Raw genomic sequence first — 60,948 nt, forward strand, 5'->3', positions numbered from 1 at the left:
CCAAGTTTTATGAAAACTTATTCTCTTCTATAACTAAAAAAGAGATAAGATCTCAAGATCATAATACAAACAATAATTGCTAGATACCTAATCAAGATATCAACAGTCTCGATAAAGAAGATATAAAACGTAGAATGATCAAACGGATTGGAACAAATACATCTTTTGGACCCGACTTTTACCTTCTACTAATAGAAGGAGATAAAAATAATATAACAAAGGAAACCGTGTTGGTATATAACATAGAAAATGATCTGGTAACAATAGATGATGCCCTTAGATTTCAGAATGCTTATTTTTGGAAGGAAACTATAAACGATAAAATGGATTCTATATTATAAAATGGAACATGAAAACTTGTTGATCTGCCCCTAGGATCAAAACCAATAAGCTGTTAATGGATTTTCGAAAGAAAACTAAGATCAAATGGAGCCACAAAAATGTTTAAGACCAGATTAGTGGCTACAGGATTTACATAAAAAGTAGGTATTGATTTTTTCGATACCTATGCTCCAATAGCAAGGATATCAACTATCCGAGTTTTAGTTATTCTAGCATCCATATATAAGTTAGAAATCCATCAGATGAATGTAAGGACAACTTTTTTAAATTGTAACCTCGATGAAGAGGTTTACATATAGCAACTAGAAGGTTTTATAGTTATAGGACAAGAAAATAAAATGTGTAAATTAATCAAGTCGCTATATAGACTTAAATAAGAACCTAAGTAATGGCATGAAAAATTCGATAAAATAGTCACCTCATATGACTTTAAGATTCATGAATCTGATAAATGTGTATATTCGAAATTCTCTGATAATAAATAAGTAATTATATGTCTTTACGTAAATGATATGTTAATCTGTGGTACATGTTTAGAAGTTATAAATAACACTAAAATATTTTTATCATCTAGTTTTGACATGAAAGATATGAGTGAAGCTAATGTGATTTTAGATATTAAGTTATTAAGAAACAATAATGGTATAATTCTATCTCAATCACATTATATTAAAAAGATACTCAAAAACTTTGATCATTATCATAAGAATCCAGTTTCTACTCCTTTTAATTCTAATATCAAGTTAATTAAAAATGAAGGCCGTAGTGTATCTCAGTTAAAATATTTCAAAGTGATTGACAGTCTTATATACGCTATGATTTTTACTCGACCTGATATTACTTTTGTAGTAGGTAAATTGAGTAGGTTCAAAAAGATCCTTGCTCTTACTCCGATGGTAGACTCCTAGGAGTTTCAATACCTGGTTGAGGGTTCGAGTATCCATAGGTGGTGAAATCCCACTATGGCGTGAGTGTGTAGTGGTGTGTGTGCGTGTGTTAAAAAAAGTATGTTTACAAGTAATACAAGTTTAGATAATTGGAATGTTGTCTCTAAAGTATTCAAATACTTGAGGAAAATAATTAATTATGGTTTACATTTTTCTGGTTACCTTAATATGCTTGAAGGGTATAGTGATGTAAGTTGGATCACTGATTCTAATGAATCCAAGTATACCAGTGGATAAATTTTTACACTTAGAAGAGCTGTCATTTCTTGGGGATCCAATAAGTAAACTTGTATATCTCACTCTATCATGGAATCTGAATTCATAGCTTTGACGGCTAGTAGTAAAGAGACGGAATGGTTAAGAAACTTATTATTAGAAATACTATTATTGGTAAGGTCTTTGCCACGGGTCTCTATCTGCTGTAATAGTGAAGCAACACTATCTAAGGCATATAATAAGATTTATAATGAAAAATCTAGATATATCAGTATAAAGTATAGTTTTGTGCGGCAACTACTTGGTGACGGTGTTATAACAATATAGTATGTACGATCTATCCAGAATTTAGCGGACCCGTTCACCAAGGGACTAGCAATGGATATTGTCAATAGAACATCAAGAGGAATGAGACTTAAATTAATTTTACAAAAACCAGATAAGGGAAACCCAACCTAAGTTAATAGGTTCAATGAGCAAAATACCTCACAGGAAATGTCTAAAGCAGCATTGTACATTTTCTATCTGTCTCATTCTTGGATATATGTATAGTGCTGGGTACCTTTAATAATAAAAAGGAGGATAAGCTGCTGCTCTTAATGAGTCATTTCAAGGGTGTTGTAGTTACAGGGACATTTATAAAGACTCACCTATATGAGTTTTGGAAGTAGGGCCGCTTCCTGATGTTCGAGAGTTTTGACTACTCTCATGAACTCATGAATCTACGACAGAGCACAAGGCCGTTAATGTACTATAATTTTAGAACACATGATAATTGAAATATATGTGTGTGTGATATGTCCGGTTGTGTCATATAAAATACTAGTTCAAGACTATATTCACCAAGGATTCTGATACAACTTTGATTTGTTTACATTAAGTGAAGGTTCAAGTTCATAAGACAATTTCTCTTATACGCATATTTTCCTTACATACCTTAACTTCTATATTTTAAAAAATAGTGGGGGATTGTTGGGTTTTTTTTTTTTTCAAAATAAGAAGAAAAGGAATTTTTAATTTATAAAAGAAAATTTAGAAAAACGATTGTGACTTTTAGTGATTGTTGGTGATCATTTATTTGCGAATAGTGATGTCTCTTGGTAAATGGAGCATCATTTGAATTTGAAATTGTGGAGGGATGTCATTGTTGAAAAGACGTAAAGACACTATGGAAGAAGACGTCTTTTCATAAAAAAGGTCTTAAGACATCTCTTGTGACTCTATATAAACCCATATTTGGGTTAATCCGAAAATCACAATTCCAATAATCTCTTCTCCATCTTCTTCTTCTTCTTCTCTATTTTCAGTTTTGGATGTTTTTTAGAAAGGTACAGTTTTCAGATGTTAAATTGCAAACAGTTTTTCAGGCAGTAAATTGCCTACGGTTTTTAGGGGGTAAATTATAACAGCACAGAAGTCAGGAGTGTATGCTGTAAAAGTGTGTTCGGGGTGAGGTTTTTTCCACATTTCTCCAATCTTGCAGAAAAGGCTTACTGTATCTTGGAGGTGGATTTATTATAACCCTCTTATAAATTGGTTTAATCACCAGTAGGGTGCGAATATCGCCTTAAAGATAGCGACATCGCAACACACCTTGAGCATATTTTTAAGTGATTAATTTTCTATCTTTCCGCTTCAACCTTTACAGCAGGAAGGTTGATTGTTCTAATATAAGAATTCCTGGGGGCATGCTTAGAGAATTTCGGTGATGCACATTTCATGATGGCATGTGGATGGGCCATAGCCGAATCCTAACCGTGCAATCCGTGAGTGTGAACGATTGCTTAATGTGTCGGCAGTCTATTTACGGACCATTGATCAGACGTCGATTCTTCATCCCCACCTTACTTCCCCACACGTGCTGGGCTGGTCGTCTGGTTGTCCCACTGACAAGATCAGCTTGGTCCAGCCATCAGGTGGACCACACGTGCAAAGAAAGTGAAAGGCTCAACCCAATGTCCTTATTCAAAGCAACCACGTGGGCCACCTGATGACCAGACTGACCGGCCCCACTGGGTCCACTCATGAAAGGCCAGGATCTCTCACATACGTGTTGCGTTATCACGTGCAGCGAGAATAGCAATAGGATGAGATGGCGTACATGATACAGTAGCGCCTCATGCACCGGCATATGGTAGAGCTATCGCTCCATGCCACACGTGGCAGGGTTACGTATCAATCGGATCCATCCATTCACTGTGCCCTAGCATGGATGATTCATATTTTAAAAATCAAACCTTTTACGCAATCCTATCCATTCCTTTTCTTCCTTTAATCCCACTGAGTAATTGCCCCTAAACTACTTTTGTTATCTACCGTCGATTTCAGGGTCACCAATCAGAGCCATAAGAATTCTTAATAGTTTTTCTTTCTACAAGTAATCTATCCATTCTAGCTCCCATGATATGGACAGGCCTGATTGATAATAGACCCTTCCACGTGTACGGTAGAGAGATGCATCTACCATATTCGGGTTCTCTGGTCACTACCGTATCAATTTCAATGCTCGACGACGAAGCTGGGGACCCACTAAAAAAGCAGAAAGAGGGCGCGAAAGAAACGGTACCGTATTTAAAGGCCGCTTCGAAAAATGTCACCTTCAAACACCGCAAAACCAAACGAATTACAAAACACCATTGAAGAAATCCAACAGACATTTCAGCTTCCCTTCTCTCTCTCTCTCTCTCTCTCTCTCTCTCTCTCAATCGAAAATGCCCTTTCACCGGCATTCTTCCCAACAGAATTCGATGGCAGATTGTCGAAGACACAGGCCGCAGTTCTTGATCAGGACTCGAGCATGTGTCGATTGATTGAGGAGTTGAAGGTTGAGAAAATGGTTCATATGATGAGATGAATCCTGATTGTGTGGGTTGATCTCGGCGAGATCTTGATTCGGATTGTTCGATATTGAGAGGAGATCTTGAGACCGTTGGATCTTGTAATTTGTTATGTTGCTAGTTGAATGTGAAGATTCTACATAGCCGGGCTTGCTTGGGCAGCTTAAAATGGTACTTAGGCTTATGTGTTGCTTTGTATTCTTTCGAATCTTCAATTGTTTTGATTTGAAATTTAGATTTGAACGTTCTTTGTTTTCTTTTTATTTGTAATTTGATGGATTTGTTACGTACTGGTGTGTTTGGATGCTCAATTGAACTGAATTGTAATATTTTAATATGATTGCCAACCCATATGGCTGATAGATGTCATTGTTATCCCCACTTTAGTCATTTCTACTTCAATAATTGAATTATCGCAATTCAATTCAACCGAGCATCCAAACATAGCCTAATCAGTCCTTTTGCTAGTTAAAGCCATTCTTTGTCATGAATTTTAGTTTTTTGTAGTTTTTTTCTTTTGTAGCTCGATTTTATGCTTAGATGCTTCCTAGGAACTTTTAGAAGAGCCTGCACTTTGTCAAATCACCCTCATTTGGCACAAGTTTACAATTACAACCCACAAATAGTGATGGCATTAGGACCAACCATTCTCTATGTGCGAGTTGTCACTGTCCATAAGGAATGGCACTAGAAAATGAGAAGCATTGCGGTTGTGCTCTTTTGCTTCGTACTTATTTGCCTCTGTTATGGATTGAAAGGTGCAAATGCATTCATAACTGAGGAAGCCTCATCAACAACAGATGGAAATATGACAGCATGAACATCATAGAGTGATGGTTTTCTGAAAAAAAAGAAAAAGAAAAATAAATAAAACAAAAGAATACCACAGAGAGATTATTTTGAGAGAGACCAGTAGCAACTATGGAAGCCTGCCCAAACAGGATTCGGGAAACCTGAATTGTAATAATGTTGTTTTCCTCAATCTTAACTGGACTTCTGGCAGCATGGATTTTGGGCAGTTAGGAATTGAAAGTATTTTCAATCTAAATCATGTTTAGACACCCCAAAATCCCGAATTTCAAATCTAACTTGGATTGAAATCCTTAAAAGGGCCCTTTTAAAATCCAAGAGAAAATGTGGGTTTGCAAAATCCTGCATTTTCAATCCTCTCAAACTGTCAAAACTGCTCTCTCCTACTCTCTTTTAAGGCCCTCCCTTAAGTCAAAATCCAGGCTGCCAAACATATTTCTGGATTCTACAGGAGTGGAAATCGAGGTTGCCAAACACAACCAAAAGAATGCAAAATCAAGGTTTGGAAATCCAGGATTTGGATTCCTTCAAGTCAGAAGCCAATTCCGTGCGGGATGCAGCCAAACGATCCCTAAGAGGAAAAAGACTGGATGAAGCCCTAGTTTCTCTATGTTAGAAGACCAAGGTGACAAATACAGAAAGAAAATAAGCACCAAATCTATGATAAACAAGAAAATAAGCCACATGTAGTTAACTGATCATGTGATGAGTTCGAACATCTTGAGCATCTCAGTATTGTGGTTTGTGAATTTTTGGAGCTAAATGGTGAAGACTGCTTTAAACCTGGTGTTCTAAGAGATTGATGATTTACCATATTCAAGATAAAGATGTCTATAGTACAATGCATGTCAATGTGTTGGGTTTTTTCCAGCCTCTTTTGTTGATTTTAGAAATTATATGCACTTACGCCAGTAAATGTGATAAATTACTGCAGGGAACTCCAGTGAACATTATTGTGGGTTCTTATGTGTGGTTTGAAGATCCGGCATTATCTTGGATTGATGGGCAAGTTACGCGAATTGATGGCGTTAATGCTGAAATACAGGTTTCCAATGGAAAGAAGGTATGCACACTGCTTATGTTATCAAGTCTGCATTCTTTAAAATGCTTCATTATAAATGGACATGTACTCTGCCTTGAACTTGAGACATATACGCATCCACGGCCCACCCTTGATGCTCAGCCTGCTCAAGTTCACAAGTGCGCTCGAGGGCATTTGCTTAGGCTGAACCTTGCCAAGTGCCAACCGCAATGGAGTCATGGAATTGTCATTGGTTCTTTTATCTTTGTCTGAAAGGACCAGTGGATCTTAGCTATATTTATTCTCAAAGGTCTAATTTGCTTCTGGTTCTACTTCCTGTGATTATATGTCAGAGGAAATATAAAATGTTCAATTGACATTTTCTTGGCCCTGTAAATGTGGGATCTACCTTAGGTGATCTGAATAGTTCGCATTCTGGCCCCATTGTGGATGGAAGATCCCCAGTGTTCCTCATTGGATGATGTCCAACTGGTTGTTGTTAGCTTTGAACTACCGGGTTGAAATGTCCACTTTTGTCAAATGGCAAGGATGTAATCTGATAGAGAGGATATTGTGGCGTGGTTCATGATGAGGCCCACCATATCAATCTCTTATATTACTAAAATGTAGGTCTTGCCTGTATATTCCCAGGATTGAAGTAACTTTGTTTATTTTGATTGAGCATCACATAGTAGATCCAGGTTACCTTTCTTTTTCTTTTACTGAAACTACACACACTGTATCCTAGTGTGTGTGTGTGTGTGTGTGTGTGTGTGTGTGTGTGTGTGTGTGTGTTATTCATTTCTCTGCATCATTGAATTTCTCACTCTATTTTTTCACAAACTTTTTTACTTAGCATTTTGAAAATTTGTGAGTCAGGTGCAGTCACACATAAATGTATTGCCCAATGTAATGCATATCAGTTTTGTTAGTTTTAGGGGGTAGCTGATATGTATATGTTGCCATCCTAGATGAGATGTACCATATGATATCCATTAGTCTTTCATGTGGGGGTGTATGTATTCCAATATGAACAATTTAACCCTCGTCTGCATTGTTACCGGGTGGTTATATTGTCATATTTGTTTTGTGTAGCTTCTTCTTCTTCATCATCTTATTCTTACTACTACCGTTGTTGCTGCTGCTGCTATCCTCCAGGTTTTCAGGAAAAGTGATTATTTCTGAAAGTTCTATCTAATTTTTGAAGCTTCAGTATCCAGATTTGTAGCCTACAAAATTATAACTGTGTTACATGCAAGTTGCAACTACAAAATTTTATGGCTGTAATGATCGATAGAATATCTTCATGCAAGATAGTGACATACATTCAATGTTGATGTTGTTCAGATTGTTGCGAATCTTTCCAAATTCTACCCAAAGGACATGGAAGCTCCTGCCGGTGGAGTTGATGACATGACCAAGCTCTCTTATTTGCATGAGCCTGGAGTCCTACAAAACTTGTCAACTAGATATGAACTCAACGAAATTTATGTGAGCTATAGACACACACACACACATGCACGCACACATTGTTTTCTCTTTTTATTTCCAATTTCAGCCGATGCTAGTTCTATGAAGATTATTGTTTACTGCAATTATGGGCTCTGATAGACATGTCCTAATTCCTAATCTTTTTAATTTATATAATGTTTTGCAGACCTATACCGGAAATATTCTTATTGCCATCAACCCATTTCAAAGATTGCCTCATCTGTATGATGCCCACATGATGGAACAGTACAAAGGTGCACCATTTGGTGAGCTAAGCCCACATGTGTTTGCTGTTGCAGATGTTGCATACAGGTGAACTCGTGGTACTCCTTCACAGCAGATTGCTGTCACATATTGATGTAAGTAAATATGAGTGTATTTACAAAAATGAATTTTTGGAAACAGGGCAATGATTAATGAGGGAAAAAGCAACTCCATTCTTGTGAGTGGTGAAAGCGGAGCTGGTAAAACTGAGACAACCAAAATGCTTATGCGATATCTTGCCTATTTGGGTGGGCGTGTTGCAACTGAAGGACGGACAGTTGAACAACAAGTTCTGGAAGTAAGATGAACGCACTAACATTGCTGCTCAATTTATTTTTCTCTGTCCTTCTCATTTGGGTTGTCCTCCTTTATTTTCATCGATTTTCTTTGTAACAGTAACTTCTGAATCTATCTGAAATGCTTGTGCTAACTGATGTGACTGCAGTCAAATCCAGTTCTGGAGGCATTTGGTAATGCTAAAACTGTAAGAAACAACAATTCCAGGTGAGAGACAGTTCCAAGTGTATGTTTCATTGAGAAACTATGTAATGTCTTTTGCCTTTTTGAAATCTGGCACAACATAGTTTTGAGTGTACGGTTAATGGGTATAATGGTTTTTTCTTTTCTTTTTTTCTTTTTTTTATAAATCATGAAACTTTCTGGATTTCTTCAAAATGCCATGTGCATCTTTCAGATCTGAAGAATTTGAATTGATATTGTACTGTATCATCATCCTACTTTTCCTGAAATTATGGAACGCATGTACTGTATTGATTGCTATCTTGATTATATTGGTGCAGTCGTTTTGGTAAATTTGTCGAGATCCAATTTGATAAGCATGGAAGGATATCAGGTGCAGCCATCAGAACCTACCTTCTCGAGAGATCTCGAGTTTGCCAAATCTCTGATCCTGAGCGCAACTACCACTGTTTCTACCTTCTTTGTGCTGCACCACAAGCAGTAAGCATTTTCTTGCCAGAATTCTAGCCACTAACTGGATCTTCCATTTTCTTGGTACATATACATTGATTCGAATATTGAATATGTTTTTCCTATGTTTTTTAACTGATTTTTTTATCTTAATTACCAGGATATTGAGAAGTATAAGTTGGGAAACCCCAAATCTTTTCACTATCTTAATCAATCAAATTGCTATGATCTTGTCGGTGTGAGTGATTCCCATGACTATCTTGCAACTCGGAGAGCTATGGATATTGTTGGAATCAGCGAACATGAACAGGTATAGTCTTTACTATAAATTTGAATCATAATCAGCTGCTTTCTGGATTTGAAAATGGAAGACAATTGTCAGTGCCATTTCCTGATGCAAGTACTCTGTCAGGAAGCGATCTTTAGAGTCATTGCAGCCATTCTTCATATTGGCAATATTGATTTTGCTAAGGGGAAGGAAATTGACTCCTCAGTTCTGAAAGATGACAAAGCTAAATTCCATCTCAAGATGACAGCTGAACTTCTCATGTATGACATGCTCTATTATTACATGCAGGTCCTTGATGCTTTATCTAATGTACTGGTCATTTGGTAACCCTTGATTTTATTACTATTTCAGGTGTGATCCTCGGGCATTGGAAGATGCACTGTGTAAACGTGTGATGATAACCCCCGAAGAAGTTATTACTAGAACCCTTGATCCTCTTGGTGCAACAGTTAGCAGGGATGGTTTGGCAAAGACAATATATTCCCGCTTGTTTGACTGGTAAGATTCTTGCATGTTTTCATGGATCTTATCAGGTCCCATTACTTTTCTTTTTTATGCATGAATGTCATTTTTTAATGTCGTGAGGCATGGACATAAGAGGTGAAGGTGCACAAATTTTATTTTCAGGATTGTGGAGAAAATTAATGTCTCAATTGGGCAAGATCCAAACTCGAAGTCTCTGATTGGGGTCCTTGACATCTATGGTTTTGAAAGTTTCAAGGCAAACAGGTAACCCTCGATAAAGAAAAAGATTAAAAATCAACCTCACCTACCTACTTAACATTCAATATTTCATGTTGTGCAGTTTTGAGCAGTTCTGTATTAATTTCACGAATGAGAAGCTGCAACAACATTTCAACCAGGTAAAGTATCATAACCTACATCAGCAGGTCAACATTGACTTAGTATTTTATTATATCTAAAACATGTGCTTTCGGTAATTTGCAGCATGTGTTCAAGATGGAGCAGGAAGAGTACACAAAAGAGGAAATTGATTGGAGCTACATAGAATTTGTTGATAACCAAGATGTCTTGGATCTTATTGAAAAGGTTTTGGCCCTTTTCTTTCTTCCCTCTGATAGCTGTTAACTTGGAAAAGTATGAGTATCATTTACTCTTCTATTCAATTATATAAGTATGATTGTTGAGCATATGGTAAATTTTATATAGGACGTTGTTTACCGTAGATAAATTATAAATGTCATTGAAGCTTATTAAATAAAATAGATTCCGTGTTATTTCAATAACTTGAGCTTCAGGTCTCAGATTGTTTTTCTTATTGAGGATCTCAACGTATTTTTTAAAGTTCAAAGTACATATCCTAGGAGGAGATAGCTAGATTTGATTTGGACAAAAAATCTATTTGTCAATAAGCCTTTTTTTAGTGTTTCTTTACTTGCACAACTTTTTCTAAAATCACACAAAACAGCTTTCGACGTCATGCTGATTGGCTGATTTAGAGTGTTTCAAGTCCTGTCAGTTCGAGCAGAACAAATTTTTTCATCAGGTTTGTATACTATCTGAGGTGGTTCGAGTGTGTCTGTGTAAACTCAGATAGTTAACAAACAATAACCTTCACTATTCTAATGAGCTAATTGTGCTTGAATACCATCCTTCACAAACTGGCAAAGTAGTCCTCACCTTATTGCATTTTGATGTGAGGCTTACAGTAATCATGTCTTCTTAATCTAGTGATTTAGGACTGAATATGTACAATTGAAAAGTTGGATGCAGCCTTCTTTCTGCATATTTACTCTATATCATTTCTTGATGCAGAAACCTGGAGGTATTATTGCACTCCTTGATGAAGCTTGGTAGGACAATGTCTCTATACCCTTGATATGATATTTTTTTATCCCTTTCCTTGTGTGGAAAGGTATGGTTTTGTTTTTGATGAAGAAGAAGAACTTTGAAACAGTCATCTGAAAAAAATGTTTAACCTCTTTGAATAGTGGGAAAAGAAGAGAAGGAAAGAGAAGTGCAATGATTATCCAATGATGGATTCCCATGGATTCCATGAGCATTATTGGAACATGGTTCCCATGGATTCCATTTTTGGGCATCTTGTTTGGATAGCAAGTGGAAATCTCAATTTTCCTCTCACAAAAAACACCTCATATCTTGTGCTTGAGAAATTAACTATGGTGTTTGGATAACGATTACTTGGTGGAATCCACTATTTCTTTTGTTATCCAAAAATAAGAAATGTTCCAGAAAAGGAAGAGTGCTTCAATTTCATTTTCTTTTCTTTTCCCACTATCCAAATAGGCCCTAAGCTTCCTTTTCATGAGGCACAATCAATTTCCTCATTTTTCCCCTTAACCATCTGATTTCTCTTTTCTTTATTTACAGTATGTTTCCAAAGTCAACACATGAGACATTTGCTCAGAAGCTCTATCAAACATTCAAATCTCACAAGCGTTTTATCAAGCCGAAACTGTCTCGCACTGATTTTACCATCTGTCATTATGCAGGAGAGGTAAATTTTGGTTCCTGTGGCATCAGGTATTTCATAGAAAAGAAAAACTCATTATCTCATTTCAATATGTAATTCTCCATTCATTTTCCAGGTCTTATATCAATCTGACCAGTTTCTGGACAAGAATAAAGACTATGTTGTGGCAGAACATCAAGACTTGTTGAGTGCCTCCAAGTGTTCTTTTGTATCAGGTCTTTTCCCTCCACTCCCAGAAGAGACGAGCAAATCTTCTAAGTTTTCTTCCATTGGTTCTCGGTTTAAGGTATCCTATTCTTCTGTTATTCTGTCCACAATGATATTGAAATCACCGGAGGGTATGTTTGGATCCACTATCAAATTGAATGGTGATAATTAATTCAGTATAGTGGAAGACTTTAGTTTCTTACTATTCATATTGAGGGACTGATGTCCATATTGCCATTACATAACTCAAACATTGGACCAGAAAAGAGTATGACTGACATTTGAGGGATACTGCCTCATTATGAATGCTAGGGAATGTGATCACAACCTGGTCACTGGGTCTTGATTAAACTGGATACTTGCATCCAAGTATACCTCGATGGTCCACAAAAGACATCAAAATCCATATTCAGTCATGTATCACTGGCATCAAAATGTATTTTCTTTAAAGTGAAAAGTTGATGATTTGCGCTGTTATGGTCTTATTGATGCAGCTACAACTACAATCCTTGATGGAAACATTGAATTCAACAGAGCCTCATTACATAAGATGTGTGAAGCCAAACAATCTCCTGAAACCAGCTATATTTGAAAATGTCAATATCATGCAACAATTGCGATGTGGTGTAAGTGCATTCTGAAATCAATTGAACTCTTCATCTGGTTTTTATCATGCAATTGGTAGATTTACCTAATTTATGTTCGTGCTTTCAATGCTCATTATCAATTTTCCTTGTAGGGTGTCCTAGAAGCTATCAGAATTAGTTGTGCCGGATACCCTACTCGCCGAAAATTTTATGAATTTCTTCACCGTTTTGGCGTTCTTGCTCCAGAAGTTTTGGAGGGAAAGTAAGTGCTGTCTTTTGGTTCTACTTCTGATTGAATTTAAACATTAAAGACTTCCATTATTTTATCTTTGGAGCTATGATACCCAGATGCATTAAGTTAGGTAGCCTATCCGCATCTTATCATATCTGATACTCCGGTTGTGTATGCAAAAAATCCATCGTATGTATGCCATATCCAAGGTGTGTCCATGTTGTATGTGGGTGTCACAGATTTAAAGGTTATTGTAGCCTAACAATATAAGTTGGGTAGATGTGGACGTTCCCTGAAATCTTGTATTCCTTATCAGCTACGATGAAAAGGTCGCATGCAAAAAGATTTTGGAGAAGAAAAGACTGAAAGGGTTTCAGGTAATTTCATGATCTTCTTAACTGCCTAAGAAGATGTTTATAATCATAGATGCAGCCATTATTTCATATTAACATATTCAGATGACATGATTACTCCTAAAATGATATCTTCTCCAGGCTTCATCCTTGCATTTCATACACTCTGTTTGTACTTTCTTATGAACTCACATGCTTCAAGTGATGTTTGTGAATGAGATGGTTGACGACCCTCAAATGATTTTGCAGATAGGCAAAACGAAGGTTTTCCTGAGAGCTGGTCAGATGGCTGAATTAGATGCACGAAGAGCCGAGGTACTTAACAATGCGGCTAAAACCATTCAGGGTCTAATACGGACACACATTGCTCGGAAGCAATTTATTGCATTGAGGAAGGCTACTATCCATGTGCAATCTATATGGAGAGGTACAACCATCTTTTTCTTTTTCTTTTTCCTTTTTTCAGAAAGGTGGGAGCACACCACATGTACCTTTGTTAAACAAACAAAAAAGCTTTACAAACTTTTTTTCAGAGGTACAACGATCTGATGCACTTCAAAGCATGAGTATCATTCTAGCTTAATATTTATGGTCATTCTTAGCAAGGATATACTCCCATGCTCCTGGGTTTTCAGGTCAGTTGGGGCTGTCAATGGGTCAGGGAGTTCCAAAGATCTAGGAGACCCTGGCCCGATTTGGACCCAGGTTTGGACCCAACCTTGGGGTCTGTTGGGGCAGATTCGGTCCAGGTCTTGGGATCCTACTTATAATCTGATAGGCTCTGTTTCAAGCCCTTATCCAGCCCAGTTCTGACCTCTTTACAGCCCTACATCTCAACAGCCCAATCAATAGATCATGTTGACCCAATGACTTGGCAGATCTGGACCAAATAGACCCGTGTTTACACCCACATTTGGGGTCTGTTGGTTGGGATCCATCACCAGGTAATGGACTGTAATTAATAGTCAGGTCACAGACCTATGATTGATCCACTTACTGGAAGATCTAACCTTTCACAGCCCTATAGCTATCCATCTATTGGAAGAAAAGAGAAATGGTTCATCTTTGTTTTTGACTGATTTTTTTTGTAGTGCTGTGTCATTCTAGGGCATCTATTTTCTACAAGCTCTTGTTTCTGAGTCTCCCGGATTATGTTATTATTTGTAGGAAGATTGGCTTGTAAATTTTACCTTCACATGAGAAGGGAGGCAGCTGCAGTGAAAATGCAAAAGAATTTGCGTAGATACCAATCTAGGAAGACCTACAAACTGCTACGGTTTTCTGTGCTGGTCTTGCAAATGGGTTATAGGGCAATGGCTGCTCGGAATGAGTTTAGATTCAAGAAGCAAACTAAAGCTTCAGCAATTATTCAGGTCATTACTCTAACTGTGTAATCAAGACTTTTACACACATGCACACGTTGTCATCATCTAAGCCTTGTGCCAATTAATTGGGATCAGCTACACGATCTTGTTATGCCATTCTACCCTATCATGGATCATATAGTCAATTAAAATTAACCACCACACACACACCCACACACACGCATATGGGGCACACTCCAATGGTACCAGTTCCTCCATAAGCTACTGTGGTACCAAGAAGTTGTGGGACCCATTTGATGCACAAATGAAATTCAACCAGTCCATCAGATGCATTAGAGAATGTTACCACCAGAGCACCAAAATCAGGCCGATCAATTAGGTCAGCCACACCATGGGGTACAAGTTGGGAGGGAACACCCACCCTTGATTTGCATGGAGGGCCCACCATGCTTTGTATATGGACTCTAGGCTGTTGACACCCTTTATCTGGCCTTGATAGAAGGTCGGGCAAAACTCAAGATATTTTGCAATTTATGTGGGCCACTACGTAAGTCAACGGTGGACGTCCTCTCTCACATTGTTCTCTGTGTTGTGGCCCACCCGAGTGTTGGATCAGGTTGACTTTTGGCACTTAAGGGTAATATGAGGTGGCACATCTGATGGATGTGTTGGATGGCCTGCATACATCTTGTGGGATCTACATCTAAATGGTACCACCATAATAGCACACCTCTACACACACACACACACACACACACACACACACACACACATACACGCACGCACGCACACACTCACACACACTCACACACTGTGTGTATGTATTGCGACACTTGATGCTTGAAGTAGATCCACCCCATTCATTGTTTTTACACCCTCATGCTCACCAGAAACCAAAATGTGAAGCCAATCCAAAACTTAGGTTGGACACACTGCAGGAAACAATGTAAAATCATGCCTAAAACCTCCATATTTGCATGGTGTGGCCAGATTTCGAAATGGTCTTAATTTTGTTGTGTCCCTTCATCCTGGTGGAACACACATGATGAATGGATTAGATGGCATATACACAACACGGTGAGTCCCACAAGTTTCCTGCAAATCTTTATTGGCTATGGTGTGGCCCACCTAACCTTTTGTTCTGGCTGATTTTTAGTCCCTTGGCCTAACATCAATGGGTGCATCTAGTGGACAATATGGATCTGACACACACATCACGTGTGCCCCACAAGAGAGAGAGAGCCTCACACACAGCTAGTAGGAAGATAACATCATCATCCAACTGCTCGTGTCTGAGAGCACCTTACACACAACTTGTAGGAAGATAACCTCATCATCCAATTAGTTGTGTCCAAGACCACCTTACACACAACTAGTAGGAAGATCCAACTAGTTGTGTACAAGACCCCCTTACACACAACTAGTAGGAAGATCCAACTAGTTGTGTCCAAGACCACCTTACACACAACTAGTAGGAAGATAACTTCATCATCCAACTAGTTGTGTCCATGACCACCTTACACATAGGAAGATAACTTCATCATCCAACTAGTTGTGTATGAGACCTCACACACACATATGATGCTCTCAAGGATTTGTCATCTTGAGGAATTGTTTGCAGGCCCAATGGCGTTGTCACAGAGATTATTCATATTATAAGAAGTTGAAGAGGGCATCTGTTGTTTCTCAATGTAGATGGAGGGGAAGGATTGCAAGGAGAGAACTTAGAAAGCTCAAAATGGTCAGTAGATTCTTTACTATCCATTTTATGTTTGAAATTCAATGTGAGACAGACTGTAACGTGATAGTGGTCAACCTAGTTCTATCAATTACATGATATTGGTTAGTTTGCTTCTGCAACATATGAACTTGTTGTTGGTTATACCATGCAATAGTGGGTGTATGCTAGTTCTAATGCATTCAACGAGCCTTGTGTGACACACATTCGCCCCATGGTGATGTGCATTTCTAAATTATTAGTGAGGAGGCATGCTTGCAGAGTCATTTGCAATACATGGGGATATTTATATTTTGGTTTCAATCTTTTTAACTTGGACATGGAGACATTAATATGTTGATGTAATATAGAGATACGAGTTTTTGAACATGGGGAAGCCTAAAATATCAATCGAGATAACACTTTTGTATATACCTAAACCATGTGATAATAAAAATGTCTTTGCAATTAATGCATGAAGAAATTTTTAGACACGCATTTATTTACTTAAGAGGAAATATACAGAAATCTAGAATCAGGAGTGTTATTAACTAACATAAAGAGAGAATCCATAAATAGAATTTAAGAGAGGAGTCAAGTAAATTGATATAATCTACTCATGAAAAAGAGAGTACCAGATGGTATAAGAGAAGGAGAAAGAACTCACAACCCTATCTCTTGCTTTTCTTTTCTTTTCTTTCTTTATTATTATTATTTATTTTTTTTAGTTTCAGTTGTGCTCAACATAAAAAAAACAATCTGGAAATTAACCCTTTTATAGCTCTTGCATCTGTAATCTAAGCTTTCATCTCAGATCTTGCTTTAAATTGATATCAGCCCTTATAATATGCTCTAAGGAAAAACCCATGCAACTACTATTACAACTCGTGTGAACTACACATTTACCAATACAAGCCTTGAAAGTCCTCCAAATTCAATCATTGGAACCTCCTTTTTTTTTCTACAAACTAAACTCCAAATCTTCACAATTCTTATTTTTGCCTAAAAGAAAGGGTGCTATTGGTGTATTCCCTACACTTCCTTCTAAAACCAACTCTCTCTACTAATCTGCCCATTATTACCTACCAAAACTATCTCTACAGGACTTCTCCATACGTGACTCTTGCTCATGACAATAGCACCCCCCCCCCCCCCCCCCACAAAAAAATAAAAATAAATAAATGAATAAAAATAAAAAATAAAATCACATATGCACGGTCACAATCACTTGTACATGTAGGGCCCACTTGCATGTTTAATTTTTGCAACATCTTCCTATTTTAGTGGCCTTTATCTCCTGCAATGTTGACCGTGGGCCATCTGATTCTACATCATTATCCCTTACTGTCTAGCATGGGTATCTTTAAAAAATGTAGCATCAATGTAAAGATGTGCCACAAAAGGAGGGTGGGCTACTTGATCGTTATCTCAATTCTCAACAATTAGATTTGCAAGATGTTGGCTCTTTTTTTTGTGATGTAAGACAAAGTCGAGGACATTCACTAACATGCTTCTTCATATGCAGTGGAGAGAGGCCATATTGTATCATCTAAGTGGAACAATGAGTTCATCCAGTGTCTCATTTAGCCATAGAAAAATTGCTTAGAAATGCAGAGATACAAATGTAACTACAGCAATCTGTCATTATTTTTCCACCATGTAATTCACCCAATTGTCAATATGGACTAATTCTTGAACCTGTATCTTTCCTCAAAATACATTAACTTTCCTTTTTTCTCATTATTAATTTGAGGTATTTATGAATGCATGTGATTTCCGCAGGCTGCAAGAGAAACAGGTGCACTTAAAGAAGCAAAGGATAAGCTTGAAAAACAGGTGGAAGAACTCACATGGCGCTTGCAGCTTGAGAAACGGTTAAGGGTAATATACATATTTCACAGATAGGAAATTTTTTACAGGCAAACCATTGTGAAAAGTACAAACCCTGATGTCTTGTATAAGAAACAGAAACCCAAGACTGTCCACTATCACAAGTATTTTGCAATTGATGAGTATGGACCATAAATAGGTTAATATCACAGATGATTATTCAATTTCTTTATTTCTTCAATTATCCATTATTTCAAAATAACAATTTCAAAAAGGATTATGAAACCAGATACACCATGGTCTTTTACAAAAACTTTAAATCATGTGTGCAGACTGATCTGGAGGAATCAAAAGGACAAGAGATAATCAAATTACAGAACTCTCTCCAAGCTATGCAAGATGAGACAAATGCATTGCTTGTCAAGGAACGAGAGGCTGCACGGAAGGCTATTGAAGAAGCACCTCCCATTATCCAAGAAAAGCCAGTTATTGTCCAAGATACTGAAAAGACCAATGCCCTAACCGCAAAGGTGGAACACTTGGAGGTAATTTCTCTGAAACCAATTAACAGTACTCGGACAATTCATTCTGGATTCTGCAATATCCTCATTGCCTAAGAATTTAGTCACTGCTTTCCCAGATGCACTAAGAGCAATTTGAGTCTTAAGTTTGATTTAACAACTAATACCCACAAAAGAAAAGAATGTTCACCACCATATCAACAGATGATTACAGCAGTTGTTTTTACATGATGGCTGGAATGAACCTAAAAATAATGTATAGAGCATATGGTTTTTATGAGACTTAAAGGCCAATGTTTGAAGTCATATTAGCTGAAAGTTTCTTGCTTACATATATTTGTTCACTCTAGGTAACGATAAAATGACACACTGAGTATGAGCATTTGGACAGAAAGAAGCCACTCTTTTCACCTGCCCCTTTTTTTTATAGTTTTCCTTTTGTATTTTTGGTATACAATAGTTCAAAGTTGCACTGTTTTTAAGGGGAGAAAGGGTTAATCAGAAGGGGTGTGTCTAAGCATCAATTAGACAAACAGAGGTTTGAGAACCCATACTGGGACTTGTACAACACACAGCAGCTGGAGTGCAGGGCAGTATGTGTCATTATTTATACAACATACACTATATCCTTCAGTAGGTCCGAATAAATACAATAAGTGAAAGACGCAATTTTTTTTTGTATGCAATATGAACATGTATTGTAACTAATGAATGCAGAAAGGATAGAATATGGAATCTTCTAGTTTTGAATTGTTAAGAAGCACGCTTATATTTTTATATACTTTTGTCACCCTAATACTAATACACATATATTAGTTTGAAATTTTCCATCCAGATAGATAGAGCAGATGGTACATGGTTTCTATTTGCATTCTCACATGCCATGCACAAATTTCTTGCAAAACTTCAGTGGACTTCATAACTTGTTCTAGTTACCATTATTACCTTCTCGACTAAGCTCACATGTGTGTGCAATAAAGCTCATGTACACACCACAGAATGGTGTGATAGGTCCAAGATCCAATCTATCCATTGGAATGGCAGCATTTTATTGATGCCCCAACCCAAGAATCCAGTTGATCTACTAGTCAGGTGGGCCATAGTTTGAAAAACAAATGTATGGCTCTGAAAAACTTGGCCGACATTTTCTAACCCATCCTCCTGTTTCCAATATTCGGGCCCATATGCTGATTGGACTAGATTTTATTTTTGGGAAAACATATAGTCATTGTTCATAGTATCCCCGATATCCCCAATTTTATCCATATCTCCAATTCACCAATGCCGATAACACTGGTAGCGATACCGATAAGGCGATAATACTAGTAGCGTTAGAAATTCCAGGTATCGGTGATGTATCACCAAGTATTATCAATGTATAGTTATCACCAATATTTTCAATTGTGTACATTCCAGGTGTCGATTGTGTAGCCAATGTATCGCCGATATTTTCAATTGTATAAACTCCAGGTGTCGCTTGTATCACCAGTGTATCGGCGATATTTCGATAATATCTCCAATGTATCACCAATATATCGATATCACCGAAAAACTGTTTACTAAAAAATTTCCATTCAAATTTTTTTTATGGTTGCATGGTTGTATGATGAAATGCATGTTTGTATGTGTTTATATGTATTTACGGATGGATGGATCATGGATGAATGGATGGATGGACGTATATATATTATGGGATGGATGGTTGGATGGTTTGATGGATGGCCAGATAGGTATGTTTTTGAGTTCATTTACTTTTATATATCTTAGTTATTGTATGGTGCCTGCATTGTATTATATAAACTCATTTTGGTTACTATTGGACTGATTTCTTATGACACCACATGCTTTTAGGACCCCATTAAATGGAAACTTATTACGTTTGCATTCTTTTTGTAATTTTTTATTCCTAAAATATGCAAATACATGCATTTTAACACCTCCTAAAGTTTCACTAAAAAATTCCACCATTTTCCGCATGTTTCCCTAATGGTGTCTCGCATTTCCGAGTATCACCGATAGTATCGACAATATTGATATTGTTTCCGTATCCCTGGCCAACAAAACTCATAGCGATACCCATACTTTGAACATTGCATATAGTAAGGTCAGACCAACCTGATGGATGGATTAAATTTCACATTTATGTGCCATGCTAACATGAGCTTTACTGCACACACGTGTGCGATTAGCAAAGCTGTTAGCTTCTCTATGCCAAAGAAGCTATGTTATTATTATTTATCTACACACAGGCAGGATTTATGTCAGCCTTTATTGGTAATGATAAGTATCTCTTTGTTCCTTTACAGGCCTTGTTGCAATCAGAAAAAGAAAGAGCCGATGATTCTGATAGGAAATTGGCTGAATCACAACAAGTTAGCGAAGAAAGACGAACAAAGTTAGAAGAAATGGAAGGAAAAGTGAATCAACTTCAGGAGTCTTTGAGCAGGTAGCTATGATCCAGTAAGAATGATATAAGTCAGTGCTATTGTGCATCCCTGATTACTTAAACTTTGACCTTTTCTGAATTAGTACTATTCTAAGTGCACACTATCCATATCTTTCCCACTAGTGACTTTAGGCACTATTTAAAAAAAAATAAAAATTTATCAAATTTAATTATTGTTCACACCTGAAAAAAAATTAAAAAAATGAATATGCTTGATTTTGAGGTAGCTAAGATAGCATAGAGCCTGACTGTGAGTCTGTGACAACGATAGAACCTTTTTTGCTTATGTTTTTACTTCTCTAGAACAATGCACCGAAGGCAAAAGAATCAACCAACTCATCAAGCACAAAGCCAGCCAATGTAAGCTTGATGGTTTTCGTATCAAAACTTCTAACAAATAAATAGGGCCTACTTCAGTTTGTACCATTCTAATGACACCCTCTTCATATGATAGTATGTTGACACGAGAACAAATAGGACAGTAGAACTATATATTGCTTTGGTGGTAGTGGTGGCGCCGGGGGGGGGGGGGTGGGGGTGGGGGTGGTGGGGTGGGGTTGGGGGGGTCACAATAGAGGAGTGATTCAGATGGTGCCTTTCTAGCACCATCCCCAGACCTATCAGTGGGATGAGCAGGTTGTGAAAGTGAGAATGGAATTCTCACACTAAAGAAAAAGAGATAATAGAGGAAGAAAATATAAAGAGATTAGCGAGAGAACATATCATGTTGTACAGGATTTATTACAATATTAGACATTGTAGGCTGCACAAGATTATGTGCATCATCACAGGTATGATACTCCATGGGGTCATACACACATGTACACTAACACTCCCTCTCAAGCTGGAGAGTAAGTTGTCAATCATTCCCAGCTCGCCCGTGATGTTGAAATAGTACATGATCTGTTTTGCTGCTTCTAGATGAGTATGCATAGTCTAACTTACAACACTATCGATATCAGTAATGTCCAGCTAAGTGATGGTTAGATAAATTAACTTCCCATGTTCTTTTGATAAACCTGGGGATTAGGAGGTGGATCTCCATCATCGATTAAAATAATGCAGTTTGGTTCAAGAGATGTGTCAACTGGCTTGCACTCCAAGAAACCAGTTTCTTCAAGTAAATCCAATGTACACTTCCACTGGGAAAAACAATGCCACGCTTGGGTCTTGAAACTATGATACCAAGAAAATATTGCAGGAACAAGCTCTTTGATATCAAAGCAATTCCATAGATGATTTTTCAACTCCATAATAGTGTTTTCATCATCCTCTATGAGAGTGGTATCATCTACATAAACAATAGTAATAGTAACTCCACCTTTCACTTAACAAACATGGAATGATCAGAGTTGCATCTCTAAAAACCAATTTTAATTAGAGTGCTATTAAGGTTATCCAACTATGCCTGTTGAGATTGTTTTAGGCTGCATATTGCCTTCTTCAACATGCAAACCTTTTGCTCCTCCCTGCTAAGAGTAAATCTAGGAGGCAGCGACATGTGCAGTTCTTCCTGCTGGTCTCCATGTAATAGAGGCATTTTTGACATCTAGTTGATCCAGAGGTCAATTGAAATGACCTATGAAGGAGATGAGAACTCGGATGGAATTGAGTTTTGCAATAGGAGTGAATGTTTCCAAGTCTCACTATCATAGGTCTAAGTAATTTCCTTGCTACCAATCGACATTTATGGGGAACGATGCTTCCATCATGATTTTTCTTCGGAGGAAAAAAAAAAACATTTGCAACCCACCAGATGCTTTCCTTCAAGTACTTCAATCAATTCCTACATATGATTTTTTTTCCAGTGTCAACATTTCTTCTTCCATTGCAAGTCCCAAGGTGGATGTTGGGGGCATCATCTATTTATTTGGAGATAGGCACCAAATTGAGTGAGGGAAGAAATGACCTATGTGACAAGTACAAATACTGATATAAAACAAATTTAGCGATAAATTGTGCAAAACAACTGCATGACCCTTTTCGAAGAGCAATTTGAAGATAAAAATTGGTTAGAGAGTGAATACCTTTGTAATTATCAGTTCTTAAGGTATTAGTTGATTTGGTATGTTGCTTCATGGGAATACGTGTATCATGGCCCTTCTTTAGTCGCTCATAAACTAGAGTTCCTTGTTTGCTTATTTTGATCAAGAGTCATTGTGGTAATAGTAGTATCAAAAGGAATTCGAAGTGACTAAATTGGTTGGCCTTTGTGGGGTATACCTTTGTGAAATAATAATGGATATCTTAAAGAAAGGTGACATCTATAACTAACACATCTTTTCTGAGTGACATGATCAATGCATTTATATCATTTTTGCAGGAACAATATCTAGCAAACATTCACTTAGGAGAAGTCTACGACAATGTGTTTATGAGAATCAAAATTATGTCTAAAGCAAACACAACCGACGGCTTTTAAAGGTCCATTAGACACTGGATATTGGACACAAAATCTCAATTGGGGTATTACCAATCCAAAAAAGGGTTGGTAATAGGTTTATTAAATAACATGTTGTAAGAATAGATCTTGGCCAAAAAGATTTTGGTACCTACATTTTGGTCAAAAATTCTCCTGTGACTTCGTGGTGACAATTTTTCCTCTCTATGGTTCCATTTGTTTATGGTGAGTGCGGACATGTGGTTTGAGACTCAATTCCTATACTCTTGCAAATACATTAGGAAGTCCTTTCAAAGATATTCTCCACCATTGTCAATATGGAGAGTTTTGACGTTGACCTGAAACTAGTTAAAAACCCACTAATGAAAAGTTTGGAAGTGATGAAATACTGCACTTTTATATTTCATAAGCTATATATATCTAAGTTGTTCTAGATGTATCATCAATAAATAAATAAAAAGTAATGAAATCCACATGGTTCAGTAATGGGCACTGCCCAAACATCAAAATGAATTAAGGAAAATTATGTCACGTCTTTTAACTTATATTATTGGGGAAAATATCTTTAAGAAGGGAATAAGGTCTGAATGAGCCTTTAAAAACTGTCCTAATGAGATCCTTTCATCAATGAACATTCATAAATGGATTCAATGCAAAAAAACTGACTAGGGGCACAAAATCTCAAGTCTAGATTCCGAGTAACCACAGAGATTAACAGTTGAGATCAATCTGGGTTGCTACATGATTAAGGAATTAATTGATAACTAACCTTTTTTATGTGTTAAAAAACCCAAAAATGTGTGTAATTCATGAAAAAGTGGCCTCTTTTAGAATAAGCCCTCGAATATAAGCTTTGATCAACTGAGGTCAGCCACACTCTAGAATAATGTTCTCATAGTTTGAAAGAATGAACAAGATATCAACCTGCTCTGATAACATCAAAAGTGAGAATGGAATTCTCACGCCGATGAAAATATATTTTTAAAGGAAGAGAATATAAAGAGATTAGAGAGAGAAAATTAGATGAATGGCTTCTTTCTCTCTCTTGTTGACAAAGACTCCTATAAAACTATTATAGCTCACTTTGGGTAAGTATAAGTTGTCGTTCTAATCTCATGTATTATGAGATTTGTTACAATATTATTCATTGTAGACACCACAAGATTTTGTCCATTATAACAAGTATAATACTCCTCGGGTGCATGCACACACAATAAGTTGAACCAGCATTAAGATCGAACTAGACTCTATTGGGCAGAGGCAGAAAAGCACGGTGCATTACTTTTATTATTATTATGGATCGAGCAACGTGATTACATGACTGATTGGGGAGCTGAAACATGAAAATCGATTGTCCACTCAAATCAACCACACAAAGGAAAGATGAGACCATTCTCTCTCTCTCTCTCTCTCTCTCTCTCTCTCTCCCTCTCTCTCTCTCCCTCTCTCCCTCTCTTTTTCCTTAGTTTGATGGCCCACCATTAATGTGGTATGATGATCCACGCCGTCCATTTAAGCAGGCCCCACCATCGATCTGGATCGATGACGACATCCATGGAGGGTCTCCTAGTTAGAAGACTGTGTTTTGGTTCCTTGGAGTGGACCTGATCATTATGTGGATCCCATCATTGGATCTCATGATCGTGGCCCACTACCTAGATAATCTAGGACTTTGAGTTTTGCTTATTATTGTTATTAGGAACATCATGAACGATTTAGATCACTTTAATTAGTTATTATTTTTGTTACTTCGTCTCTAAGTAATAGTGTGCGCACATGGTGCGGCTTTTAGGGTATAGGGTTTTCTTATAAGTAGGCAACCCCCTGTAGGTTTTTTTTTTAAAATTGAAGATTATTAATAAAATTCTGCGTTTTCATGCTTCTCTAATTCTCTTAGTTGTGGAAATCTAATTAGGTGCGAAACCCTCCATTTTTCGAAGGGCTAACTACCGTGGTGCGAAGCCACATCCATCCCAAATCGCCCCCACCTCCTTCCCTCAATCTTCATCATCTCCCACAGCCATCCCATCTCCAAATCCATCCCTTTTTGCAGTTAATCCTTCCTCTACAGCAAATTTGCAGAATCAGGCCCTGCAGAAGGGTTGAAACTTTGGCAGAGCACCATACATAAACCGGACATCCGATCAGCCCGAAACTTGGGGTGAAGGTGGACCTCCCCTGGCCGACCAGACGCAATTGGCCGATTTTAGATTCATGGGCCCCACACACGTGCGGCCAGGATCCCACACACTTGCGTTGGGCCTAGCCGCTATCCACACGTGTGGATCACCTTGGGTTTGTCTCTCTCCTCTATTTCACTCCTCTCTCACCTTGTTTCCCTAACCCTAACCCTAGATAATCCTAAATCCTAAGTTCTATTCCACTTTTGCAAACCCTAGGCTTTGCCGATTTGAAACATGTGAATCCCTTGGATTGGGAAATAATCCTTTGCATGTGTGGATAAATCTACTCTCCTTTGAGCATTGTTTGGTTTATAATTTTTAATTGATCCAGCCCTAACATGTGTAGGCTTGGACCTTCGTAAATTCCCCTTGTTGAATGTTTGACTTTATGTGGGATGTAGAATTTTTGTGATTGTTTCTAAATTAGTATGATCTAAAGCTTGAAATCTTGCATATTATATTTAATTTTTATGTCCTGCATCAATCACCCTAACACCCCCTCACCCTCTCCTTAAATAAGAGAAGGAAGAGGTAGTTGGGGAGGGCGGTGGGGCAAGTGTGACCCACCTGTTGGCGGTGTCGGTGGGCCTCTCTAGGGATTGCCCCCTGCTAACACATGTCTAACATCTCCCACTCAACCATGTAGTGGGGAACATACTACTATAGGACCTGGTTTGACAAGATTGATAAAGATCAAATATGAGTAAGAATCAAGGAAGTGGGACCGCACAACCTCCCAAGCTGTCCAAGGCCTTCCCTAAACCTACATGACCACACCAAATGAAGACAACCATCGATCTAGGATCACTCTGCCAACATATGTACTTATCCTCTTATCGAGTTCAAAGTATAAATCCTTTTACAAATGTTCTCCAAAGTTTTTCTTTTAAATAAATTATATATATATATATATATATATATATATAATTTTATGAAAACAATTTGCAAATTGTCATCCCACAAAAATCGATAATGCCACAGAGGGTAAGTTTCAAAGTGTGTAATCATGGTCTTAAGAACTTGGTGTTGCTACCAAGGAGTCTTTCTTATGCAACTACACAATTTAGAATCAACTAAGTTACTTTCTTAGCAGTACATCCCTGGTTGAATCAATCATGACAATCGTATTGTACGTTAAAGTATCAACACTCAATCTCATCCTCCTATATGTAAAGGTGGGTAGATGAGGGCACAAGAGTCACCTACGAGACCAACTATCTCGCACAATGCATTAGTCAGATCGAATCAGGCATTAGTAAGTAAATTAGTCCTAGAGCGAAGTCCAACTCAACGCTCTAAATATGTAGTTACTCACCCATGCCACAAAGTAGGCATATGTCAAGCCTACAATGCGTAGGTCCCACCTAAAGTGTGTGAGTACTGTCCCAGCAACTCCTAACCTCATCAAATAGAGGTTCCGCCTAAAGCACATGAGTGCTAGCTCAACAACTCCTAGGCTGGCTCTATACAGGCCATAATATCATCAAGATATAGAGGTCCGGCCTAAAGAGCTTAGAGTACTTGCTTAACAACTCCTAACCTTATTTAATAGAGGTTCCACCCAACAACTCCTAATCCCGCTACCACTGTGAATGTCATTCAACTCCCAAAGTCCCATCCCCAGTAACTTAAAGCAATCTAGTGTGGTGGCACAAGCTAATAAGCACTATGTTTCAACAAGAAACGAAATGTGGTTTGATAGGGGAATTATCATTCAATAATAACGAAGAAAATAGAAGAACCTTCATCATTATAGATTTCATTAATTTTAGGTTCATTTATATCCTCGTGTTTCCCTTGATTCTGAAACAAAGTACAATGAATCAACACAATGACATGAAAAAGAAGTAATCTAATGGCAATTTTGCCAGCATTTCGGTGTGTTTTGCATCCGTCGAGGCGACAAAAGGGTTGTGCGAGTCCAAGATCCTTGCTCCAAGCCGACATTCACTGAATATATATATATATATATATATATATATATATTGGAGGTAGGACCGTAAAAGAATCCACAAAACTGCAAAGAAGAGAGTTGTGGGGACACTTGCTACGCTCGTATGCAGTGTACCCTATTGTGCGAGTGCGCACAACACATCTCTGTTGTGGGGGTCCGTGCAACACTATTCACCACGCAACACTATTCCCAGTACCTGCTCCTCTCTCTGGAACTTCTGATGATGCAAATGAGAGGGGGAGGGGGTATTTATAGGCTTTCACACGTGTGAGACCTCAAATTATGTGAAACGGGCCCCATCCCGTGCAATAGCATTATTCTCGCGCAACACTATTCACTGCGCAACACTTTATCGCGCAACACTATTCACCGCGCAATACTATTCACACGCAACAGATTTTCTAAAGAGAGGGATGATAAAGAGAGGGCCACACAAATAGGAGAATGCTGCGTAATGGGAGATCTAGGAAGATAAAGAGAGGGCTTCGAAATGGGCAGGGCTACCTATCTTGGATCCGTAATACGCAACAAACCAAACTCCTATTGACTCATGCATTTTTTGTGCCCCAACACACTAACAAATGCAAAAATACATTTGAACAAGCCTAACACGTTAGGGATCCAATAACACACACACACACACACACACACACACACACACACACACATATAGATAGATAGTTGTGATTGGAGGCAGTTGTGCCTTAACTCACACTTTATCATCTTTTGTATCTCTACAGAAGGTTGTTGCACTTGCACCTCACCATGCTTCCTCATCCCAAATATGTGTTCTATAGGCATGTTAGGGGTGATCAATTCCCGTGCGAGTGGGGAAAGACTGGCTTGCCAGTGAAAAAATAAATAAAGGACCAACATAGAGTACATGGTCAACCACTACTGATCTCAAGGTCTAGAAAATTTGATTGTACTTGAATAAATGTGAGAGGTATTTAAAAAATTCATTTTATAAAATAAATTTTGAGTACAAAATATCAATAATTTACATCACCCACTCTCAGGAGTACATCGACTCTATCCAAACATACTTATGCAAGTCTCAAATACTACACAATGAGATCTCTATAATGAGGACATCGTGCACACGCACGCCCGCACGCCGCCTACACGCGCACGCACACCACCGCCCCTTCGCACGTACGTACGCAGAAGGAGGAACGCACCATCGATCTGGCTAGATGACAACGTCCAGGGAGGGTCTCCTAGCTAAAAGACAAGTTTTAGTTCAAAAAAAAGTGGGCCCGATAGTCAAGAAAAACCCATCATGGGATCGATCGTGGCCCACTTGTTGGATTGATTTCATATTTTAGGTTTTGCTTATTGTTATTATTTAGAACATTGTGAATGCTTTAGATTTCTTTGTTTAGTTTTTATTTTAGTTTACTTCATCGCCAAATAATAGGTTGCGCACATGGTTCGAGTTTTTGGGGCATAGGGTTTTCCCTATAAATAGGCACCCCTTGTAGTTCTTTTCATTCATTCAAGTTTAATAAAAATTCTTACTTTATTTTTCTACTCTCTTCGTGAGTTGTGGAAGAATTCAAAAGTGGGTGCGAAGCCCTCGCTTCTTCGAAGGGCTAACTATCATGGTGCGAAGCCACATTTATCCCCATTCGCCCCTACCCTCTTCCATCCATATATCTCATCTTCTATCATCATTATTGCTTTGAATTTTTCAGCTTTTGCAGCTATTCATCCCCCTACATCCAGTTTCCAAAATCTGGACCTATAGGAGGGCTGACACTTCAGCGGAGCACTACGCCTCGACCTTACGTCAGATCGTCATCAAACTTGGAAAGATTGGAGGTCTCCCCTGGCCGACCAAGGTCGAGGTGTCACTTTGGGGAGGCAGACTTCCATCACACGTGCGACTAGCCCACCTGCACATGTGCGTCAGCCCTGGGTCACCATCTGCACGCAGGAGCTTTTTCCGAGTCTGGTTTTCCTCTGGTTTTTCTCTTTTCATTCATATTTCCTAAACCCTAGCCTTAGTTTGTATTAGCCCTAATTTATTTGCCCCTTTTTTTCACCCTAGGGTTCCTTGAATTGAAATTGGGGAATCCCTTGGATTAGGGACTGATTTTTATACATGTGTGGTCGATTTTTATTTCCCTTTAATATCATTTGGTTTATAATTTTTATTGGTCCAGTCCTAGCCTGTATCGGCCTGGACCCGCATGGATTCCCCTTTTTAATTGAATGATTTGGATTGTCATGCGGGATATGGAATTTGTGTAACTGTTTCTGAATTGGTATGATCTAAGCCTGAATTCTTGCATCTCATACTTAAATTTCATGTCCTGCATCAGTCTACCATAATAATCAATGGGGAATACAACTAAAAAACTCACATAAAATTGTATCAAGCTTTCTTGAATCCCATTTATCTGACATGTGTTTTAAATATATCTCTAGAGATTGGTTTTGTCATAGGATCAACTAACATTTCTCTAGTAGGAATATATTCAAATACAACTTGCCCATCTCTTACTTGATGTTTGACGTAGTGTATTTAATCTCAATATGCTTTGGATTTCTTACGGTGTTTTGGATCCTCCTTGAGGTCGAAAGTCGATGTGTTGTCCATCTCTATCGTGAAAGGACCTTTAGTAGCAGGAACACCTAAAGCTTTAAAAAAATCTCATAATCAACATACCTTCTTGGATCAGAACATGCAATATATTTAGCTTCCATAGCAGAAAGTGCAGTCAAAGATTTTTTCTTATTGCACCACGAAATGGCTCCTCAATTAAGCATAAACAAATAACCTTAATGAGACTTACTTTCATCTTGATCATCTCCCCAGGATGCATAAGAATGAGGCTTCACCCTTTACTCAATGCATGGATTACACAAGATTTTGTTCTTTGTTCCTCGAAGACAATGGAAAATCCTTTTCACTACCTACTGATGTGCTTGTCCTTGGTTACTTTGACATCAGCTTACAAGACCTACAAGATAACATATTTCTGGTTTGATACCAAGCATGGCATACATAAGGCTGCCTATTGCATTGGCATTAGGTACGGATGGCATAGACTGCTTCTCGATATCAAATTTGGGACACATTTCTATTCAATTTAGAGTATTTATCGATAAGAGTTTCGATTGGCTTGGAGTTGTGCATTTTGAATCGTTCTACGATCTTATCAATATAAGATGCCTACGACAAACCGAAAGCTTCTTTGAGAGATCTCTTGTGATTTTCACTCCCGAACCCTAGTATAAAGTTTGCCTTACCAAGGTTATTCATTTCCAAATTCGAAGATAGTCATTCCCTTAGTTGAGAGTAGCATTCCCAAATCATTGCAAGTTAATAAATATCATCAACATATAATGATAAACCTTCAAGATCTCTTCACATATGCACAATGATCTTCTTCACACATACGAAATCCAAAAGAAGTAACAGCTTCGTGGAATGTCATGTACCACCGCCTCGGGGATTGTTTCGGCCCGTAGATAGACTTCAAGAGCTTAAAGACTTTATTTGTCCGACATTTCTCAATATATCCACAGGTTGTTCCCTATAAATACCTTCTTATAAATCTCCATTCAAGAAAGCAGTCTTCTCATCCATCTAATATAACTTTAAATCTAGGTATGCTATAATGAGAAAATTCATGCGAATCGACGTAAAGTTAGCCACCAAGGAGAGTTTCTTTATAATCAACACGTTCCACTTGTGAAACTTTTGCTACTAATCAATCCTTATATTTATCAATCGAAACATCTGCCTCTTTTGATCTTGAACACCCACTTATTTGTAATTGCTTTGCAGCCTATTGGAAGATCAAGTAGCTTCCAAACATGATCTTTTCATCGAATCAATTTCTTCATTCATCACAAGAATCCAATCTTTAGAATTTAGGGTGCTAGCTTGTCTTGATACGAATCATGTTCATATTCACTACGATACATCTTCCTTCTATTTCAAAATGTCTTTTAGTAATTTTACCTCGCAAACTTCATTGCAACTCAGGAACACTAGTTGACATGCTCCCACTGTGTTCATGAGTCATGAAAATGCCCCAATGATCAGTTTTTAAGCTATCACCCACTTTTGTGAACTACATCCGGCATCTCATAAAGTTTTATTTCTATTATGAGCTTCTTTCTACTGCAATATTTGTCTTCTACAAGTGTCACATCTCAGGATTCAATTTAATCCATCTTCCATGGTCTTTATATACTGACAGATGCCCTTTCAAATAGATGGGATAGTGAATGAATGTGCACTCAATTGCTCTTTTACCTAACTTGCTTTTGTTTGGAGCGGGATATAAAACATGACCCAATGATCCCCATAAATGTAAATTACCTAATGACGGTCTCTTACCAGTCCACAACTCAAAAAGCATTTTGGGAACCGATTTTGAAGGAACTCTATTTAATACATAAGTATTTGTAAGTAATGCATCTCCCCAAAAGGTAGTTGGTAGATTTGCATGAGCCATCATAAACCTGAGAATATCTAGCAAAGTTCTATTTCTCCTTTCGGCTACACCATTTTTCTTAGGAGTGTACGACATGGTTTACTGATGAGTAATGCATTCATTTTCATAATATGTTTTGAAGATATATCACTGTTTATAATCTGCAATAATTCTTTAGTTACCTTAGAGAATGGTTTTCTAGGCACTTTTCCTGACACACAATATTTGAAAAAGGAGAAATCTACTATTGTCAATGTTCCCAATAATCTATCTCGCATTGGCCTCATCATTCTATCTTTTCCAATATATCCCAATTTGTTATGTTATTTAATAGATTCATATACAACATTAGCATCGGACATACCAACAAAAGATTAATTGTTTAATGTTGATGAAAAGTTATTTACAACATCTAGCTTAAATAAATCTCTAGACAATTTTCCCCTAGCAAGTATTACATTGTTTTTTTTATAATGAAATTTTGTCTTTTACAAAATCTTATATTAAAATTTTCTCAAACCAAACACGTGATAGATACTACATTTTTCTCATCCTATCAGCAAAAAGGAGTGTCTTTAAGTAACAAAGAAGCCCTATTTTAGACTTGGGGCAATATGTGCCAACGCTAATCACGTCCTTCAATGTATTGTTTCCCATATATAGCTTGTGGCTTTTGAGTGGGATAGTCCGAAAGTCCGCAAAATCTTCTTTATCCTTTGTTACATGCCTTGTTGCCCCTGAATCCATAATCTATTAGTTAAAATTTATATCGACTATCAATACCTCTGTGCAAATACAACTGATGGGTGGTGGAAAGTTTACCATTTTACGTTCAGGACAAGTCCTAACCTAATGGCATCACCTTCTATACACAGCATGAACCATCGTCATGTCCTTTGGTGTTCTTCTTATTATCTTTCCTTCGCTACATAAGGTCGATATACATGTCGTTGGGCTTTGAGGTGGGAATATGATTGGTGTCGGTAGTCATTGTTGGTGGCGAGGTGGGCATGGACAGAAACAAGAAGGAATGGGTGGACGATTGGGTGGATTAGATTGACTATTGGGAGCACTCTATCTACCTGATTTCCTAAACCTTTTCCTTGACCAAATATCTTTATTTTGACTTTTAACAGCAAAGACTATACTACTTCCAGACTGAACAACTCTGAATTCGACTTCATGTTTTTAAATAATGGGCTAAATCTTTAAAAGTCCTAATTGCTTCATTGTGATTTAGAATGTCCTTGATGTGGGACCAAGAATCCGGAAAGGATCAAAATATTGCTATAATTTTCTGATTTTCAGTGAAGGCAGCCTTCATTTTGAAATTTTGTCATCATCTGTTTCATCTTTCTAATATGGCCTTTAGTGCATCTAACTGACATTTTGTACGCATCGAATTCCATTTTCATTATTTTGATCTTGGCATTTGATATTTAACATATGACTCAATCAGGGCATCCCATATTTCTCTAGTAGTATCATAAATTTTTTACGAAGGGAACAACTCTTTGCACATGGAGTTAAGCAGGATACTCCTAGCAATTCTGTTATTTTTCTTCCATTTTTTGTATTTCTTTTGAGCAAGCTTCAAAATATCTATCAGAACATCCTCAATTTTTAATCTCTGGTTTCTCCTAACAGTTGTCAGTATATACAACACATTTCTTCATCTAGTAAAATCCTAACAGGCCACCGCCAGTCATTAAAGTTGTTCTCATCAAATTTCTCTCTTTGCAAAATATTGGCCACAATCAATTTAGACTTCGTTGCTTTTGACTATATCAGGCGAGAGAGGATCCTATATTTGTCAATCAGGGAAAACATCCAATTTCTCTCCTTTCAAAATGTTGGCCACAACTGATTTAAACATCATTTCTTGTCACTACATTAGGTGAGAGATGATCCTACATTAGCGAATCGGGAAAAACATCCAATACATATTAATTTTTTCATGTGCAATCATCATCTATGGTCCAAAATTGGCATCACTCAAACAAATTAACACAAGAATCGTGTGGTCATCATCAATCTAACCCAAAAGTTCTTACCTGATTGGGTGTAGCAAAAGCAAGTGAAGCCGAAAGGACGGTAACTGAATCCTTCCATGGCAATAGCCAGGTGACACCAACAATAAACTATTAACATTATAAATCACATCTAGGAATGCATGTAGCGCACAATAAATTTATGCATTTGATGATGTACAAGTGTTACGTCGTTGTGGGCTAGTTTCACTCATTGGCACACACATGTTACAATAGCTGTAAATACATTGCCCAGTGCGTATTCCCATATACTGTTTGTGTGGGGGCAATTGAAATATTTTACCATTTCCTCTCATCAGAATTGTGCCAATCATCGCTCTGACACCACTGTTGGGCACATGCGAAAAGCACAACATATTGCATTAAGTTATTATTATTACAGATAGAGCAATGCGATTACACGATGGAATTGGGGAGCTGAAACACGAAAATCAGTAGCCCACTCAAATCAACCACAAAAAGGAAAGACGAGCCAATTCACTTACCTGATCTAGTGGCGATGATGGTGTATTGACCTCGAGCAAGCAAGAGAGTGGGCCCTCCTATTCTCTCCTTCTCTTCATTGCTACTCCCTCTCTCTCTCTCTCTCTCTCTCTCTCTCTCTCTCTCTCTCTCTCTCTCTCTCTCTCTCTCTCTCTCTCTCTCTCTCTCTCTCTACTGCGTATCCATAAGCGAAGGGAGGGGGGCAGTTGGGTAGGGCGGTGGAGAGAGGCGATGGGGCAGGGGTGCCCCACCTGCTGGAAGGTGTTGGTGGGGCCCCACTAGGGGTTGCCCGCCCCCCGTTGACACTTGTCAACACGCATGTCCAACAAACTACTCTTTCCTTGAACTTTTCCCAAGCATCATCCCTCTATAGGATAGTGATATCCATTGTCCTAGGATGAAAATTTATGTAGATCTTTGTGAGACTGGGAGTATCAGTTATCAATTCTGCGAGACTGATTTCTTCCTGTTGATGAATAAGTCTTCCCCCTCAAAGAGATTCTTAAAGGTACTATTGTATATTTAATTACTTTTAGTCCGTGGCATACTTTTACATTTGTTATATTATTTGGGGAATTGTTATCAATATCAACCCTGATTTATAGTGGCAACCTCTTTGTTCTACTTTTATTATTCAATAGTACAAAGTTGTTTTACCAAGCGTAGAATGAAAATGCGCTGCTATCAAAGAGGATTGGTGTGATTTAGTGTTAATTTATTTCATATACATATTATGAATATTATGAAATATCAACATGTCATTATGTTAGGTTCCCAGATCTACTATGACTGGCATATCTGTCGTCTCTCATACTGACACACATATCCATTTAAAATTAAGTTTGTTGATGTCTTAGACTCAATCAGACCATCTTGTTATCCATTGTTGACAATTTACAGATCTTTACATTTGCAAGTGGTAAGTGCCATGCTTCTCTATTTCATCTAGTTTAGTTGATGGGATATTTATGCTTCGCAACCAGGCTTGAAGAGAAGCTTACGAACTTAGAGTCAGAAAATCAAGTCATTCGCCAGCAGTCTCTATCCATGGCACCCAATCCCAAGTTTCTCTCGGGACGCTCTAAATCGAACATTCATGTGAGTCTATCAGATCTTCCTGATGATCTCTGATTAACAAAATTTCACCTTACCAATGTTTTACACAGATCTTGTGTCTATTCATTGTCAGAGTCAGAGCGGTCATGTTATTAGTGTCGATACAAAGATGGCAGCAGTAAGTGGATACTTTTTTTCCACCTGATTACATGTGTATATTCTTCGAGGAATTGTTCTTTCACTTTCATATGCTGACCATCTGTGAAAATGTCGTAGGATTCACAAAGTGCTGCAATGACACCAAGAGAACTTTCTGAAGTAGAGGAGAAACCACAGAAATCACTCAATGAGAAACAGCAGGTATTCATTTCAGGTCACCTTAACTTGACTGAGCTTACCATTGGTTATATTTCATTTTATTTCATTCTAAAAGCTTGCTTCATGCAACTGACTTAAAGAGCTCCTGATTGATTTGCTGCTGGTTTCTACTTTCAGGAGAATCAAGACTTACTAATTAGGTGTATTTCACAACACCTCGGCTTCTCAGGCAAGAGACCGATTGCTGCTTGTGTTATTTACAAGTGCCTTCTCCAATGGAGATCATTTGAAGTAGAGCGCACCAGTGTCTTTGACCGGATTATTCAGACGATTGGTCATGCTATCGAGGTTTGAACTGTGATATTCTGCACTATGATCTCATGGTATTTTTATATGCAGCACACCATTCTGAACTTTAATCCCCATAACTTGAAGACCCAGGAGAACAATGACATCTTAGCCTATTGGCTGTCGAATGCATCCACTTTGCTGTTGCTACTCCAACGCACACTAAAAGCAAGCGGGGCAGCTGGCATGGCTCCACAACGCCGTCGATCATCATCAGCAACACTATTTGGGAGGATGACTCAAGTAAGAAACATTTTTTCTTTGCAGTTTTTTGTAGTCAGTATGTTTCTTAAATCAAATTTTATGGTTTTGATGAATTATCAGTTCTCAACTGGCTATATAATGGTTTTTAGAGTTTCCGTGGAGCCCCTCAAGGTGTCGACCTTTCTTTCATGAATGGTGGATTGGTTGGTGGAATGGATACCTTGCTCCAAGTTGAAGCCAAATACCCTGCTTTACTGTTTAAACAACAGCTAACTGCATATGTAGAAAAGATATATGGAATGATCCGGGACAATCTCAAGAAAGAGATTTCTCCTTTGCTTGGGTTGTGTATCCAGGTATTCCTATTCCTTTACTTCATACACTTAGATTTGCTTTTACTTTTCATATCGTTTTTTTTTTTCCCAGAAAAGAATGGGAAAATAATCAAATGATAGTGAAGTCCATGTTATGTCAGCTTGGTTGGATTCATAATATTGCCTCCAGTTTAGTGATCTGTTTGGAATAATTTCGGCGTATGGGACTAAACATGTAGGCACCGAGAACATCTAGAGCAAGTTTGGTGAAGGGTTCTCGTTCAGTTGCAAATGCCGCAGCTCAACAAGCACTGATTGCTCACTGGCAAGGGATCGTGAAGAGCCTAGGACTTTTCTTGGATACATTGAAAGCAAATTATGTGAGTGAAATCTTCGTTGGGTTTTCTCATTTCTTCACCTGTTGTCTGATTTTCGGAGTTGAAAGCATGGTTGAGATCATTGTTTTAGGGCCGTTTGGATGTACCCAAAATGCAAATGGTGGCATTTTTGGGAGATGCCCAGAATAAGGATAGTGAGAGATTTCCACTGTTTGGCTGCAGCTGTCACTTGAGACAAGTTTTCACTGGACGTGGGTTTTCATAAAAATTGAGTAAATTGCTAGTGTCCATGTGGTTCGGTGGAATGCGACTGTCCATTCCAGAAAAACTGCTCTCTACTCCACATGCCTACTGCAAATGTACTCCAACAGAAAAAAACACAATGGTTCGTGGCCAATATTTCAGGAGAGAGCATGTTCACATCTTAGGACCTGCTCATTACATGGCCCAAATGTCGTGCATGTGTTACGCTGGCACATGTGCTTCCTCTCAAATGTATGCTCTTGCGGTGCACTTCAGGAAAATGATTCCAGAAGGTGTCATCCAAACACAAAAGTTACTACATCCATGGACACCCCATTTACGACCCTTTTTATGTATTCTCTTCTCAGGTGCCCCCATTTTTGGTTCGTAAGATTTTCACACAGATATTTTCCTTCATCAATGTACAGCTATTCAACAGGTATGGGGATACACTTTTGTTTTTGTTAGAAAGGAATGAGGTGTTGTGCAAAGTACTCAATGTTGTTGCTTACAGCCATGTTTCTTTCTTTTCAGTCTTCTATTGAGGCGAGAGTGTTGCTCGTTTAGTAATGGTGAATACGTCAAATCAGGATTGGCTGAACTAGAACATTGGTGCTATAATGCAACGGATGAGGTGCTTTAATATTATTATTATTATTATTATTACTATTTTGGCTGTCCCAATTATGAATGGTTCCTCTATTTAAAATCCCTGAATAAACAAACAAACAAAAATGCAGTATGCGGGGTCAGCTTGGGATGAGCTCAAGCATATCAGACAGGCTATAGGATTCCTGGTAATTATCCTTCACTTCTTCTAACACAGGTTATTGAATTTGTTAGCTTAAACAAGCAAGAGTTGGGAAAGAAAAAGCAATGAAATCCACCTGTCATTTTCCATCTGATTCAGTTGATAGTGTTCGTAATATAGGAACTATAGGATCCTAACGCAACAGGACGTTCAGTGACTTGATGTGCTACTCCATACAAGTGGGGCCCATGGTTCAGTTCTCTTAGACCATTGATCTGATGGGCCTTGATATGGACAGGGGATGCCACAATAAGATCCTAAACCTTCAGTCTAGCCTAAAGAAAGATGAAGAAAAAAAAAAAACACAACAACAGATTGGACAGGGATCCCCTATCCACGGCAGAGCATAATAGATACCAAATTGTGGACCCTTGTTGTATGGACTGGGTATCCTCACTATATACACCCGATGCATCAGATCCCCATAATTTCTTCCACAACAAGAAATCAGGATGTCTGATAACATCAATTACGGTACTACCCAACTACCGATGCTTGTATTTTCGTCACAACAAACAACCTAAATCTAAATGCTAGCTAAAGCATGATTAGAGGTGGAGAGAAACCATGCTCAAACTCACTGGTGCAGGACTGAAAGATCCCAATTCGAGAATTTATTGATATAGTTTGTTGTCTGATCAGGTCATACATCAAAAGCCAAAGAAGACGTTGGATGAAATAAGCCACGACCTTTGTCCTGTAAGTGATGCTTTGAGTTCCTGGGTTCTTTGTTCTACATACAATTCCTTTGAATTTCAACAAGCTTTACTTCTCCATCCTCAGGTGCTCAGTATACAACAGCTGTATCGGATCAGTACAATGTACTGGGATGACAAGTACGGCACACATAGTGTGTCCTCGGATGTAAGTTATATTGGATGCCATTACTCTCAAACTAGGTTTGGATCATCATCATCATTGCTCTCACTATTAAACTGCTTATGATCATTTGAGTCAATGGTAGAATGAGAGCATCTGATCATGGTTACTTTGTGCTATGGAATCCCTTCTAGGTTATATCAAGCATGAGGGTATTGATGACTGAAGACTCAAACAACGCCGTGAGCAATTCTTTCCTGTTGGATGATGACTCGAGGTAAAAATGTTTTCACCCATTAGATTATATTACTCAGTTATATCCAATCTAATTATCAAGCATTCTTACTCTGTAGACATGACACACATTTAGGTGATCCAGACGATTATCTGGTGGGCTCTATGTGGATGGGATGTGTGACAATCATCACAATGGCTTGACAATCCTGCCACCAGTTGGAGGATATTGAGGATTACAAATGAATTGTTAGGAAAAATCCCAACAAATGGTCGACATTTAATGGGAAAAAGTCCTCCCATCTGCACTTGGATTAAACAATTGAAGTTATCTTGCGGGTAAGATCCATCCACCGTAGTGTGGAATTGACGAAGAGTCCGGATCATGTACATGTGTGCCACGTGTAGAGATATAGTGATTGGTAGGTGACTTGGAAATATGCCATTAAGACTGTAGTCCAGTCCATATTCTTTTAAGGCTTATTGAAGTTCTAGTCAATGCTCACTTACATTCTCTTGTGGTGCAGCATACCATTTTCGGTTGATGACATATCAAAGTCAATGGAGAAGATTGACATTGCTGACATTGACCCACCACCACTCATTCGTGAGAACTCGGGCTTTGTGTTCTTACTGCCACGTGCTGATTAACTCATTTTCCCAATGCCCTTGCGGATTTCCTCTCTCTTAGTGGCATATGTTTTTGATTACCTGTTAGAATCGATTTTAGGGTCCCCACTCACTTTTGACTTTTGATAACCTTACAAAGTTGCTCGTCTTTTTCACCTTGGATTAAGGTTGTTCCTTGGCTTCCCCTGGCAACATCTTTTCTGGTGCCTCCAATGGGAATGCCCCACCAAGTGAGATAACTTCAATTGCAGGATCGACCTTCTCCCATCCCCTTTGTATAATTCATTGTTTTGGTGATGGGATTTTGAAGATAAGACATCCTCTGTGAGCTCCAACATCAAAGCAAAATGTTGCAGCCGTTTTTTTTTTTCGCCAGTATAATTCTTTTGGATGTAAGATTTACAGAACCATTCTAGCTGTTGGATTATTTTCCTTAAGTTGTAATTCATTTTCCTCCAGTTTAGTTGAATACGTATTCCAACCGGAATTCATTTGAAACGCTGTATTGCCTGATACAAATCATACTGATTTCATAGGTTTGTAAATTTTCAAGTAGATGGATATTCATATTAGTGTTAATCTCTGCTAGATCTGCTAAACTTATTTCAATTGAATGTGGGTTTATGACGTTGTCTGGCTTGGACAAAAATATGAGATTTCTGTACAAAAATGTGATGCTGCATTGCAGGAAGATTCTTACCAAGGTGCCACTCCCATTTTGAACTCACACTTTGAACCTGTGCTCCCACTCCCGCTTTGAAGTTGCTAATCAGTGTTTTCAGTAGCACTCGTAGTGTAGTGTACAACGTAAGCTACGTAGCGTAGCTAAAACCTACACAGCGTATGCAAGTAGCGTAAGCTACATGGCATGTAGCATAAGCTATAGCACATGTAGCAGAGCGTAGCATGTCGCGCAGGTAGTGTACGCTACCAAAAACCTTCTTTTTTTAGTGTTTCTTCTATGTTAGTTAAACACCTATTTTAAAATGGTGGTGACTCATCCGTGTCACATTTGGCACTACATTAGATCAATTCGAACCATCCAAATTGTGGTCCATATCATGGATAGAGCATGTAGATCAATCCAGACCATCCAAATTATGGTCCATATTGTGAATTTGTGATGTTTCAATAAATAAATAAAAGGAGGTCACACTAAGAGATGTCTAAAGGCAAGGAGACAGAGAGATTTTACATGGAAATATGTGGTTGATGTTCCAAATTCGCAGTCAAGAGGTCCCGGGCATTATGCATTTTGAAAATTTTATCATATTTTTCTATTATTTTAATTAAAAAACATTAAGCATCATGCGGCTCACACTACACGCTATAGAAGGCCGAACACTAGGCTATATGCTTCATGCCATTTAAAACATCGTTGCTAATATTTTGAAATGGTGAGTTATTTGATACTCTGGTTGCATACAATGTTTTAAATATCGTTATCGTGTAATGTATTTCACCCTTGGGATATAGATACATATCGAGTATCGCATAGGATATATCGGTTGCATCGTGTAAGGTATCGTTGTTATTGTTGGGAAACATGAGAACATTGGGAAATTGGTCGATTTTTTCAATGAAACTCCAAGAATTATTGAAAAAGACATCAATACATACTTAGAAATCAATACATTAAAAAAAAAAAAATTGCACATAATAAGGGTTTTCTTTGTATGGGGTCCTAATACATGCACTGTCCAATTGAACTTATGCAAGTATATTCAAAGTCTATTCATATAATTTATAAACATAAGAAGACATATATGAAAATAGAAGCAATACATTCAAAAGAAAAAGAAGAATTAATAGATTAGGTTACATACATATTTGATTTTGTGTTTTTGATAGAAAGATTGCAACTAATTTGCAAGAAATTGAGAAATTTCGATTTTTTTCTAATTTTCCACAACTTAGCCTATCTCTCTCAAATCTCAAAATCGAAGCTCCAAATCTATGATTTTTCATTGAAAACTGGAAGAATCATAGAGTTGTAATAATTTCACACTGATTTAACGTGATTTATAACAAAAAAATGGACTGAAAATTGAAAATTGCTCACCAGATCGAATACATAGGATATATTGGCACTACTTGTACGTTTCGTATGCACAGGTGGGATACAAGATATATCGGCTAATATTGTCGATATTTAAAACACTGATTGCATATGACACTTGCTACATAATTAGAGCTGGTCAGGATTCAACCCAATCCGACGGATCCAACCCGATCGAACCGGTCGGATCCACTCCAACCCGAACCAAAGGCTAGGATTGGGTCGGATCGAGTAGGCCCACTCAGATCCAACCGCACAATGAGTCGAGTTCGGGTCAATGGTCAATCTAAACCGATCCGATCCGGTCGGGTCCTATAAAGAGTATTTTTACTCTCTCTTTTAAAAAAAAAAAAAAAAAAAACTTTTTTACTACCCGTCTCTAACCGAACGAAAACCTAACCCGTCCACGGCACGGCTCAATCTAAGATAACTAGATAAGAGCATAAAGGCAGGCAAAATAAGCCGCTTCTAAATCGGGAGTTATTTGATACTCTAACTGTGTGCGTTTTAATAGGCAGGCACTTTAAACTGTAGGAAGTGGAATACACTTACTCAAACAAAACCGGTGTTACGTCCAAAAATCAGATTGATTTCATCCTCCAAAACTCTAATTCTTGGACACTTGTTTCTTGAAATAATACTGTTGAAAAAATTTTAAACCGTCCAATAGATGTCCACAAATCTGATAGTGGTATAACAAAAAAAGGATAATTTTGGTTTATTCTAAACTTGATTACATTAAATTAGAATGTTTAATTTGATTTACTTGTATGCGAAAAATACAATTTCTAAGTAATTTATAAGTGCATGTGTATCATTCAACACACACCGTCAGAGTATCAAAGTTTCTCTTTTGAATTCGGATAAGGATGACGCAAGACTCATCGGATTTTTTTTCTTTAAAAAGAAATGAAAAGAAGGGAGCGGATTAGGTGCAGCCTAGGTCTCATCCAAGACGGTGTTGTCCTTACCGTGGGCCCACATTGATGTATTTATTATATATCCACGCCATCCATCCGTTTTTTAAGATCATTTTAGTTCATTAACGAAAAGAAGAAGAAGATCCAAATTTCAGGTAGACCATACTATAGCCTAATCCTAAATCCTACCCTTAATCCTAAACCCTACCCTAACCGGATCCGAACCGTACCCAATCCAATCCGACTCGTTTTCCTGACTGAGTCAGACTCGGTTTAAGTCAGGCCAACAGGGCATCGGACCAGATTGAGTCAGCTGACCAGGACTCGGTACCGGATCGGATCGAGTTCCGGTCTGTAACTTGAAAAATTCGGAACGAGCTGAGGTGGACCCAATCTTATCCGACTTGACTCGATGCCCAAGGGCTTAGTAACATGATAAGCATTGAGAAATGTTACATGTGGCATATATTAACTTATATTAAACTGACAAAATTGCAGAACCCACCGTCACTAAGTTACCATCCCAAATTTAGATTGGTTCAACAACCCTAACCTAATGGACACTTGTTTATTGAAATAAGACCATTGGATACTTTCCATTTGTAACTGTCCAATGAATGTCCACCAATCTAATAGTTGGATAATCAAATAAGCATAATTTTTGGTACATGATACATCTAGACTGGTACCCATAGTTTGGACGGTTTAATTTGAATTGCTTGTATGCAATGTATGCAAATTCCTCTTTGTATCATCTTCACACTGTGCCACATTATCAATGTTTTACTCTTGTGAAATAAATGCTTCCCTGCTCCAGCACCCAAATTCACTATCCCTTTCTAAGGTCCAGCAAAATAGCAGTAGAATCTGTTCAGTTTCCGTTTCCACGCTTCGATGTGGACAATGTTGTAATGCTCTTTTGCACATTTAGGACCTAAGTTGTTTTGTTTTAGATAACTCTGTCTCAGCTTGTAATTTGACTTGTGTGCACGATCTTTGTTAAGGGTGCATTTATTTGCACCGAATACAATGAAATGTCATGATTAACCGGTCTAACTTGGTGCAAAATTTCATGACAGTTCATGAAATTTGGTGCAGCCTGATGGGGTTTTCCTCCTCAGTTCAGGGGAAAGACAGTGCGGCGGATTGAAAATTTGGAATAGCTCACCGCACTGCTCGACCGGTTGAGTGGGCTGTTCGACCGGTCGTAGGTGGCGCTCGACTGGTCGAGTGGGGCTCGACTCAAAGTCCAACGACCAATTGATATAATTTCTTCGAGGTGCTCGACTAGTCGAGGGAGGTGCTCGACCGATCGAGGACTCGGCTCGACCAGTTGAGCTTATGCAGATTTAAGTCCAGATCTTGTGCGAACTGCGGAAATCTAAGGCCCTTTCGTAAGGGGTGCAAAAGAGAGTTTCCTAAACTATAAATAGGGGTGCCTAGGGCTTTTCTAAATAATGCAAGAGGATTTCCTAAAGCTTTGCAAGAAGGTTGTAACGTTCTACTTCATAGTGAATTGTTGATCTGGACGAGGTCCCGTGATTTTTACCTCTTTAAGGGTTTTCCACGTAAAAATTTCGTGTGTTTCTATGTCCTCGTGATCGGTGAGATCTCTCCATTTTTTTATTCTCTTATTGTTTATTCATTCCTGCATGAGTGAAGAAGGTTGTAACGTTCTACTTCATAGTGAATTGTTGATCTGGACGAGGTCCCGTGATTTTTACCTCTTTAAGGGTTTTCCACGTAAAAATTTCGTGTGGTGTGGTTTGTGCTTTGATTTATTTCATTGCTTTATTATCCCATAATTCTGGTTTGTTTTGGGAGGCTAGATCCTAAGATTTTGTGCAAGACCCCTAACAAAGTGGTATCAGAGCTAAGTTCATTGAACGGAGTAGGATCGGTTTTGAATTATAAAAGGTGACTCATCAAGGATTATCAGCCTCAATAGTTCTAACTGGACCATATGGAAGGCTAAGATGGAGGACTTGCTTTATTGCAAGGACCTATATTCTCCAATTTTAGGCATATCAGCAAAATTCAAGGATATGTCTGATGATGATTGAAAGAAGATGGACCGGAAGGTGGTAGGGTTTATTAAACAATGGTTGGACGATTCCGTATTCCACCATGTGTCTACAGATACCTCCGCCGCTAGCCTATGGCTGAAATTACAAATGCTGTTTGAGAGGAAGACAGCCGGCAATAAAATATTCCTAATAAGACGACTTGTGAATCTCAAGTTCAAATATGGTGGTTCTGTGGCCGAGCACATGAATGAGGTCAGCAATATAGTAAACCAGCTCTCCGCTATGAAGATGGTCCTGTATGATGAATTGTAGGTTCTACTATTGCTTAGTTCATTACCTGACAGTTGGGAGACATTGGTGGTGTCTCTAAGTAACTCCGCGCCAGACGGAAAGATTTTCATGGAACAGGTTACTAGCTGTCTCTTCAATGAGGAGACAAGGAGAAAGTCTTAAGGATCTACTTAGCTAAAGGCCCTTATAACACAGGAACAGGGGAGAGGAAAGAACAGGAAGGGCGAGAAGGTCCGAGATAAATCAAGAGGCAAGTCGAGTACCAGGAAGGATGTTAAATGCTAGAATTATAGCAAGAAGGGCCACTACAAGTATGAATGTCATAGTAAGAAGAACGACAAGAAAGGAAAGAAAAGGAAAAGGAAGATGAATCAGATTTCACTGCGATCGCTTTAGATGGTGACGTTGTAGTTACTCTTTCAGTAGATTATGATGTTTATCTCACGGCTACGAGTCAGGACACCGACTGGGTGATAGACTCGGGAGCCTCTTTTCATACGACTCTACGCAAGGACTTCTTCACAAGCTACAAGTCAGGTGACTTTGAGACTGTGAAGATGGAGAATTCTGGCGTATCGAAGATCATAGGAGTCGGTGATATTTGTGTGAATACCGATGTGGGCTGCACATTGATTCTCAAGGATGTGAGGCACATTCCAGACCTTCGCCTCAACTTGATGTCGACGGGAAGGTTGGATGATGATAGCTATGAAAGCCAGTTTACTGGTGGGCGTTGGAAGCTCATCAAGGATTCGTTGATCACAAACAAAGGAAAGAAGTGTTACACCCTTTACAAAGCAAGTGTCAGTGTGTGCAAGAGTGGGTTGAACGCGGCGGAATATTCAGCTATTGACATGTGGCACGGGCATCTAAGCCACATGAGTGAAAAGGGTGTTCAGGTACTAACGAGGAAGCGGCTCCTTCTAGACATGACAGGTATACCTTTCAAAACTTGTATTGATTGTTTATCAGGGAAACAATATAGAGTTTCATTTGTTAAATCTGCTTCTCATGTTAATAAAGTGCATGCATTAGATTTGGTTTATTCTGATGTTTGTGGTCCTATAAGGACAAAAACCTTGGGTGGGGCATTGTATTTTGTCACTTTTATAGATGATGTATCTAAGAGGGTTTGGGTTTATGCTTTGAAATTCAAGGACGAAGTCTTTGGTGTGTTTAAATTGTTTCATGCTATGGTCGAGAGAGAGACAGGTAGATCATTGAAGTGCATCCGCACTGACAATGGTGGTGAATACATTGGCGACTTTCATGAGTATTGTAAGTCCCTGGGTATACGGCTTGAACAGACGGTTCCTAAGACCCCCCAGCATAATGGTGTAGCTGAGCGAATGAATCGCACCATTGTAAAGAGAATCAGATGCATGTTATCCCATGTGAAATTGCCCAAGACGTTTTGAGGAGAAGCAATGCACACTGCAGTGTATTTGATAAATAGGTCTCCATCAGCCCCGTTGAATGGAAAAGTACCTGAGAAGGTATGGACTGGACAGGATCCATCGTACAATCATCTCAGGGTGTTTGGATGCAGTGCATCCGTTCACGTACCAAAGGACGAGAGATCCAAGCTCGATATGAAGATCAAGTAGTGTGTGTTCTTGGGGTACGATGATGAAAAGTTCGGTTACAAATTGTGGGATCCGACTGAGAAGAAGCTCGTCAGGGCAGAGATGTGGCTTTTTTTAAAGATCAGTGTATAGAAGACATTGGTAAGCAAGAGAAGAACCAGCCTAGTTCTAGTGAGCTAGAGGACATAGATCCGATTATTCCTCACGTGGTGCCTGATGATGGGGGAGTACAGCAAGGTGCAAAGGACGAGGGAGTTCCTTTAGAAGATGGACCAGGAGAGCAGCCCCCACTTGATCCACCTGTTGAGCCACAGGTGAGGAGGTCATCTAGGGACAGACAGTCATCTAAGAGGTACTCGCCATATGAGTACATTATGCTGACTGATAGGGGAGAGCCAAAAGATTATTCTAAGGCCCTAGCTGACGAGCATAAGGGGAAGTGGTTGAAAGCTATGCAAGAAGAGATGAAATCCTTATATGAAGAGGTTCTTGCAAGAACTTAGCCTGAAGCAGGAGCAGCACGTGGTCTATTGCGATAGTCAAAGTGTTATACACTTGAGCAAGAATCCAAGTCAGCACTCCAAGTCGAAGTACATAGAGATTTGGTATCACTAGATCAAGGATACTTTGGAACAGAAGGTGTTACAGCTTGAGAAGGTCCACACGGATGATAATGGGTCAGACATGATGACCAAGGCTTTGGTCAAGGGCAAATTTGAGGTTTGTAGAAACCAGGCTGGCTTGAAGAAGGTGAATTTTTCCTAAGTCGAAAAGGGAGAGATTTGATGGGGTTTTCCTCCTCAGTTCAGGGGAGAGATAGTGCAGCGGGTTGAAAATTCGGAGTAGTTCACTGCGCTGTTCGACCGGTCGTGGGTGGCGCTCGACCAGTCGAGTGGGGCTTGACTCAAAGTCCAGCGAATTGATGTAATTTCTCCAAGGTGCTCGACTAGTCGAGGGAGGTGCTCGATCGGTCGAGGACTCGGCTCAACCAGTCGAGCTTACGCAGATTTGAGTCCAGATCTTGTGCAGACTGCGAAAATCCGAGGCCCTTTCGCAAGGGGTGTGAAAGGGAGTTTCCTAAACTATAAATAGGGGTGCCTAGGGCTTTTTTAAATAATGCAAGAGGGTTTCCTAAAGCTTTGGAAGGGTTTGTTAAAGGGTTTAGGGCTATCAAAGGTGTGTGTGTGAGAGAGAGAGAGAGAGAGAAAGAGAGAGAGGAAGCTTATAAAAGGAAAGTTATGCTCGTGGAGGTGATCTACTACGCAATCAACATCTTAGGGCTTCTGCGTCCTTGTGATCGGTGAGATCTCTCCATTTTTCTTTTATTCTCTTATTGTTTATTTACTCCCACGTGAGTGAAGAAGGTTGTAATGTTCTACTTCATAATGGATTGTTGATCTGGACGAGGTCCCATGGTTTTTACCTCTTTTAGGATTTTCCACGTAAAAATCTCTTGTGTGGTGTGGTTTGTGCTTTGATTTATTTCATTGTTTTATTATCCCATAATTTTGGTTTGTTTTAGGAGGCTTGATCCTAAGGTTTTGTGCAAGGCCCCCAGCACAGCCTAACACACCCTAAGATAAAATTCATGCTGGTTATGAGTTGCTCTTTGAATAAGTTGTGTTTTCTTTTCTTTTGTTTTTATCACAAGCAAGCTATGCAGGCAATGTGGTTATTTTTTATGAATGGTAGTATTCTGAAGTATATGTGAGGATGGGGACGTTGATCTGGTGGGCCACAGAATGGATGGGCTATAGGCAAAAGTCACTGTAATTGAACAACTCTTTAACCATCCAGTTGTTAAAAACTTTGTTGGTTGAATGTAGACTACTTCTGTAACTGTTGCTTCTACAAGTCACTGATAAAATGGCTGCTACAGTCCAATCCCCTTGCCTACTGGAATATGGCATATTCATGCAATGTCCCTCCAGACCCAGATCAACAGCCCCAATCTCACAAATGTTTACTCCATTGTTTGGATCAAGTTCGGTTATACGTGCGCGTGTTCCGAATGCACCAAAGCCGAAAGCGGCTCGATTTGAACCGAAGTCTTTTGACCCTATGTGTCAAGAAAGACCATGAGAACAAAAATCTTAAGGATTTGCCTTCTATTCAGCCACCAATCGTATGAGATCAAGTGATCTACGAATGGGAGGGTTCATCCTTCTATAGGTTCTTTTTGCCTTCTCATCGAAAAGACTTTCAATAACCGCATTAGCGATGGTTGTTCAACAGTAGTGCAATAGGGGATAGAAGATTTATCAAATAAGAAAGTTGAAATTGCATTAATGATGTTCGCAACAAATACAACTTGATGAGTACTTCCCAGTAGCAATGATAACGAAACTAAATACAAGATATTCTTCTTGCATTTTAGTGGCATAGCGTAGACAAAAGTACCTAAAAGAAACCATGATCCATGCTGAGAGTAATGATGCGCTGGTGAGGGATGGAGAGTTAAATAAAACTAAAAATAATTTTGACCAATCTTCCTTACGCTCTAGCAATGTGGTGTGGATGAAGGGCTTTGAAACTAAAAGAAACTACGATCTACTGAGTAGTGATGCGCTGAGGAGGGCATTCTCTATGTTTGTAGAGGCATCTGGCACTCCCCTCTCTTAGGGCCTGTTTGGCCGGGCGGATTAAGAGGGATTAGGAGGGATGGGATGGTAAAATCTCGGGATATGCCAAACGAGCCAAACAGACCCGATGAACTTGTTCCGAGATATAGCAAACCCATGGATCTTAAACCAATCCACTGACATCACCATCATTACCTTAAAAGTGATCCCATCCCTCTTAATCCCGTTCAACTGTGCCTGGGGCGTATTTGGTTGGAGGGATTGAAAGGGATTGGAAGGTAAAATCCCGGGATATGCCAAGCGTGCCAAACAGACTTGATGAACTTGTCTCGGGATATAGCAATCCCATAGATCTTAAGCCAATTCACTGACACCACCATCATTACCTTAAAATCCATCCCATCCCTCCTAATCCCATGGGATCTGTCCGGCCAAACAGGCCCTTAGAAGCCAAGTTTTCTCTTGGTCATGGAAGGCTAAGCTCCCTTAGGGGTAGCCAAAGGGAATAGCCTAGTAATATGTAAGTTTTCTTCTTTCATCAATAAATGTTTTAATGTTTGGTTTTGTCTTTCTTCCGCACTTAGGAGAAATAAGTATGTGAATGATAAGGAACCGTTAGTATGCAAGGAAGCTGTGCATGATTACATCCATACAAGATGTGACTCCTATTGGCTGTAGTGAGCCAACAGAGAGATTTTGTATGGCCATAGTGCCGTTTTCGTTAGCCGTTTGTTGATGATGTTAGGCGTTTAGGCATGAGGCGCTGGGCCTGGCCGAGTACTAACCTAAGGCAAAGACGAGATTCCAACAACTAAAGCGAGATGTATGGTCAATAAATCAGTGCTAAGCTTATTGCATTATAATGGCATTCTTATAATATATGTTTATATTTCTATATGTAATGGAGCATGGTGGACCATAAATCACAGGATTCTTTCCTAGTATGATGAAAAGAACCTTACATTACTAGTTGCTTAGTACCTAAGGCGAACCCTAGTTCATACATTTTGTTCCTTTCCGCGTATATACTTCTTGATGAGGACGTCACTACACGTACACCTTTGCATACATATCAGAAGAGGAGGTGGGCCGCGCCGATTTCCTTGTGGTTAGGAGAGTACCCATGATTGTGCTAAAGACCCCATGTGCATGTGCAAGCATCTGGAAGACCCCACACTGGGAAGATGCGCATGGGCTGCTTTATGGAGGAATGCAAACCGTTAGATCCCATCTTCGAGCCATTAATCATGGATCATCTACACTAGTTTTTCTTAGATTTTATCAGCTTATAGGATTTAGTTTTGTTTATGTTATGTTTAAACAACATTATGAGTGTTTCTAGTTGATTTTAGTTAAACTATGGCTATTTTCATCAAAAATCACAAAATAGTGTATTTATTGTTCGTTTAACCTGCATAAAATAAATAAATAAATAAAAAACTTGACCCAAGAACTGTTAGTTGCTTCTTTATTGGATACCCAGAAAGATCCAAAGGATTCAGATTCTATTGTCCATCCTATTTCATGATAGTCATTGAGACTGCGAATGCTAAGTTTATTAAGAATACTGAAGATAGTGGGAGCATGAACTTAAGAAACATCGTGTTTGAGGAAGAACGGATTGTGATTCTCACCACAATCATTTAGAGTAGTGTGTTTGCCCATCCAGCAGCGGACCCTGAGATCCCTATGGATGACCATTTAGAGCCTTAAATGCAACCCATTGATGAGGAAGCAAAAAACTCAATTCGGAATAATGAGTCTTTAAGACGATCACATAGAGAAAGAAGATCTGCGATTTCAGACAATTACATCGTTTATTTGTAGGAGCATGATTTTGACATTGGGACTAAAAAAGATCCTGTATCTTTTTCACAAGTCGAACAAAGTGCAAATTCTTATCAATAGTTCGATGCCATGAATGATGAATTGAAATCCAAGAAGGACAATAACGTCTGGGACCTTGTTGAATTGCTTAAAGGGATTAGGTCGATTGGTTGTAAGTGGGTATTTAAAATCAAATGGGAATCTAAGGGTAATATCAAAAGGTATAAAGTTAGACTACTTGCAAGAGTTTCAGTCAGTATGAGGACATTGACTTTAAGGAGACTTTCTCACCTGTGTTCAAGAAAAACTCATTTAGGATCATTATGGCTATTGTGGCTCATATAGAATTAGAGCGACATCAAATGGACGTGAAAACAGTGTTTCTCAATGGAGACCTTAGTGAGAACGTATATATGTTGCAACCAAAAGGTTTCAAAGCCAAAGGCTCGGAACATCTGGTCTGCAAGCTTAAGAAGTCCATTTATGGGTTAAAACAATTATCACGATAGTAGTACCTAAAGTTTCATGAAGCTGTTTCTTCATATGGTTTCAATGGAAACATTGCGGATGAGTGTATATATGTGAAAGTCAGCGGAAGTAAGTTTATTATTTTAGTCTTGTATGTTGATGACATTTTGTTGGCAGGTAGTGATATTGGATTACTACGTGAGACTAAGAAATTTCTGTCTCAAAACTTTGAGTTGAAAGATCTTGGTAATGTATCATTTATCATTGGCATTCAAATTAGTAGAGACAAATCATGTGGACTGTTTGGCTTGTCGCAGAGGGCCTATATTGATAGGCTTCTTGAAAGGCTTAACATGTAATGTTGTGTTCCTAGCCAAGCGCCTATTGTAAAATGTGATAGATTTGGCCAATTTCAGTGTCCTATAAATGACCCAGAAAAGGACAAGATGAAAGATATTCCGTATGCGTCAGCAGTAGGGAGCATCATGTATGCTCAGGTCTATATGCGTCTAGATATTGCTTTTGTGGTTGGAATGTTGGGCAGGTACCTTAACAATCGAATATTTATCCAAGAATGAACCATTGGATAACTGTTAAGAAAGTATTGCGCTACCTATAAAGGACAAAGGACTTCGCACTCACGTATAAGAGATCCGACCATTTGGAGCTGGTTGGATATATAGATGCAGATTTTGTGAGCTGTCTCGACAACAAGAAGTCCACCTCGGGCTATGTATTCATGATGGGTGGTGGAAGCGTATCATGGAAGAGCGTAAAACAGTCGATTACGGCATCTTCTACCATGAAAGCAGAATATGTAACTTGTCATGAAACCACAAGTCAGCCGATCTAGCTCCAGAGTTTTTTCTCAGGTTTACGGGCTCTACAGATGATCCCGAAACCATTAAAAATTTATTGTGATAGTTCAGCTACAGTTAACTTCTCCAACAACAACAACATTCACCGAGGTCAAAGCATATTGACATTAAGTATCTTGTTGTGAATGAGAGAGTTTAGAATCGCCAGGTGTCTGTAGAACTCATCGACATGAGGCAGATGATAGCGGATCCTCTCACTAAAGGCCTTCTTATTATGCTCATTAAGGAACATGTGACGTCCATGGGAGTTGTAGGTCCCAAGGATGTATTTAAGTAGTGAGAGTTTTCAGTTTTGATCCGATTATATATAGACATTTCAGAGATCTCTTTTATATGCATTCATGATTCTGTTATTCAGTTTATATCTTGCTTCTCCTTCAGTGTGCACTTTCAGTTTTGAGTAAGCAAGATTTTGGTTTGTGTCTTGGTGGCACATTCAAATGGACCACTTGAAGATAGGTACGTGTGATCACATTAGACGTGCGATCTTCATACCACACCCAATATTCTTGATCCATGTCGTTGAGGCTATTGGTATTTGTGACTGTGATTCGTCGCACTTCGAAATGTATAAATGTTGTGTTGACTACCACGATTCAATATCTATAGTTTTGATGGACTAGATCTAACAAGCGTTGCTCATAATTATCTAACGGTATTGTTTTAAAATTCAATAGGGCGCCCATTAGGAACTTTCAAAAGCAAATACATTTTTCAAAATTGTTTTCATAATTAAAATAAAATGTTTTCTTTTCCTTCAGGGCGTGTTTGGATCGCAGGCCCAGAACGTACAGTATTGTTTTATTTTAAAATATTACATTAACGCATGTTTGAATCGGATTTGAAATTCGATATACACTCGCCACCCTAAGTACGTCTCCGAACAGAAACGAATGGGCACGCGTCACTGCTCTTACATCTTCTCATATCGGGCAGTGCAACCGACTTCATTGCGTTGCAGACCAGGTTGGAAGAAAAAAAAATCCCCTTTCCTATGGTGTCTTGAGAGACCATTGCGCGAGTATATATCTTCTTCCCTCTTCTCTGTTTGTCTGTCATTCTGCTAAAGAGGAGAGTGTGCCTCTCCATTTGAATCTGGGACATCAGCCGGGATGTACGCCCGTCCGTCTTTGACGCAGACGAATATGCAATGAACTGTTGTGCTGCTTCATCATTATAAAAATCGATATTCTTCTCCCGTATACCCATCATTCTCACAGACTCTGAAAGAGCAGGTAATGCATTTTCCATGGTTTGCAGTATTTCAAGTATAGTCCGATCATTATTTTTACATGACAGCATGCATTCTATGTCTTCTGGATATACATTCTCTCCATGCACCTTCTGTTGTTGGAGCAGTCGATTATGGTTATAGAGACAGTTCTCTCTTGTATCCTAGGAAGAGTCAAAAGTATGCAATACACATGAGAGACAATATTCTTCAGAAGGAAATCTTTATTTTTAAACTGCGTATCAGAAGAGTATCCGGGAGATGGATTCACCTCCCGACACCTTCAACATGACTTGTGCATGTCATAGAGTATGTGAGTAGATGAACTCCACCAACCAAAATTAACTTTATTTCTTAGTTGCCTATAAAAGACACTTCTGTCTTCTATATTCTTCCACGAAATGTAACAGAGAAGAGAGAACTAAGTTCTGAAAATTTTTTGGGCTGCGTCTATAACATTCAGAGGGTATTTCATTGTCGAAGGTAATATTCCATCTTCTTTCTTACATGATTTAAATTGCATGGATCTCGTTTTCACATATACTTGATAAGATGCATCTTCCGCTGAAACTCTGTATTGATTGTATCCACTGTATTATTTGGAGATGTTCATTTCCTATGATATATCTCTGAAGGACCAACAACTAATATCACATTTTGTATACTATATTTGATAAATACACCTTTATCATTTTAACTCTATACTCAGATGATTGTTCGATATAGTAGTATTTGGAGATGTTCATTGGAGATGTATCATGTGTTATATCTGAGACTTGACTGTAATATGTTGAACTGTTAAATATAATTTGCATATTTAATTTCGTCTAAAGAATCCATATACATTGAAATCAACTCATCTTCTGTGTACCGGAATTCTACTATGTATTAATTATGTTATACTGTCATTTGCACTAATAAATAGAAAATCTTGAAAAGAATAACAGGTGACAAACCCTTCTATCTTATGGGGCCTGATAGTAGTGAATCTAGCTGTGATCAGTCCTCCAGTAGTGAATGGAATAAAAATGAAGTAGCAGCTGCATTAACAGCGATTGTAGCGTCTGCGTGTGTCATGGGAGCTGCCGAATATTATCGACGTTATTGTATAAAGGCTACGCCTAGAGGTGGTAATATAGAGAGGAATAGATTCATAAATGGAATCATTAAGAAAAGTGATGCTGAGTGCCTAATACAGCTAAGAATGAGTCGAGATAATTCTTCGAATTGTACTCTTTAATTAGAGATAAAAATTTACTTTCAGATTCAAAGAGATGTAGCTTAGAGGAACAGGTGGTATTGTTTCTTCACACTATCGGCCATAATATGCGAAATCGTGTCATTGGTCATCATTTTTCAAGGTCTGGTGAAATAGTTAGTCGTTATTTTTATAGAGTTGTTGATGTTGTAATTGGACTATATCCCGAATATGTAAAGTTCTCAGGTTTATATACTCCGAAAGAGATATCCGATAATCATATGTGGTCGTCATACTTTCAGGGAAAACAATTCTTATTTCAAAAATAAATTAAATAGAATGTGTGCTAAACAGTAATTAATAACCTAAAATTCGTAATAAATTTCTTGTAGGATTGTATTGGGGCACTTGATGAGACTCATATCCCTACATATTTGACTAAGGAAGCCAGCGCCACCTTTCGAAATCAGAAAGGTTTTTTGTCTCAAAATGTAATGGCGGCTTGTACGTTTGATATGAAATTTATATACGTGCTTGCGGGTTGGGATGGTTCGGCCTCTAATGCTCATGTTTTACAAAATGCATTAACCCGTCGACCAGATTGTTTCCTTGTTCCTCATGGTAAATACAGATTATTGTTATTTTCTTAAAGAGTAAGGCAATGGCAAATGTCATATCCTTAATATACATAACTTGGTTTGTGTAGGGAAATGCTATGTGGTTGATGCGGGATATGCGCATTCTCCTGGGTTTATGGCACCTTATCGAGATATCAGATTCATTTAAATGAATATCGTAAAGGACGAAAGCCTGCTAATAAGAAAGAACTCTTTAATTATCGTCATGCACAGCTCCAAAATATCATAGAGTGTTGTTTTGGTCTCTTGAAAGGTCATTTTCCTATACTACGTGTCGCACCACAGTACAATTTTATAACTCAAGTAAAGATTGTTATAACTTGCTGTGTTATACACAACTTCATTCGTGTGTGTGGTGATGATAGATTTTCAGTGACAGTTGAGGATATTGCAGACAGTGATGAGGAAACGTCACCATCTCCTGTTGACATGACTGCAGCCAAAGAAGATCGCGCTTTATCTCGCGTGACTGATAAAGCAAGGGAAGACTGGGTGAAAAAGAGGGATGACATTGTAGATAGGATGTGGAATGACAGTCTCCCTCGGACCCGATAGCGATGTTGATAATTTTAAGTTTCTGAACATGTATATTATTATTTTGTGTAACAGCAGAATTTTTTTGTTAATCATCTGTTTTAGTTTAGGATAGTTGCTGAATTTATGGTTAAGGTAGTGATGGGTCATGCATGGATGTTATGGTATATGTACTTAGACTATTTGGTAACTGGTACTTTTAATATCCTATCATCATCTCTCCATTATGTGAGGACAGATATCTGTAATGTTTCTTAATATCATGTTTTCCTATTCCCATTAACTGTTACTAATGTGTAGGTAATATGAATTTCCTATGGAGTTCGTACAAGGGGAAAAGATCTCTGTTTCAATCGGGTTCCCCTGCATGGGACACATGCTCCCCTAAAAAATTATCTGCAATACCGAGTAAACAATTTGGTAGCCCAAGTAAGAGAAACGCCACACCGAGCAAAATTAGAAAAAATACAGGTAGTAGGATATCTGGTCGGGTTCAATGGTCGGATGATATGGACAATGCACAAGTGGATGCACTAGTGGAACAGGTGAATCTTGGAAGAAAGAGTGATATGGGTTTCAAACCTGAGGCCTACAAGACTACAATAAATGAAATCTCTACTAGATGTGGTATTCATCTAGAGAACAAACACATCTCAAATCGCTTACATTCATTGAAGAGAGTTTATTAGGTTGTCCAAGACATGCTCAACGCTTACGGGTTTGGCTGGGACAATCAAATGAAAATGGTAATAGCAACTGACGAAGTATGGGATGGGTATATTACGGTAAGTAATAGCTATAACTTTTTGGCTGATATATGTAATCAATGGAAATTGCTGAAAAGTTGCTAACGAGACTACATCAACGCTGTTTTACAGTCACATCTGTTCGCCGAAAAAGTCCGTGGAAAACATATCGAAAGATTCACCGATCTGGCTTTCATGTTCGGCAGCGACTGTGCCCATGGCTCATTTACGAGCACCGCTTATTTGTCACCATTGTCTGGTCGTCGTCGATCTAGAAATGAATTCAATACTGATTCTGAATCCGATGATATTGGGACTGAGACAGTTCGCCTTTCCTCTGATTCTGGGGATGACCACGATAGTGGTTCAGCCTTTCGTGCCATCGATGGATCACAGCGGGTGCACAGTGTTAGAACAGTACTTGTAGAGACCTCTAGGGGCTCAAAAAGTACTAACTCAACCGCAACAAGCTATACCCGACAAAAAAGGAGTAAGGCGAGTGATGTCATCGGTGATCGAATGGGAGAAGTGGCTGAAGCTGTCAAGTCTCTTACCATCACAATGTCTCAGGGCAAAACAATGGCTACACTGCAGAGACTATTGAGCATACTTGAAAAAGTTGATGGTCTCAGTCCCGAGGACCAAATACGGGCTGCCCAGTTGATGCGGGGGGATCTTATTAGCGCTGGATATTTCTTGAAGATTGGCCATGAGAAGAGAAAGGAGTAGGTACAAAAACTCATCGAACGTAGTGGCCCAGTCTGATAACAGAAATCGTGTTTGATAAACATTAGTGAGGAAATTGATGAAACTAAACTTTTTGTTTGTTTTGTAAAACCGTTATGTTAGAATGGGTTTAGATGGGTGGGTGCTCATTAGAGCACATATTACTCTGCTTTGTTGTTAATTTTGGATTGTGGTGATGCTGATGGTTACACCATCAGTAATTTTGATGCTATATATATATATATATATATATATATATATATATATATATATATATATATATATATATATAAATGTGAAAGGAAGTATAAATATACTACAGTTCAGTTGACTTAATATGGTATACCAGGCAATGCATGCAGCTTGGTTATAGCATTGACCTGCATTTAAGTCTGTCTGGCTCTTTTACAGAGGTTTACAGTTGCTGTTTTGGAGATGTTGGATCTATTACAGAGGTTCTACTTGCTGTTTTGGAGATGTTGGTTCTTACAATGTTTCATTCTTATATATTAGTCAAATGCTATGGTTGATATAATCTTAAATTCGTCTGTTGTTTTTAAGACTGATTTCATATCATCAAATTGCAACTTGTATAAGTCTTCATTCAAGTGAGCAGGGTCTGTAATATTCTTTTCACAACAACCAGGATTTGAATCCATCTGTCCGATGGGTATTATTATGTCAATTTGGGTTTGAAGGGTGACTATTAGGTGAGAAAGAGCATGTTTATTTTGTACATAGAATTTCAATTTGGCTTTCTATTAATTATAATATTCATTGCATAATTTTCAAGAGAGATGTTTTTAGATCTATACTTTCAGGAAAAACACAGCTTCATCAGTCATTGCACATCCAAACTGACAGTAATTGGGTTTTTTATAGGTACAAATGGAGAAATACTATGTGGTATTTGTAGGCAGGGTGCCTAGAATTTATGAGAATTGAGAGCTTGCTCGGGCATAAGTAGAGGGATACAGTGGGTGCAGACACCAATCATTTAAATCGTACGCATCAGCTGTGACAGAGTGGACGAAATTCAAGGTCTGGATTTTTCTTTCTTCTGCATTGGTCTGTTTCATTATTGAACATTTTTTCTAGCTATGACCAGCTTTGTACAGCATATGATATAACAAAATAACAAATGGACATTCGACTTTAATGATTGTAGGCCACTCAACATAATGTTGGATCTTCAATCAATCCAGTTACTCCAAGCTGGGCGTCAGCAATCAGGACCGAAGGCCTCACCAGAAGAGTCGAAAGTGAGTCTACTTCGTTTCATCGTTTGCCTTCAAGACCTGAAGATGAAGTTGGGATGCACCTTCTTCGTGAGCTCAACTCGGAAGAGAATGGAGTTGATATAGAAGGAGGGATTATGCATGCCATTTTCAAGATGATTATTGGAGTGATGCTCATATACGCAGTGATATCTTGGTTTGTTTCCTCGCTTTGATGATAACAATGTTTTACAATTGCTTCGCTGGATGACTGGGGCATAGAACACATAATTGCTCGGACTTAGAAAAAAGCCTTTTTGGGTTTAACTTGTTCATAACGTTTTTTTTTTTTCTACTTTTTTTTTGTTAATGTTTTCTTTTAGTTTAAGGAAGTACGTAATTAGGTATTTGTATTAAATGTATTACATTTCTGTTATCTATTATCAGGTTTTATATGTTTGTTTTTGGGTTATCTATATGCTGTGGACCGCAAGGAAATTAGTCGGTTGTCTTTGGCCCACACCTTGACATATGTGCTACAACCACTGATCTTCGTGCATACGAGACAGCCAAGATGAAAGATTCATAGGAGATTTATCTTAATCCAGATGTTTCGTCGACCCCAGCATGTTTTCTACGGTGTGGATTTATTGTGCACTGCATCCTGGACAGTTTGGATGAAAGACATACATTGTGTTGGTGCCCCCCAGAGCATTCGACACCATCCATTGGGCGATGTCAAGTTTTAGTAGCCAATCTGTGGTCCATAGCAACTAACACATGTGGTCTATGTTACGAACTTTTCGCACTAGGGAGTCCTTTCCTTGAACAAACACTGAATTGGGTATATCCGCTGAATAGATATCCAAGGTCACTCCATACCAAACATTGTATTAATCTATGATAATACTCATAAATACAGTGTACAATGTCTGGAGTATACGCGTTATACATTATTACATCGCAATACAATACTATGCGCGAATCCAAACACGCCCTCAGAGATTAGTGAAACCCAAGTGGGAGAATATAAGACTCCCATCAGGTGGGCCACACATGATCATCGGTTCAGATCTGACCGTTGGATTATTCAGATTAAGCGATTCAGTGGGCCCTACTACAGTTGTGATCATTGTATATAGGTTTGGGGCAGGACGCTTGAGCCAATGTCCCTATACTTAGTTATTAAGCCAGATATGGAAACATACGGTGTGGAGACCCTAAAAGGGAGAAGTGTGATGGGTAAGCTTCTAGCTCTTTTTTCTATAAATAGATGTCTTGGTCCCCTCACCAACACAAGCGAGAAAACCCTAGTCTCATTGAAGGTTCTCCTAAAGGTGTGAAGTGCGGAAGATCAAGATTCATGTCGGCGGAATGTCTTCCCAATCAGGTATGCTTTTAGGTTATGGTTTTAAATCTCCATTGTTGATGCATAGATGATGTAACACTCTGAAAATCGGGGGTCGCGCATACGCTCGACTCCCGAGTTTTCGAGAGTCACTTTTAAACGATTTCATTAATGCGTTTAATCAGGTTTAGTTGCGCAGCCTGGAAGTTCCTGGAGCATGAAACATAATCACGCCAGTCTACTGAAATGAGCAAAAAAAACAAACATACATTCATATACATGTCCAAATGTATGAAAGGGGCGCATATGGCGCTACCCAACAAAATTTTAAAAGAATAGCAAGTTCAAAAGAATAGAACTGAGCCCCCTACTCAGTGATCCAATCCCGCCTCTCAAGCTGGCGGAGAACCCTCCATCAACTGGAAGTATGATAGCTCGTCCTCCTCGTCCAAGTTCGACTCGCCAGGTTCCTCCAGTCCTGAGTCACCTGCATCTATGAACGGGTCTGGTTGGTGTTTTAAAACACTGTCCCAGAGTGGGAGTGAGTGATCAACTCAGTGGGTGCTATTAGTCTCAAGTTATCACAGGCATCAATTATAATATGATCTTAATAAAAAGCAGACAATCACATACGTCTAAGTAATCTTATTAATGCGCATGTATGCAGCATGACATGATGCATGCCCTCACCACAACGCTCCCTCGAGCGATACCATCTAACGATCGCAAATGACAACACTCCCTCAGTGCGACCTCGACTGCCGAGTTGCCACCCTAACTAGTGCGATGCAATGTGATCGTGTTAGCCGAGTTATTAGTTAGGTCCATTCATCCAGTCAATTGGGGAATCTGGTACACCCCACGTATCAACGCCCTAAACGGGTTGCGAGGCCAAGACCCCCCAATACGTGAGGCCGAGACCCCGCGGTCCGTGATCCCGTCGGGTTCCTCATCCCCGACTTCAAGCACATGAGGAGTGCCGTGAGAAAGGGATCGCTCGTGGTCACTACG

At 38.7% G+C, this 60,948-nt stretch overlaps 2 protein-coding genes across 2 annotated transcripts; both read left to right on the plus strand.

Moving 5' to 3' along the window:
- Positions 1 to 4,165: 4,165 nt before the first annotated feature.
- LOC131233331 (myosin-11) lies at positions 4,166 to 40,026 on the plus strand. The gene is made up of 39 exons (XM_058230006.1): positions 4,166 to 4,513; positions 6,087 to 6,215; positions 7,521 to 7,664; positions 7,831 to 7,976; positions 8,070 to 8,226; positions 8,374 to 8,432; positions 8,729 to 8,888; positions 9,019 to 9,168; positions 9,271 to 9,407; positions 9,499 to 9,645; positions 9,775 to 9,876; positions 9,953 to 10,010; positions 10,096 to 10,197; positions 10,924 to 10,961; positions 11,500 to 11,626; positions 11,718 to 11,888; positions 12,304 to 12,435; positions 12,549 to 12,658; positions 12,945 to 13,005; positions 13,231 to 13,408; positions 14,149 to 14,354; positions 15,928 to 16,047; positions 17,806 to 17,904; positions 18,186 to 18,398; positions 20,681 to 20,820; positions 35,330 to 35,444; positions 35,536 to 35,580; positions 35,679 to 35,762; positions 35,898 to 36,068; positions 36,156 to 36,311; positions 36,422 to 36,628; positions 36,826 to 36,966; positions 37,536 to 37,606; positions 37,702 to 37,801; positions 37,908 to 37,964; positions 38,621 to 38,677; positions 38,762 to 38,842; positions 38,992 to 39,074; positions 39,559 to 40,026. Exons 1-39 carry the CDS (start codon positions 4,511 to 4,513, stop codon positions 39,680 to 39,682), a joined length of 4,581 nt encoding a protein of 1,526 aa, XP_058085989.1. The 5' UTR covers positions 4,166 to 4,510; the 3' UTR covers positions 39,683 to 40,026.
- A 16,617-nt stretch (positions 40,027 to 56,643) lies between these two features.
- LOC131232341 (uncharacterized) lies at positions 56,644 to 57,375 on the plus strand. The gene is made up of 2 exons (XM_058228575.1): positions 56,644 to 56,685; positions 56,779 to 57,375. The coding sequence occupies exons 1-2, from the start codon at positions 56,644 to 56,646 to the stop codon at positions 57,373 to 57,375; spliced, it is 639 nt and encodes a 212-aa protein (XP_058084558.1).
- The last annotated feature ends 3,573 nt before the right edge of the window (positions 57,376 to 60,948 follow it).

This window comes from Magnolia sinica, chromosome 18 (genome assembly GCF_029962835.1).
Source record: "Magnolia sinica isolate HGM2019 chromosome 18, MsV1, whole genome shotgun sequence".
NCBI classification, from domain to species: Eukaryota; Viridiplantae; Streptophyta; class Magnoliopsida; order Magnoliales; family Magnoliaceae; genus Magnolia; species Magnolia sinica.

Bases quoted from the DNA above. Each gene is read 5' to 3' on its own strand.
- LOC131233331 (XM_058230006.1), top strand. The intron at 35,763-35,897 runs GTATTCATTTCA...TTCTACTTTCAG, and splicing joins CACTCAATGAGAAACAGCAG to GAGAATCAAGACTTACTAAT. The intron at 37,607-37,701 runs GTATGGGGATAC...CTTTCTTTTCAG, and splicing joins AATGTACAGCTATTCAACAG to TCTTCTATTGAGGCGAGAGT.
- LOC131232341 (XM_058228575.1), top strand. From the start codon at position 56,644: ATGGTAATAGCAACTGACGAAGTATGGGATGGGTATATTACG. The intron at 56,686-56,778 runs GTAAGTAATAGC...GCTGTTTTACAG, and splicing joins TATGGGATGGGTATATTACG to TCACATCTGTTCGCCGAAAA.